The sequence below is a fragment of the Marmota marmota genome, unplaced genomic scaffold (assembly GCF_001458135.2).
Source record: "Marmota marmota marmota unplaced genomic scaffold, marMar, whole genome shotgun sequence".
Classification (NCBI taxonomy): Eukaryota; Metazoa; Chordata; class Mammalia; order Rodentia; family Sciuridae; genus Marmota; species Marmota marmota.
In genome coordinates, this window is record NW_025999853.1 from 19024366 (window position 1) to 19077814 (window position 53449).

A 53449-nucleotide genomic window follows, 5' to 3' on the forward strand; every position below is an offset into this window, starting at 1 on the left:
GAAGAGGAGGAGGAGGAGGAGGAGGAGGAGGAGATCTAAACAAGGATGTAACATTAATCTCATATCCCAGATGTTGCAATTTGTGTTAATATCATCTAATAAGATAGCCACCAGCCATATGCAGTTACTCAAGTTAAAATTTTTATTATTTAAAATAACATAAAACAGTAAATCCCACAGTTACCCTAGCCACATTTTAGATGCTTAATAGCCGTATATGATAGTGTCCACCATTCATAACAGTATGGATCTCAACCATGTATATCACTGCAGAAAGTTTAATTAGTGTTGGATTGCATAGAATAGAAATTACAAACTTGAGTGCAAAGACCTTTGAAAATAGCAATTCAGCATGATTCAGACATACTGTGGTGAAAGGGGAAAGAACTTAATAGTAAAGACTATTTTTCTTCTCAAGGAATCACAAGTGCTATGTTTAGATACCGTGTTCCCCAAAGGGCCATGTGATTAAGTCCTGCTTCCCAGGCTGTGGTATACTGAGAGGTGGTGAAACCTGTAGGAAATGGGGCCTAGTGGGAGGAGTTAGCTCTTGGGGAAGGGGTCCTTGAGGGGATATTGGAACCCAGCCCCTTTGGTGCTTTGTTTCCCTGTCACAATGGGGTGAGTTGTTTCCTCTGCCATGTGTTCCTGCCATGATACACTGAGCTGGCACAATCCCAAAGCAGCAGAGTTCAGTGACTATGGACAGAAACCATGAAACCATGAGCTAAAATAAACCTTTTCTCCTTTTAAGTTGATTATCTCAGTTATTTTGTCACCATATTGCAAACTGACCAATCCAAGGAAGAAAACATCAGCAAGGCAGTTTTGGGAATTCTGCCATTTTAGACAAATCACAAACAATTTTATTTAAATTAATTCAAATTTCTACTGAAATGTTAGTTTAAAATGGCTTTCTGACATTTCTCTCATAATAATTCAACATTTATACAAAGCCATAGAAATGGGAAGAGGTTTTAAAACCTAAATCTATGAAACTTTAAAAATATTTTCATTTGAAGCAGACCTTTAGAGAGGTAATTTAAGAGAAGACTCTTCTTGGTGGACCTACAATGAAGTAGATAACCATTCATGCAATCAGTGATTCACTCATCCATCTACTGACTTAGCAAATTTTTTGAGGTACTTACTATTTACCAAGCAAGCACTATTTTGGCCTTGAAGTTACAAAAATGAGCAAATTAATGAATTTAGGAACTAATTTAGATGTTAATATTATTGGGAAATTATGTTCCATGGGATCATAGGAGAATGTATTAGTAAAGTTTATATATTTGGGTAAGAAATTAAACAAATTCATTAACTGCTACTTTCTCACCAAATTCTATAAGAATGTTAACATAGAAAATTTTAAAAATGCATCCAAAAGAACATTAAGTACACATTAAGTAAAGCTGAAAGACAAAAAATCAACAAAAACAAAAATACAGTTGTGTTTCTATATACAAATAAAGGAAAAGCTGAAAAGGAAATCAAGAAAATAATTATTTATACAATAACAAAAAATAAAATAAAATACTTGGGACTAAATGAGGAAAGTAAAATATTTATGTTCTGAAAACTACAAAATATTGATGAAGGAATTTAAAGACACATGCAAAAAGTAGAAAGTTTCTACATTAATGCTTTGTAAAACGATATTATTAAAATGTCCACACTATCCATAGTGTTGTATAAATTCAATATACTCCCTATCAAAATTCCAATGGTATATTTTACAGAAATAGAAAAATATGCTAAAATCTATGTGGATCCAGAAGGGACCCCCCTAATAGCTAACTTACGAGAAAGAAGAGCAATATTGGTGGTATTACACTTCCAATTTCAAAATACATTAGGAAATTGTTTCCTGATTTCAAAATACTTTAAGAGGGTACTTTATTCCAGTACTGCAGTGTATAACAAATTCAAAAGAATAGTGAGAATGGAAATAAGCCTATAATATATGGTGACATTATCTTTGATAAAAATGCCAAGAAAACACAATCAGGAAAAATAATCTTTAACAAATGGCATTAGGAAAATTGGATATTTATATGGAAAAAAAATCAGATCCTTTCATAAACAGGAAAATCAACTTGTCAAAATTAGATAAGTTAACTGGTAGACCTGAAACTGTAAAGCTTCTAGAATAAAATATATGGGGAAAGCTGCTATGCTTGGTATTGACAATGATTTCTTGGAGTTGACATCAAAAGCACAGGAAATACATAAAACCAAAAAGCGTCCTTATAGCAAAGAAAATAAGAGTGAAAGGGCAATAGTGTGGGAGAAAATATTTGCAATATATATATATATATATATATATATATATATATATGAGTTAATACCAAAATTAAGTAAATACAAATTATATAAATAATTTTCAGCTCAATTTTCAAGAACAAATAACCCTGTAAAAACATAGGCAAAGTACTTGAGTAGATATTTCTCCAAAGAAGAGAGACAAATGGCAGCAGGTATCTGAAAGATACTCAGAACCACTTATCGAGGAAAAGTTTAAGAAACTGAATATCAGTGACTTTTCTTTGACTCATAAGAAAATTCAGGTTTCACCACAAAATTTGAAAAATTTGGTTAGAAAGGTAATTTCAGAATCTTAGCTGAAATCCCCTTAACTGGATCAGATGTTACTGTAGCCATAAAAGGGAAGAAACCCTTAGTAATATTTATTAATTGCTGGGAGCTGAATGAACGTGAGAAACTCCTGGGTTCTACCATACCAAATTATTCCATTGACAGTACTAGAAATTTGCCCTCATGGCTCTGGAATGGGGAGAGGAGAAGGAATAACTGTATAATACATCCAGTGTCTTCTCTGTAATAAAAATCACTCTCTGGGGAAAGATTTTACTAGTGTTCTGTTGAGGGAAGTGATTTCCTGCTACTTCTGGTCTTCTGAGCTTCCTGTTTTACAAAAGCAGAGGGGAAGTCATACCCAGGGAGACACAGCTGAAAAGTCACAGCTCAAATATATGGGCCCACTCCAGGAGTAAGATTTAATCATAAGTTTATAGATTGCTTTCCCCTCCCCATTCAGTATAATAACAGGGAATTATAACGGGTAAGAGCTTCTTTAGAGAGAAGGGTACTTAGGATGCCCTGAGCCAAACAGGGAGACAAAACAAGCACTACAGGGAAATTTGAAGAATTTTTTCACCTAAAGCCAAATCAAATATAGATTTAGTTCAATTCCTAAGCAAAATTAGCATAAACCCTCACACTGAATTCCTATTTGCTTCATTTCCATCTCTTAATAAATATGCCTAGTTTTTTTTTTAAAAAAAAAAAACAAGAGATGAGGTATGACAAAGAGCAAAATATAAATAGCTTAAAGTGAGAAGGTAAGCATCAGAAAGCAGAGTCATGTAAAACGTAGATGTTAGAGTTTTACAAAAATGCTATGATACTATACTATGTGCTATAATGGAAAATGAAGAAGACATGTAAGCACATTTAGGTAATGAAAGTAAAGATGGAAACTCTGAGATAAAGTCCAGCAGATATGCTAGAAATCATAAATGCCATAAAAAATGTAGAATGCCTATGGCAAGTTAATGAGAAGATGAGACACATTTTAGGAAAGAATCGTGAATTTGAGGATACATCCATAGAAATTCCACAAGCTGAAATTCAAAGAGAAAAAAGAATGGAAGGGGGAAATGCAACAGAAGATTCAAAAACTTTGGAACAATGTTAAAAGGTATCAAAATAGGCATGACTGGAATACCAGAAAGAGAAATATTTGAAGTAGCAGGGGTTGAAAACCTTCTGAAACTAATAGTAGACACAAAACCATAGATACAAGAAGCTCAGAGAACAAAAGGCAGGAGGAATACTAAAACAAAAACAATTTCTAGACATATCATATTCAACTTTCGAATTCTTCTCTCCCCCTATAAACAAAAGGCAGGAAAAAAATTAAAAGAAACCAGAGGGGAAATTGCAGTCTACTTAAAGAGTAAAAATGAACTTCTTGCCACAGATCATGCAAGAAAGAAGGAAGTGGAATTAATAATTAAAGTGTTTTTTCTAAAAAAGAAAAAAAGATTAAACAAAGTCAAGAATTCTATATCCACCAAAATTATCCTTCAAAGTCAATAAAAAATACTTTAACAAACAAACAAAAACATAAAGAATTCATTGCCACTACAACTCCATGCAAACAATATTGAAAAAAAAAACTTTTGGTCAAGAAGAAAACAACAAAAACATGGATTTACATCAAGAAAAAAGAGCATCAGAGAAAAAAGTATATGAGGTTATAATAAAAATGTATTATTTTACTTAATCTCATTTTGTCTAAAATAAAATTCTTTAATAACAAGTTATTGTGTGATTATAGCATATAGATAAGTTAAAGGAATGACAACAATGTCATGTAAAATATACATTAGATAATCTAGGGAAACTACTGCATTTAAAAGTAAGCATATTCTAAACACATAAGATGAAAGGAAATCACATAAGCTCACTTAAAACCAAAGAAAGTAGAAAAGATGAAAGTTTCCTCTAGTGAAATTCCGGCAAGATGGCTTTGTCTCAAGGTCTGCTTTCTGTTGAACTTGACATCTCTGATTGTAAATACACTGAAGAGTCCAAAGTGTCAAGAAAAAATTAAAGTGAGCAATCTATCAATGGGACCATAGAAAATAGAGACTAGGTTCAACACACAAGACATAAGATTAGTGTACCTAACACACATTTGAATGACCTCAAAATGTAGAGAACTGGAGATCTGTTTCTGTTCCCAACAAACTAAAGGGGCTTCAGATGGAAAAATCTCATTTATCTGAATGCCTGAAACCTATTTTTATTTAATTATCACCCACATTAAGTTAAATACCATTGCTAATAGGTGGTGTCGTTGTAGGTGTTATGTGGATGTTTAGTCTTATATATTTATCTAATGTATAATAGAAAATATAACCATTCTATGGTAATATGATTTAGCAGACTTTTTACTTAGAACAATAATCATGGTAATAAAAAATTATGAATTTGGTAATCAGCTGATTAAATTTTAATAATCACCGAGGTATGGGGAAAAAAGGCTGATTGGAAAAGCCATGAAGTGCGGGAAAAAAAGTGGGGGGCAATAAACAAGTGTAAATGGATGAAGTTTTGCAACTTAATGTGTGGCCATCTGGGGGTCAGCTGTGGAACTTTGAGGAGAACAATACTGGAAGAGGGCATGGTAAGCTGGAAGAACAGAGCTGTCCAAAATTAATATGAAGAGTTATTGAGCTGAGATGGGACTTGAACTTGATTCTGTGGCAATCTAAAGGGACTTTTGCCAGTGAATACAGAATCTTCTAATGTTTAAGGGACTGCAACATGGAAAAATCAAATGTGTGTGCCTTGGGGTTTGCAGAATTGTAGGTCCTCCAGAGCTAATATTTAAACATTGCTTAAGTTCATCATGGGCAATGCCTGTCCTAGACATGAGAGATGAAACAGTGAACAAAAGGTACAATATCCCTACTTTTATGGCCCATGCATTCCATCAGCCACTTCTAAGTAGACTCAGCCTACATTAAGTTTTGGGTGAACTGAATTATGATTTTTAACTGATGCAATTTTTGTCTACTTTTGATTTTTTTTCTAAAAATTTTGTACAGTGTTCAAATTATTCCTGTTGTTTAGCATTAAATATTTAAGAGTCTTGATTTTTAGAATTAAACATTCAAGATTTTTTAGTTTCAATGTATTCAAATTGTAAATGTTAGAAAAACTTTAGTAATACTATTTTTTGAAGAAGATATTAATAAATTTTTAGTATCTATAAAATAGCTAGTTTGTATAGGAAATATTTCTATTAAGACCAAAATTGTAATTTTTATTTGCCAAGTAAGTTTAGCAATATTTTAGAATCATAAAATATGTCCTTCTCCTGTGTCATAGATCTGCTGTGAAAAGACAGGTATGTTACCAATGCTCTATTTTCAGTACTGAATAGACAGCTTAAATTATGTACCTATTATTAAAGACAGTAATTCCAAACACATCAGCTGGTTTTCAGATTTATCTATAGTGGATAAGTTATAAACAAACATTTGGTGACATTCAAGTGTTCTTAATGAATTGTTTTCCACAGAAAATCTGTACATTGTGATTTTTGCATTTCTTTTTTGTACTTATTTTAATAAAGAATGTTAAGCATTTCAAAATTACTCCTTCAACATATTCGTGGCAAACTCTCAGCCCCACCCATCAAAATTTATTGATTGAACTCAGAAATGTGTTCACATAAGTCCTTCCTCTAGAAGTCTTGTAATGCTGCCTCCTTCTTTGGTGCTTTGATACTTTCTTCCCATTCTCCTCTCTTCCCATGTAATTTCAAAATGAAAATCTAGCAAACAAACAAAAAAATAAAGAAAGAAAGAAAAAAAAAAGCTTAGCTTTTCCCTAAATTAAAACTTAATTTGATTCCTGAAATGGGCAAATTTATGGAGACAGATAGAAGAGAGGTTACAAGGTCCTGAGGAGAGAAAGAAATATGGGATTGTTTAATTGGCACAGAGTTTCTGTTTGGAAAGATGAAAAAGTCCTGGAGGGGCTGGGGATGTGGCTCAAGCGGTAGCGCGCTCGCCTGGCATGCGTGCAGCCCGGGTTCAATCCTCAGCACCATGTACAAACAAAGATGTTGTGTCCGCCGAAAACTAAAAAATAAATATTAAACTCACTCTCTCTCTCTCTCTCTCTGTCTCTCTCTCTCTCTCTTTCTCTCTTTAAAAAAAAAAAAAAAGAAAAAGTCCTGGAAATGTATCCTGGTAATAGGGGTATAACACTGTACATGTCCTTAATCCCATTAATACAAGCACTTAAATTGTGAAATGGTAAAAATAATGTTATGTGTACTGGTACCACAATTAGAAGTATACAAAATTTAAAACAAAGAAAAACTTTGAAACTACCAGATTTGTAATGGATTTATTAAATACTTGTTAACGTATTGCTATGTGTTACTTGTCAATGTTGGTGCGATCCCATTTTAACTGCCAGCTGGCAACAGTTAAGATTTGCAAGTACATCAAATCTAAAACAACAAAAAAAAATCATCTCCGCTGTATTTCCTCTAATCCCTGAGCAGCTTTCACTATGTGGTTTTACTCTCTTGGATAAGCACATAATGTTCTTATCATTCAGAGGGTAAACAAATCACCATTTTAGAGAATGTTTTGATAGCAGGAACTTCTATGGTTCTTGGCCGATGGGAGGAATTAAACACGCTGCTTAAAGTTGGATTTTTGTATTGTCTTGGACCATGAGTAATGCTGGGGGAAGTTCCTGAAACTGGCCTCCAGGAATGAAGACGTTTCATGAGAAGCCAATCTTTTGATGAAGAAAGCTCTAAAGAGATTTAAAACTGAAACACCAAATGCGATCATGCCCCAATTTTCTTTTGTTTTCCCCATAGGCTCATAATTATAAAGTAAGCTTGTCTGCTGGTGATTTAATGCCTTTTTAAATGATAAGCTTAGACATCATTCTGTGCAAAATGGGCACATAAATTATTTTCAGGAGGAACTATTTCCTCGGGTATTTGAAGTGGATTCATTCAAGATACAGGATGGTTTCCAAAAAATAAAAACACTCATGATTTCAATGGGAAGCATGTTTCACTTTGTTGTCATGTTAATATATACCTGCATCAAAAAGCTCATCTCATGATTTGCTAAAGAAATAACCTCAACAAGGCAAACTACCAGGGAAGGGGCAGCTTGAATCAGAGCAGATCATTCTCAAGGGGCCACAAATATCTCAGAAAAGTTTCCTAAACTAAGTCATTATTTTACAGTACTGACATTAGAATAAAACTTTTCATTCGTTTGTTTTACTTGAATTCTTGAAGGTTGTACTCTGTGGTGAAGAATTTACTTTTCCTTGGATACAGGGCAAATTGAAAGAGAATATTTACAGACCAAATAGGTACCCTGCAGTAAACACACAGCACAGACATGACCTGCATCTGAATGCTCGAAACCAAACAGAACATAGCTTTCAGGCCAGAGTATGTATAAAAGGCAAGAAGAAGAAGAACAAAAATCTCTTAAAATCCTCAATCCTTTCTGAAATTTGAATTACTTAACACAAACTTACAGAATTCTTTTATGACAGGTTCTGTTCCAGACCCTTTACCCACACAGACTTATTTTATCCTCATGTGAGATAGCTGCTATCATTATGGAGAAACTCTTTTAAGATTACACAGATTATCAGTGGCAGAGCTGTGAGTCAACCCTAAGCAATCTGGCTCTAGGGTCTGTGTACTCAACTATCACACTGCTGCCTCCCTTAAAACTGATAATAAGAAAACATCTTCATTAAAGGAAATGAAAAACACTGTGTGTTCTTTGCTTTCCCTAATTTACTAATTCATGTATTACACCTTATTCTGCTCCTTCTTGTCTTGTACTAAGTCTTGAGTTTTGTACTCACACATTTTTTTCTTTGCTTGCAAAAGACATATAACATGGCCATAGAAGCCTACTTTGTCAGATTTATAGTAGAAGCCCTTCCTTCCAGCTGCATAAGTCAACTAAGATGTAAAGAGGCAGGAGCAGGACCCAAGAGGTGTCCTCCAGGTAGTGTCTGGGTTTTGTCTTTCTTTTCTGTAGTTTCCACTCACTTGCATTACACTGCTCCAAAGTTGGTCTCATCTGTGAACGTCACCTTTCTTCTCATTTAGTGATATAAACTTTTGTTGAAGACACGGTCATTTCCCATGTGAGAATTCTGTCAATCAGGGGAGGAGTCTACATTAATTGTTCCTTTCTTCTTTCATTCTTCAATTCAGACTGCATGATTCCCCAATTACTCATAGTAGGGTCGCTATCAGCACTACACATTATTTTTGTATCTTAAGAGTTGAACTCGTAGAATATATTGATATTCCAACAAATTCCAATCATTGCATGCATTAAGAAATTTAGTCAACTCAGTTATTTTGTGGTTCTTTTCCTCATAATGTTCTCCTTGGAGGAGATAAAGATGCAGACAAAGCAGTCAACTCTTTCCTGGCTAACACTTAAATGATAGAAGCCGTTGGTTGGAGTGGTATAGAGAACAGCTGGAGTGTATGTCTTCCTCACTCTTTAACTCTGTGCTTTTAAAATTGATTATGAAAATTGTTTATGATGCCATCAAACTAGAAGGTTTATCATGAGCCTTAGTTGAGATAATGCATTTAAAGAATATACCTCAGTGTCTGGCACGGAATAGGTACTCCAAACACATCTTTAATGTATCACATCAGCTGTCTGAGTAGTATCCCTATTTCTGCCTTGCTCATCTTGTTATTAAAATATTAAGCCAGGCACAGTGATGCTCGCCTACAATCCCAGAGATTCTGGAGGCTGAAGCAGGGGGATTGCAATTTCAAAGCCAGCCTCAGCAAAAGTGAAGCAGTAAGCAACTCAGTGAGACCCTATCTCTAAATAAAATACAAAATAGGGCTAGGGATGTGGCTCAGTGGTTGAGTGCCCCCGAGTTCAATCCCCAGTACCAAAACCAAAAAAAAGCTATTAATACACTAAAGCAATAACCTCTCAACTAGTTTCCTTGACTCACGTTTCACTACTATGAACATAGGTATAGAAATTGATTAGCTAAAATAAATAATTTTAACATGTTATTACCTCATTCAAGGACCTTTGATAATATCCAGCTTCCAGCACAGTAACTGGTATATTTTAATCACCAAATAAATATTTGCTGAGCAAACGAATGAATAGATGGATAAGTGCCCCACTGGAGACTTTCAAGTCCTTCCCCAATGAGACTCTCTACTCATTTATTTTCTCATTTCTATAAACACTGAACATTCATTTAGTGTGTGACTTGAATATGTCATACAGCCTGGGAGTGGAGTGTTTGAATATTCAAGAATGATAAAGGAGCTCATGGTTCCTTTCAAAAAAAAACATGTATTTCAACCACATTGATTTATTCATCTTTTGCTTTTTCATTTGCAAGATTATGTTAGTACAGTTTTGCCATTCTAAAAAGCCATTTCTCCCCTTTCATTCCATGCACATTCTTGTTATCCCTCAGGATCCAGCTGAAGTTAAACTCCACTCTACATAAATACCTACTTAACAGTCCTGTGTAAAGTGATCTCTCCCTCATTCCTCCTCTCACTTGCTAAGACAATTACTTTTAATTACATCATACTTTACTTTGGATGGGAATCATACGTTATAACTTCTCTGGTATGCTAATACTAACATGTTATTATATAAATACATAGTTTATGCTCTATCTTCTCTTGCAGTGTAAATCCTTTGAAGTCATGTCCTTCGTGCTTAACTTTGTGTTTCTTAGTATCTTGCATAGGCCTTAATATTAATGCTATTTTCCCATAGTGGTTCCTCAGTCAGTATTTTCTGATTGGTCGATGGATAGGTTACTGAAAAATCGCCTTGTCTTTAACAAAGGAATATGTGCATTCATCTAGAGAGTCAGTAAGTGTCGGCCTGTTGACCAAGTACAAATTGATTGTTCAATATTACAGGAAGAATAATTTGTCTCTTGATTGTAACTAAAAATATGCTCCTGAGCATTCCAGAAAAGAGTGAGAGAATAACAGAATTGATTATTTCCTTTTTTGCAGAGAAAGACAGGTTTATATCTCTGTACCTTTTCCCTACCTCAATTCATTATTTATCCTGACTGACTCCCTATTCCTATTTCTCTATTAATGTTTAGCATAGTTATGCTTAAACTGGAGTCTCTGGGCCCTTACAAAGTCTATCAATGAATTTCAGCAGCACCTACTTCTATAAAACATTGTCAGAAAGAAAGCCTCACCATTATTTAATGACAAAAAGTGGGGGCTGAAACCCAGACTCATCAAACTGCATAGTGTTCATTCTTCTCACTGTAATACAGTTTGGGTGTTTTCTTAGGTTGTTGATAGAACAACCACTAGGGAGGGTTACAGTATTGAGTTCTGTACTGGAATGTCCAAGGGAAGGTTTGTAACAATATCATCCATAAGAGCAAGAACAGCAGAAACAACAACAAATGTGTACATGTTGTTGGAGATGCATCAGGCACAGCTCTAAATGCTTTATATATTAGCCTTTAAACCTCATCCAAACCCATGAAGAAAACAACACTAGGGCTATCCACAATTTATGGGCCAAAAGCCTGTGCAGCCAGACACAGTGGCACATGCTTTTAATTCCAGAAGCTCAGGAGGCTGAGGCAGGAGAATTTCAAGTTCAAAGCCAGCCTCTGCAACTTAGTGAGGCCCTAAGCAACTCAGTGAGACCTTGTCTTTAAATAAAATATAAATCAGAGCTGGGGATGTGGCTTTGTGGTAAAGCGTCTCAGAATTCAAAACCTTGTACACACACACACACAAAAAAAAACCTGTGGAACAGAGAAATTTGTCTAAGGACACCATGGTGATGGGTTGGGGACACAGACGCAGGGGAAGGAAATCAAGGCAAAAGCGTCCTGCAATAGGTTTTGTTTCAAGCCATCCTGCATTCAAGACTTCCCTAAATTCCACCTTAGTCATCTTCCTTGGCAGAGTGAGAAATCCATCTGGGGTAGCAAAACATAGAGCCACATAATTCACTCCAACCCCTGACTTAACTTTGAAGTATCAGTCTAAGAATAGACCAGTCACATCAGGTTTGTGAAGATAATCACTTGCTTCCAGACCTCTTAAGAAATAAAAGGGTGTTAGAGGAGGCCTTTCTAGGCTCTGGCATTCTTCACTACCTTAATGTGTTGTAAAATTGAAGTCGCTTGCTTGAGATGTCAGTGAGAAAAAGTGAGTAGCCTTGAAATGAACTTTGACAGCATAAATAATACAGTTGCCCTGTTAGCTAGTGGGCTGTCAATAGAAATCACAGTTATAATAGTTTAGCAGAAGGTATGGTATCTGCTCCGAATTAAAATACTTCACATAAAGTATTTTAATTCAGAGCACTTTATTGTATATATATCAACCAAAGTTTCAGAGAACCCAGTGTTCAAACATTCCAAGCCAGGATGAAACTAAGAAATCTCTGCATAGACATTGATTCTAGCCTCAAAACAGTTCTAATTATGTTAGATTGCAAGAGACCTGGATTTTAATTCATTTAATTTTATTCATTTGATTATTTATTTATTTATTTGCTGCCAGGGATTGAACCCAGTGGTGCTTAAAACTGAGCTACATCCCCAGCCTTTTTTTTTTTTTTTTTGTAAGTTGCTTACAGCCTCACTAAGTTGCTGAGGCTGGCTTTGAACTTGAAAATCCTCTTACCTCAGCCTCTTGAGCCTCTGGAACTACAGGAATGAGCCTCCCTGCCCAGCCACATATTACTTTTAAAGCAGGCAAAGAAATTAAAAGTCATCTAGGTATATTTTTGCTTCACATACAAAACTCCATCAGTCATATGTGGCTTAATGAGGGCCACATAATTCACTCAATTCACTTAATGAGGGCCACATAAGTTCCCCGAGTTCACACCATCACAGGATAAAAACAAAATGTGAATCTTTACCATAATAGTCCTGCTTTTATAAAAGCAAAATGATCTGTTTATCAAGGTTTATGTCTTTTTCTTCTTCTACTCCTATTCTCCTTCTTCCACTTTTATTCACTACTTTTTTACCTCTACTTCTTTTTTTTCTCTCTTTTTTATTAGATACAAATATTGTTATAATTCATCATTATACATGTTAGTAGGGCTGGGTTTTGATAAGGAGCAAATCAGGGGTTGAAACAGACAATAATCATGGGATAGTCCACAGTCAGTATTTGACTGTCCTTGCTAATTCATCAAGTATTTCTTCATAATTCACTATGTTATATGATTGTTGAGTGCAAGTACTTTAGAAATATGGACATGGCCTGTTTCCTTCCTAAGAGTAGAACATGTCCATAAATAATGAGACTAGGAGGAAGAAGTAACTGTATATCATCAAAAAGTCATAAATTCTATGCAAGGAGAGCTCAGAAGAGGAAAATTAATTAAGTCCAGGTACGGGGAGTAGGGTGTTCACATGAATGTCAAAGAAAAACGTTTACATGCCTTTTTCTAAACTACCAGAATAACTGGGCATGGGAGTATGAGATATTAAGGATATAGGGAGTGGGGGTAAAAACGTGGGAGGCTAGGCTTGGGAAAAAGCCAAAATATAATGGAGTCACACCCACCCCCTTCCTTTGAATACCCATTAAAGAATTTAATTCCTTCAAGTTGCATCAGGGCAAAAGAATATTTACTGTAGAAGTATATACTTAGATGACTACATGAGGGAGGGAAGGAGGGGGAGATTGGGAGGGGGTTCTTCTCATGTTTCACAGATGTTGACTTTAAGTTTCCACCTGGTAACAGCCTAGGGGCCAGAGCATAAAGATACAAGTCAAAACAAAACATAGAGACTTACACAGAAACAACTCACAGCATCCAGCAAGGGAATTATTAAAAAAAAAAAATTCTTTCCAGTGGCTAAATAAATATCTTTCCTCGTATTTGTACTTTCTTTTTTTCCACTTACTGAAATTTGGAAAGAGCCAAAGAATCTATTTGCCTCTTCAAAGTTCTGGATTACATAAAAATATAGCCTAAGAAAAGCAATTTTTTTCAAAATGAGGATTAAACTATATTGTAACCACTTTCTAGTATCTAGGTGTTTTATTTTATAACAGCACAACAACAACAACAGGCAGAAAACAAAACAATTTTTAAATTGTGAGTAATGAAAATAATAAATGACATACTTTTTTATATAAATCCCTGGCTTTCTTCCAGGGTACTATAGAAACACATTCAAAATTCACAGAAAGGTCCATAGCATAGTACTTGAATTTGCACAAACCTTGTAAGGTAAGTAAAAACCTGAATGAGGAATTTTGAATAAGCCTACTCAGTCATCTTTGCAAACCACATTTAAAACAACTCCAGGATTAATTTCATTCCACTTTCTGGACTTGTGCATCTTAAAAGCAAGAAAACTTGTCATTTTGGAAGTATAAAGAATGTTCTTGATAAACAAAGCTAGAAAGTTTGCAGAGGGGGGATGGTGTTGGGGGTGGGGAGACAAACCCTTTAGTTACAATATTTTAGGGAAAGAATCGACAATAAGACAAATTTCAAGTCAAGTTGCTCCACTATACTACAAAAGCAGTTTAGAATCTTAAGCAGATGCAAAAAGAATAAAGCAAATGCGGAGGAAAAAAGACCGATAAAGTTTCTGGCTACAATACAAGAGACATATCATTACCATATGATCTAATGTGGGTGTCAGCCGGATTGTGTTCATTGAGGGAAACCTTATTTTTTAACTGTGCTATGGAGTAGAAGCAGGAGGTTTTCAACCTAGTGACAGTCACTGAGCAGCACCTACCCCCTCCTCCTTTCCACACCTGCAAACTCTTTTGCTTGGGCTGAATATTTAGTGTAATTGCATCTCAGCTTTGAGGGCTCCTGTGGCAAGTACCCGGATTAAAAGGTACGGTTTTCAATAATTGTCCTGAACTATGCTACAGACTAATAAAACTTCGGTCAAGTCGAGAGCAAAAGGAAATATTTGGTGAGAAAAAGAAAAAAAAAATCATGCTAAACTTTTAGTAATCTTATGCAACCTTTTAAACAAGTATTGCTTGAAAGCAGAAGTTAAATATTTGGTAAAATGGTTGAATGCATTGTTTTACTTTTTTCTCTTCTGTTCTTGCAAAGATGCTTATGAAAAAAACTGTAACAGAACACCATGACTATCTATATTAATGTTTTTGTATTTGTACTGATGAAATGTTTAGCTCTTTATGAAATGTTAACAGAAAAGTATTCTAAACTAGCATAGTATTTGTGGTTAGATTATACATTTAAGGATTTATTCCCATCCTGAATTCTTGTATATTTTACAAACTTTTAAAACCTCAGAGAAGTGAACTCTAGTGATTAGCGGTAGAGAGCTAATGTATATTTCTATAACCCCCAGAAATGAATAGAAATTATTACCAGAGGTAAAAAATAAACATTGCAAATACTTATTATGTTAAAGACCTAAGATATTTTTGCAATTGCAAAATTCCTTTACTGTAAAGGAGTGTCCTTTTCAGTATTTTAAAGCAAATGGAATTTTATTATAAGGTACATGCACTGTAAAATGAGGGTGTGGGTAATTTTCTTTCTAACTTTAAAACAGGGTAACCTGATGACCACTGGTTAAGTGGGCTCTCAGTGATGTAAATGTCTGTGGCTTTTTCTTCCTCCTGCTGTTTTTAACAGAAAAAAAAAGCCAAATACTTTTTATAGTAGTCCTATTTATGGATAAATGCTGCTATTATTTATTTTAAATTACTTGTATTATTAATGAAGTTTTGAAGTCACCCAGCACTGGGGATTTTAATTTTGATTTGCACTTAATATCCCCCCTTATCATTTAAGGGATATATTTTAACTTTAAAAGTCATACGAAAGGTATAAATGACATTTCATAAATGTTGGTCTGAACTATACAGTGAATTCAATGTGCTGAGGTCATTTTATTATTTTTGATAAGGCATTTATAAGCCATGACAACTAACATTAGTGGAATAATGACACTACATACATTTTGAGAATACTTAATATAGTTGCAAAGAAATGTAAAAAGTTATGTCATTTCAGTAACAGCCTCCTTGCTTTCTATGGGCAAGTTCTATTTGCTGTCCATTTTTTGCATGTGATTTATTAAGAAAGGAAGGAAATAATTGAAGAAATCAAGACTGTCAGGAGCCTACATTAATCATTTTAAGATGCTGTGTTTTCAGGTACCTATGACACTAATGTAGAAGAAGTTATTTCATGAAAGGATTTACATAAAGTTGCTGGACATGTTAGTCTTTCTTAGGATATTTGTAGTTAAAATGCATTCATATACACAAAGCCAATGAAAGTGATGTCAAAATAAGTCATCGAATCTATGAACTGTGTTACTCAGTTTCTATCAAAAAGAATATTGCACAGAGAATTTGCACCATTTTAAAAAGAGTAAACAATTCCAAATGATGATACTATTGCTCTGAGCTAATGCTCAACATTTCCTTTTTTGGGTAGTTAGTAAAACAGCCAGGCATTTTCTACTCTGAGGAAAGGATTACAAAATGACATCTGCATTGACTCTCTTTGCTATTTATTAAATCTGCAATTACTTTGCTTCATTTTTTTTCTAAAATTATGACATTAAATATGCAAGGCTAGCAAACTTGTGGTAAACCGTAAACATTGCATTTTAATGTGAAACAGATAGAGGACCTCTCCTTCAGATCAATGCAAGAAAATGTCCTGCCAAAACAACAGTCTCCCCTTAAAGAGAAACTCAACAACTGAATGGGAATGGGCTCAGGAGAACCCCTGACACTGAATTTCAATTGGCAGTGTGAATAATAATATTTATTTTTAAAACGAAAAACCATAAGCCAGTATTGTGTGTATTTCTTTAGACATATTCCAATACTGAATATAAACTAAGAGAAAAAGTGGAAGAAATTGAAAAACATTTTGTTTCTTCTCTAGTGAATCTGGAAAAACTTCCAGAAGACACATACAAAGATTTTTTTCCCTTTATTTTCATATGTTTCCATTGGCTAATGTGGCTCAAAACAAGTCTTTAATTCTAATTATGAATGTCCAGCCTTAATATTAGTTCTTATACATGTACAATTCAAAGTAATGATGTTGAGACTAAACATAATATCTGCAATATGTTCTGGGAATTTAGAAGAGTTTCAATGGCATTTTAAAACACATCTTCTCAAAAATGGATTATTTGTTCTCTAATGCAATCAACCACTTTTTCCTATTCTGACTTATTCAGATTTATCATTGAGTTATTTAGGTCACATCAGCCCATTTAACAATATGGATGTATATATTTATAAGAGTTTGTTTAATGAATAGGTAAATATTATATGCATTTGTCAAAACTGAGCTTTTTTCTTTATTTGACTTTACAAAAGGTTAGTAAAATGTAAAAACAGATAATATATAAATTATCTACTAGTAAAAGTTACCATAGTAAAAAGTAGATAATATATAAATTATTTAACAATCAATTAGGTTTTCCACATATATTTATTGACTTTTTAAAAATAATCAATTTGGGATTTTAACCAACAGATTTAATTTTTAAATGTGAATTTTTCTTATACCAACCATGTTGAAGCTCTTTCCATTTGATATATGTATATATTTTTTTATTCTAGAAATTTGGATTTGAAGAAAACACTAGATTGTGTCTTAAAACATCAAAATGATTGGTGACTTGGGAAAATATTGAATAAATTATGTTGTTAATAAACTGATGGTCAACTGAGTCATGTGTGTGCAAAACATTGTGCAAGGCTGGGTACAGAACAAGGGATAATAAGACACGCCCTGAAGGACTACATGGTCTAGAGTGGGGGACAGACCAAGCATGCAAAACAAATTACAATATAATGTGATAAGTTCTTTAAAAGAGGTAAGAGTGATGTGCTTTGGGAGCACAGAAGAGGCAGAGAGGAGCATCCTGCCTGTATAAGCCAGGGGACACAGAAGGAAAGCCATTATTTAACTTAACCTTTCCACCCTCTCCACAAGGTAAGTACTGTAAATGGCAAGTGACTTTGAGTGCAAGAGTAGAGATAGGATCTAGTAGGAGAGAGAAAACAGAGAGAAATGTGCCTAGAAATATCAGATGGCACCAAATTATGAGGGGTCTCACATATGGCACAGGGAATGAGAACATTATTGGCAAGCCATCGGAAGCCAACAAAGGAGTTGCAATAGAAATTAATGAGGTTAATTTTCAGAGGATGGCTTGGGTAGAAGAGTGGAAGATGGCCTGGGGTAGAGAAAATGTTCAGGGTAGAAATGAGCAAGCTCTTGCAATAGTTCAAGGGATGATGAGAAGGCCTAGACCAAAATAAATACAGTAGTATGGAGAGATGAGGATGGTTTCCAGAGTTTCATCTGAGATAGGAATTGGTGATCTTTCTTCTGTATTGAAAGAATTTTAACTATGTCATGATTTGTGTTGAGAGTATCAAAAACCAGAATGACTTATAATCATTAAAACTTTGCAAATTATATGAAAGTATAGTATATCATCTTAATTCAGACAGCAGGTTCAAATAGATTCACAACCTCTTCAAAGTCTTCATAAGTAATTCGCTGTGCAAGTGAAGTTATAATTACTTTATTACCTCTTGAATACATCTTTAATGTTCTCCTTCCTCATAATAAATATTATTTTTTATACTTTCTCCATCTTCACTTTAGTATGGGACATTATATTAAAACCAACTCATGGACTTTGGTCTTCCTATACCTTTCATTTGTTTCTTAGGTTCGTAGGTTGTGAAAATAATTGAGATAAATCATGAAGGCGACCCTCATCTTCCTCCTGCTTGCACAAGTTTCCTGGGCTGGACCTTTTCAACAGAGGGGCTTATTTGACTTTATGCTAGAAGATGAGGCTTCTGGGATAGGCCCAGAAGATCGTGTTCCTGAATTTGGAGAAATGGAGCCCCTGGGACCTGTGTGTCCTTTCCGTTGTCAGTGCCACCTTCGAGTTGTGCAGTGTTCTGATTTGGGTGAGTGGCCTACCTAATTTGTCTCTTTCATGGGTCTGGCTTCTCTCAAAGTTGAGGATTTTCGGTTGGTATCTGCAATTCCAAAGACGAGAGACACTGCCACCTAATGAGGAGTAAAGGAAGCAGCATAGGGTAGAAAAGTAGTTTTCAGGTTAGGGACACTTTGTCTTTCCTCCCTTCTTAAAAATCAGGATCCCATCACTTTGCAATCTTGACTAAATCACTTTCTTAAGAAGTCTTTCTGAGCTTCATGGCCCCCTTTTTTGTAAAATGAAATTTTGAACAAAACTTATATTTTATGATTCCAGAGGATGGTTCATTTTAATTCTATGATTTGGTGTCATAAAAATTTAGACAGTAAGAAAACCTGGACAATCTCTCTACACTGGATTCAGCCCACATAGCGGAGTTGGACCATGACTTGATCATAAAACTATGGAATTATCAGAAACAAGACAAAGTACATTTTACAACAAAAACTTATCTTCCAAGTACTAAAATGCTCCCTTAATCTCTGGGTCTTAGTGTTGCTTCTACCTATGGTTTTTCGTAATCTGGCTGTTTATATTCTTTAGAAAGTTTCAAAGGAAATATTTATGATTAAAGTATGGTGTAAATATCCAGTGTAATCGTGGAGCATATATCTTTAGCCTAACACCAGACAGTTTGATTTATCTTGTTTTCAGAAACACTTGGTCTGGAAATTCCAAGAGTAATATACTTAAGAGATAAACCTCCAGAAAGTTTGAAGGCCCAATGGATGGGTCAAAGAAGAATAAACTTAGTTTACATGGCAGCCGATTCACATTCTTCCTTTCTTTTGATGTATTTTCTTATTGGAAAAAAAAAAGAAAAAGAATCCTCATATTATGATTTTGCCGTGTGTATTTCCTTATGGAAGAAATCCCATAGTGTATAAGGCACTTCTTTCAGAAGCCCTTTATTTATTCAAGACATGCCTGCCAAGAATATTTTGCAGGAAAAAAATTGTCATTAATTTCTACAGTAAAAATAAACTACACAGAAGAACTCAGACAAACATAAAATAAGTTCAACAGAAAGAGCTGAAAAAAATACTTGCAGAAGTTTCATCAGTGTCAGTACATATCATATAGCTATCCACAACCTAAATGCTTGTGCACATAATGGTTTTCCAAAGGGTAAAAGGATAAATTCCCTGGATTCATTCATTCACTCCTGCAATGAAGATACTAAGAGCCCACCATGTTTCAATTCTATTCTAGATTATGGGGAAGATGAGGAAGCCATATATGGTCCTTGTTCTTTGGATCTTACCTTTTAGTGGTGGCAACTTCCTTTTTGAATTGCATAGTCACTACAGGGGATATTAGATTACTATGAAATTCTCCAGAAAGTTTTATAAGTGTCTAGAGATAACTTGCATTACTGTCTTGGGCAAGAAATTAATGAGGTTGAAAAAATATGAACAAAATAACACCATTTGATAGATATACTAGTGATAAACTCTTTTTTGAAGTTACTAAAATGGCCAAGTTCCCAAGAAGTGTGATGAAGTTAAAATTCACTTTACCTCTGAGAATAAGGTTAAAGGGACTCATTATTACTAAATCTATTATCAAAATGAATGGTTGGTATTTTTGAGAGTGAGCCAGTCACTTTCCATAAGCATTATTTTTGAATATAGGTTCACTTTGCTTCCATGAGAAATAATTTATAAAGCTGGAATCTGATAAAAGCATTGCACCAGTTTTCCAATTCTCTACTTTTAAAAGGCACAAACCTACTAATAGGTAAAAACTAAATAGAAAATCTTTGTCTTAGGAAACATCAAGTACACTGACTTGGAAGACACATAATGCAATTTGTTGTTTTGTTGTTGCTGTTACTGTTTTGTTTATCTTGTTTTGTATTTAGACACTAAAGTTTTCTATATGTTATCTTTTTTTGTTTTGTTTTTTTCCTCTAAATGCCCAAAGCATACAACATTCCTCCCTTACACATAGATTTTCTGAGTCTTATAGGTTAAGGAAGTAGCCAAGATTCTGACAATGATTTATTTTAAGAAACTACATTTAATTAATAAAACTGAGTTTCAGTGAGCAGTGGGTTCATCCAGGGTACTTTTATTAATTCAGAGATGAATATTGAAATATATCGTAAAAAATTTAATGATGTATTTCTACAGTAGAAAATGGACTTGAAGAGAAGAGAAATCCCCTTGCCTTTAAAGAGAACAGTTAGCGCTATTCAGATTTTCAATTATTATCTGTTACTTACTTTATGATCCTGGAAAGCTGTTGAGAACCTTTACATTTTCATGTGTAAAAGTCAGTCTAGGAGATCCCATTATGTAAGTGAAATACTCACCTCACAGAAGCAACTCAATACATGTCTTGATTATATAATGATCATGTCAAGTAAAAGATAATAGATGAGTTTTTTTTAAAAAAAGTAAGAAAACAATGCGACCTTATTCATAGTAAAGACAGTGTGGTGTATTTTGTTTCATGTTCCCTATTGATCTGAGCATGAAGCTTGAATTATTGCAATAAAGAAAAAAATCCAATGCAGTTTATGATGGAAAATGTTGGTTATTTTCTTCATCAATAGCTAATATTATCTGAAGGATTATTCTTGCTCTAGCATTGAATGAAAAGAGAAAAGCTATGATGTTGAAAGATAATAATCCTTGGTTATTATCTAAATAAAATACAAGCAAATGTTTCTGTTATAATATTCAACTATTTTTTCCACTAAGAAGTATTTCTGGTAAAGTTAAAGAGTGAACAATTTAGATAATTTTTTTCAAAGTTAAGAAGTGAAAACTGTGAAATTAAGTTGAGTAATTAGTCCATGGGCTATTTCAAGTCCCTAGTTGTAACTCATCATAATATTATCATAATATACTTTTGTAGAGCATGAGGGACTGAGAAAGTACACATGAATTTCCACAGATGGTTGCCAAGTTGTTTTGCATAGTTTGTTGTAATTTAGTGTGTAACTTGAATGGGAATTTTATGAGACCCTTATTTTCTCTCTTTATCTGTCCTCTTCAGGCATAAAATAATTCACTCTTAATCATAGCATTTATAAAAAAAACAATAAAGGTAGATATAGGACTAGTGACTTCAGAAACCTATGGACATACTCATTCATTTTCATAAAAATACATAAAAATTTTACTATGAATGGGGTACTATGTGATACTTTGATACATGTGTATATTGTATCATGTTTAAATTAGTTTACACATATCTGTCACCTTAGTGTTTATCATTTCTTTTTAGTGAAAACTATCCTAATCCTTTCTTCTGGGTTTTTGAAATGTGTGGAATATTATTGTTATCTCTAGGGCAGCAGCACACCAGAACTTTCTGCTGCTGACTGTAACTTAGTACCCATAGATAACATTTCTTCCTATTCCCACTCTTTCTAGTCCCTGGTAACCACCATTCTACTCTCAGATTCTAAGAAGTTTCCACACAGGAGTGAGATCATGCTGTGCTTGTCTTTCTGTGCCTGGCTTATTTCACTTAGCACAATGATCTCAAGTTTTATTAATGTTGTTGCAAAGGACAGGATTTCATTATTTATGGCTGAATAATATTCCATTGTTGGCATGCATACCATATTTTCCTTACCAACTCATCCATCGATGAGTACTATTCTAACAGGATTACATCAAATTAAAAAGCTTTTGAGCCAATACACAATCAACAGAGTAAAGAGACATCCTGCAGAATAGTAGAAAATATTTGCAAACTGTAACCATGATGAGGGAGGGTAGATATCCAGAATACAACAGGAACTTCAAACCTCAAAATAAAAAAAAAATATTAAAAATTGAGGTTTGAAGAAAAGTCTAAATAGATATTTCTTAAAAGAAGATAGACAGATGACCAAAAGATACATGAAAACATGTTGAATATCACTATCATCAGGGAAATGCAAATCAAAACTACAAAATATTACCTCACCTGGCTGGGTGGGGTGGCATATACCTGTTATCTCAGTGTCTCCAGAGGCTGAGACAGAAGGATAGTGAGTTCAAAGCCAACCTTAGCAAAAATGAGGCACTAAGCAACTCTGAGACCCTATCCTTAAATAAAATATAAAATAGGGCTGGGCATGTGGCAAAGTGGTTGAGTGCCCCTGAGTTCAATCCCCAGTACCAAACAAGCAAACAAACAAAAACAATAACAAAAGATGTTACCTCACCCCAGGATGAATTGCTATTATTGGAAAGAATAAAGACAACAAGTGCTGGCAAGAATGTAAAGAAATAAGGATGCTTGCACACTCTTGGTGATAATGTAAACTATTACAGTCATTATGGAAAACATTATGGAGGCTCCTCAACAAATTAAAAGAACTAACATATGATCCAACAATTCCAAGCTGGGTTTATATTCTAAGGAAATGAAATCAGCAAATCTAAGACATCTGTGCATCCATAATCATTGCAGCACTCTTCATACAGCCAAGAAATGGAGGCAACCCAAAAGTCCAACAATTGATAAATGTAACTCCTTGTCAAATCTTTTTAAAATGTCTTAATATCAGTCTTGTCCTTGTTATCATGAAGGAAGATAGTATTTCTTGTGTGTTCTTTGGTTCAGCCATTCATCTTTTGTGAAGTATTATCAGTTAGCAGAATTTGGTAATGACTTTCATCTCATTGATGAAAGACAGATTAGGCCTGAAAAGTCAAATATAAGTATATATCTCATCTTTTGTATATTTTTCAAACTTAAAATAACACTGATTAACTTTTTTATAGTTAAGTTTCAAAAGATTTGGAGGAGGTTTTAAAATCATTTGATATTGGAAAGGGCTTGGGTCATACAATTAAACACCTCTGAGCTCCTATCCTGCTTTGCCATGGTAAGACTAGAAAATGTGTGTGAAAATGCTTATCATAGCAACTTTTACATATAGTTCATCATTTCTAAATTAACCAACAACCTGAGGTTACTTATGGCACATCCTTTATTTTTTATTTGAAATTGACAGTCTCTCATATATGGTTTGTCAAACTAGACATAAAGAGCACTGTCTTTCTCCTGTCTCCTAAGGAAGGATGTGCCATCTCCAAATATAAATAGATGAGAATTTTAAAAAAATATGTACAGTTATCAAGACGTTTGGTGCTCTTTAATCCAATATTCCTATGAACAAAAACTGCTTGTCTGGAGTTGAGGATGAAGCATGTATTTATTTTATGATAGTAAGTGATTCAAACTTCACATTCTTAACCTTCTGGAAATGGCACCAGAAGATAGAACACATTAAATTTGGTCATGTGAAAACAACACAATTACCTGCTGGTACCTAAAATGTTCCTCTTAATGTAAAGGATATTTTCATTAAAAAAAAAAAAAACTCAGGGAAACCATAGAATTGTTAAAATTGCATAGTTTCTTTTTAAAACTGACTCTGCTTATGCTGGTGAAAACTTTGTCTGTGGTTACCACTTGGGATATATTATGTCACAGCCTGTTGCTGGTCTGGGGAGACTAGTTTGCCCAAAGCAGATCTTATAAAGGAAACAATAAACCATTAGACTTCTCCCCTGAAGTCAATCCATAAGAATAAATCAGGGCTATTTTGCAGGGTGCAGACAGGATGCTAGAAGCTCCCGCTGCCTTCCTAATTTCTAGCTTTATAGCCCAGGGATGCGTGTGGCAGGGGTTAGGGGGGAGTCCCTTATTCAGATTGTCAGATGCATCAAAAGGGCTTCTTCAAAACACACTATAGGAAGAAGGATGTGCAGAGTATGCCCACTGGGTTGCTAAATTAGCATTGGGCAGAGGGTGAGTCTGGACAATCCTCAGGAGAAGCGAGATTTACACTCAGGTCTTACCCAGAGAGCTGAGACTCCTGACTCAGGGGTTAAAGATGGTGAGGAGGAAGAGAGGAATCTAAAACAACTGGATAAATGTTTGCCTTCCTGACCTGCCTGAGAACTGATGCAGCCCTGGTTTCCCTCTTGGCCCCAGGAGGGAGAGCAAGGCAGCTGTGTGGGATCAAGGCATTTCATTAGACGGCAGCTGGGATGCATTCTCTTTTGGAAGAACATCCTGGCTCCAGGGGACAGGATGGAAATAGGTTAGCTGGAACAGCAATTCCCTGGATGAAAGAGGAAAATCATGAGACCCTGTCATCTTAACTTTTTCCCTTCAAAATAATTACAAGAGGATTATATATTTCCTCAAAAAATGAGGATAAAGAATTTAAACCAGTTTGCAATCCAGTCTCAGTAAAAGGAGAAAGCCCCATAACAACTGCATTATAATACTCCAGATTTATTTACCCTGGATTTATTCTGTAGACTGCTTTGAGAAAACTTCTCCTGCATGTCTACTTCTGTGCTTTCATTCTATCTATATTCTCCTTGATTATCCTGTAACAATTGATTATATATATATATATATATATATATATATATATATATATAGAATTATGCAATACTTTAAATTACCTCTGTATTGATCTGCTTTCTCCAGCAGAAGGGAAGTGTAGTGATAATTTATATTTGTAACATTCTATACACAATAAAATGTCTTATACTTGATGGGCTCTTAAAAATCAATAAGTAATTAATCAATTAATCGATAAACATATGCACGGCTTGGTGCTTGGGTGAATACTCTATAGTACTCTTGATGCTACCAAACTGGACACCAGAGGGAACATGGCTGATTGGGTATTAGAGAGCATATAAGTACAGTGCACCCTGGCTTCTTCCATTTGAGGATGACTGTAAATCCAGGAAGCTTAACCCTTCCTTAAGTTTGTTTGGAAAGGCAATAGAAATAAAAGAGAAAATTTTCTGTTTCAGAAGCCTGGACTAACTGCTATCACAGTCCGATTACCATTTGTTTTTTAATATGGGAAAAAGGGAAACATGTTTGCCTGAAGTAGAAAACATTTTTTGTTGGGACTGGAGAACCTGAATGTTATTTTGGTGATTTGACAAAAACTGAGGCAAGTGTATCACCACTATCCTAATTATTAAATTGAAGACAGAATTATAAAAAATAAACTGTTGGAAATCAACAAGTATAAATCCTAGAGTTTGGACTCCTGCCACGTGGCAGGAAATAAAGCATGATGTTTTAGGGTAACCTGGCCTTTGTCCAACGTGATGTTTACCAGATTGCTGACATTTACCAGCAGAGCAATGCTCTTCATCACTGGGACTACCAGAAGGGAAAAAAGAAAAGGTAGTACATTTCTTACTAGTCTTTATTCAGAAATGATTTTCTGGTAACAACTTAGTATACTTGTATTTACTTTAATAATCATATTTTAAAGAAGACAAAACTCCTTTTACACAATTTGTCAGAGCAAATAAAATAATTCAGGTTACTTTAGGAAAAAAAACTGTGTTATAATAGAAAAATGAAAATTATATTAAAGTTTGTTGAAAACTAAATTTAGGAAATCACTTTATTCCTGTTACTATTGCTGCAGAAGTATTTTATTCCCAAACATGGTAACTTCAAAAAATCATCTTATTTTGCTTACAATTTGAGGAACAAGATATTTGGGAAGGGCTAATAAGGGTGTTCTCACTTGAGGTTTCTCACTGTTTGCAGTCAAGCATTAGATAGGACCAGAATCATGGGAATGCTTGCCTTAGGCTGGCCACCCGGATGGTGTCCTTTAGACTTATGATGAGCAGTTGGTGCTAGTCACAAGGGACTATTCAATCTGTTGTCTTCAGAGTGACTCATCTGTCCAGATGGTGGTCTAGCAGTAAACATATTTCTTCAGGCTTCTGGCTGCCCCCAGAGCAAGCATCTCAGAGGAACTATATAGCTGCTGTGAACTAGGTAGCAGCTGTGAACTGGGTACCACCTTTTCTGATGTAGCCTCAAATATCATAATACCATTCTACAGCATCCCACAGGTTCACAGAGGCATTATAAGTCCATCCTAGTCTTAACGGAAAGGAAAGAGGATTGCACTTCACCTCTTAAGGGGTTTGGGATGAGTTTTTATATTAGAAGGACATGAAGGATAAGAAATATAATTAATGAAATCTTTGAAAAGTACTATTATTTTGCACATTTGCTTAGATCTTCATGTTTCTAAAGAGAAGCATGAGCATAAGTTACTCTACAGAGTACTAAATAGAGAAGATCCATAGATATTACTTGTCTCTATGAAGGTCATTACTTATAATTGCAAACTGCTTAAGAAGTTAAATAAATTATATTTAAATTAATTTTAAGCTAACTTCATAGTTACTTAAATCATCTACTTAAGATTGTATGAGCAGCAATCAGTCATGTTATCTGGACTTTGTTATTTTTATAGAGCATCTTATTTGAAGCTTATTCTACCTGGCTAACTGATATATCATTTTTAAAATGCTTAATATCTTATTTTCTCTATTGTTTTGTGAATTACTGTAAAATCCATCAATATCTGTAGGAATGATTTTATGAAAATCATATGAAGTTAATATAATTATATGTAATTAAAGACAGTATTTGTTAACTTTGCTTATTTAAGTGGTTAAAAAAAATAAGATAAAATAATGGGTTCCATAGAATATCACATAGTTTTTTGCATGGTGAAGATTAGTTTTGGTTGAAGTGAGCAACTTTTAATCATCAAAATAATATTTAGCTCAAATGTATTTCTATCCAATTGACCCTAGGCTCAGTTGGTTTCAGATGAAGATATACAGGTTTAGAGATGCAAACTTGAATTCTGGTCATCACTAGTTAGTGGCTGAGGTCATTTTAATCCAGATAATTTTGAATACAGATGGATAAATAAAGACTGCTACTTTTTAGATTTGAAAAATACAGCATTTACACCATCATATGGAATTAAATTAACCAGAAACAGCTAGTGAGGGCCTAATTACTTATCGGGATTTTTTGGTGCAGATAATGTGAATGACATATTTGATGGTATCATTTACTTGAGAATTAGAAACAAAATTATGATAATTATAACCAGTTATATCCCAATACTTCTGAAAAAAAGAACTACAATAAAAGTAGGATGTAGAGAGATTTAGTAACAAAATATGGTGGAAAGGATCTCAAAGACATGTTCACAAACTTCCTACCTACGACTGTATTTAAAAATTAATCAGAAAGACACCTGTGTACAAACAGCCAGAGGACATCAGGAAACTTTTGAGGTAATTCATCCTCTTTTTTTTCCCACAGGTAGAGACATCTGATGAAAAATGATCATTTGTCTTAGTTAACCCCAAACATGCAGAAACAAACAACAAGCAAAAGATCCTAAAATACAGGACAGTACATCATAAGCTTTAGAAGCAGGGAATCAGTGTTATTTGAAGTGGTAGAGATGAGCATTTATAGAGTGGGGAAGGAAATAAGAGGAAGATTTATTTAAAGCACTGTGAGATGGAAGTAGGAAGAAATGCCTGGATGGAGTTTTCCATGAGTGAGAACTCAAACCATCTTGGTTCTTGGGCTACTTTAGCCATGAGGCACCTAGACTAACCCACCTGGCATTTCTGGGTTTCTTTTTCTCTACCTGTGAAAAAAAAAAAGAGGATGTGTTAGCTCAAAACTTTTCTTATTTCTGGGACAACTAAATATTTGTGAATGTTGAAAAATTCATTGATTATTAGGGTCAAAACCAAACCTAACAAAATAACAACAACCTGATGTCTACTCTCATAATTTTTTTTAAAGAAGGTGTGTATAAAAAAAAAAAAAGGAAATAGTAGTAGAAAGAAATGCTCTCATAAATTGCGGGAGGTACTTTATATTAAAACTAACCAGATTCCCCTTGTTGTTTTTCTTATTTTGATATAGGCCAATAGAAACCTCCTTGTGCATGCTGGAACATTTGGGATCCATAGACTACCTGACATTTTCCCTTTGTGACATTCTAGAAACTCAGCTGTAGTATTTTGCCCGTGGTATTCTGCCCTTAGTTCTTGAACATGCCAGGCAACAGCCCAACACTTGTTAGACTCTTTAAAAATATAACATGATATTGGGTGTAATATCTTTTGGAGGATGTAGATTTGACAGGAGAAAGTATATGTCATGTTGGAATCCAAGAGAGCAATCTTCTAAACACACTTTGTCACTCTTAGCTAAATGAGTTTTCTCTTGTCATTAAACCTTGTCTGAAAATCATCTGGACAAAGGAATGTATCATATTGCCTTACCTGTCACATTGGGCTGTTTGGAAGAAAATGAAATAACATTGTATTTTTTTGAATAATTACTAAAGCCTCAGAAATATAAAGTATTAATAGTAAAACACTCATATATGAATTATCTCAAAAGGATATGAATTTATTAGTGATTCATACATTAAAATAGCTCTACAGGAACTAAGCAGTAAGAATCACAAGGCTGAAGAAGGCATTTTTTAGTACTAAATCTTCAGAAATAAAGAATTATAATTCATCTCAAGCAATTTCTTTTATTAAAACATTCTGAGATAACAACATAATAAAAATTGCCAGTCATTCGGATATATCAATCTCTCCCTCTACATCTAATACTATCTTTGCAGTTTGAATCTGAACAAATGTTAAGTGTAACCAGAATTCAAGTGCAACGATGTGGATAAAGTAAAAATAATGGAAATTAAGACTTATTTTTGACTCCACCAAAATGCCCAAGAAATAATATGTGGGCAGTAACTTTATATCTTTATTTGAAATTAAAGGAAGTTATATCTTTTCTTGGTTGGATAACAACTAATTATCAAAGATTTGGCAGAAGTGTCCCACCTCTAATTGCATGTAATTAGTAAATTGACATTCTGAAAATGGTAGGGATTATGACTGCATAATGCCATTAAATATCCTCCTACGAGGTAGCTGTTCTGGTAGTTCACTGTTTATGATGGAAAACACTTCACTCTGGCTATTTCTATGGGAACTGTTTCTGTAGTGAGTTCTGTATTTACATGGCATATTGATGTAAGTTCAGAATCACATGAATTTTGATATTGCAATTTATGAAGAGAGTGGTCACTGGATTAGGGACAAGATTATTTTTTCCACTAACAGAACAATGATATCGTGAACAAAAAATTATTTGGAAAAAAAACTCATAAATACGTGACTTTAGATATATTTTAAGTCATTTCCATGAAAAGCAATGAGGATAGTTGAAGTATGTCTACCATCATGGTTTATGAATGTATTCTAATTAAAACTCAAAATCGGAAAGGAATTTTCCAAACATAGGAGTTATTCTGCCTCATTATAATTTGATTTTTAATTGAAAAGTTTGGATTAAATTATGTTTTCCATGCAACATGGATAATTTCTGATTTATTCCTACTTTATATTCAGCTGCTAGCAAGTTGATGGTTCCTAGGAGGTACTCAACTACATGCTGTTGAATGAATGAAGACATGTTCTTCAGCACTTCAAGTTACAGATATGATGGAAGATTGCTTCTGTCAAAGACTAAAAAGTATTCCAGATTTATGTTATGCAATCTTAAAATATAGAAATAATCACATTGAGTTAATATAATGTCAAATTTATATTTATCATCCCACATCGATAAGAAAAAAGCCAAAGGAAGACCAAAGGCCTCATTTAATAATTTTCCATTAGCTTTCATTCCCTTTACTCAAAGTGGCATACATTTTGAATAAAATTGTTTTAGTGACTAGTGAAATTTTTTAATACCATGGACAAATTGCTTACTCAATATATTTATATTTGTAAACTAACAAAAATAACTCATTTAGACCTAAATGTAAAGTTCAAAAGTAAAATTTTATAGCATTACCTTTAGAGAAGTTATACTATTTATTTTGTTTTATTCTAATTAGCTAAAAGTTATACTAAAAGTTATACTATTTATTTTATTTTATTCTAATTAGCCTAACATTGATTGATCATAAAATTTCAACTAAAACTAATATTGTTCTGGTATTACAGTTAAAACTGAAAGAATTGATCTCCAAAAGTGTGGAAAAGTTTTCAAGTTGTTGGAGTAACATTTTTCATGTAGTCAACACACATTGATTACATATTTATATAATTTAAGTTAAAGCATAGCTCTATGACAGTGTTAAATTATCAATAAAAGCTTTATAGTTGATGATATGACTAAAGTATGTTCTTATTGACAGGGTGTTTATTTAGAAATATATAGATTTACACTTCACTCCTACCAAACAAATGTAGTAAAAAACAGTGTACACTGAAAGATTTGAGTCACACCCTGAGGAAATACAAAATTTCCCCTTTGCATAAAAGTAAATACGCAGGGAGAATATCATGTTCTTCTTATGACTAGGAAATAAAATTGTTTGTCTTGGTTAGAGGATAAAACAAACCTTTTAAACTACAAATGATGTAGTTCTTAGAAGAAAAATAGTTTGCTGGTAAAATTATCATGGCAACATTGGTTTCTGTATAAATCTATTTTTTTTTTTTTGTGATTCTGTAGTTATGTGTCCCCTTTTACTGACAACACACTCCTTTTATTCCTATGCTAGGTCTAGACAAAGTGCCCAGTGACCTTCCACCTGACACGACACTGCTAGATCTGCAAAACAACAAAATAACGGAAATCAAAAATGACGACTTTAAGAACCTGAAGGACCTTCATGTAAGAGCAATTTGATTTTTTAGTGATAAAGTGGTATGCTTCAAAGTATTTTTTCCAAACGTAAACTATGTAAGGGCAAAACCATTTATGATAATAAATCAGCACTCAACCACATGTTTATTAAATTCTCTTCCTGGCAGTGGTGGGGGAGCAGAGCAGCATGTTAATTAATCAACAAAAAATCATCAAATGTTCCTCTGTATATTTATACATTTTTAGTATTTAATTTATATCTATCACTTTATATCTTAATCCCCTCACAAGTTTTCATGAGTAAATATATGTATTTTCTCAATTAGACTGTACTTAAATAGTAGAACAAAATACAATATAAATTGATTTTTGTATTTTATTTCTTTGTTTCCTTTCATTCATTCATTTTTCTAAGAGAAGTGAGAATAACCTTGTAAATTCTCAAAGACTGGACCAACAGAAAAAGGAATGATCATTAGTATTTTATCTAGTAAATATAATCATATGTGTATATACACATACATTCACCTATAGACAGGATTGTATTCAGAATCATGCATGCTGCATCCTGAGCTGTGTTTTGATTAAGATTTTCACTTATCTATACTCCATTATGATGTCTAGTCTAATGTTCAGGACCCCCTCAGAAAACAAAAAACAAAAACAAAAACAGCATTCTCAAAAGGGCTTCCTGCAGGAGACTTTACAGAAAGAATAGTTTGCAAAGGGGTATGGGAAACAATAAGGCATTGCAAAGCACCCAGCTCCACAAGACTTCAAGGAACTTGTGTTAGTTCCCCATGAGAGAACTGAGTAGCTATAGTCCTGTTCTTTTATTTCCTGCCAATGTCTCCACTGGCTGAACTTATTTGGGGGCCATATGTGGAGAGCACTGGGTTGGTATCGTCCCTATAGTGAGATCAGTGTCCTAAGACACAGAGAAGGGCCGGAAAGAACAAATAATATAGTTGTAGATGGGAGACAATATGCTGTAAATGGACAATAGGGATACACCTCTAAGGCAGCCTTGTGTAAGAGTAAATCCATGGTCTCTTTATAGAGAGTACTAAGAAATTTGTTATCTAGTCCAGCTCCCTACCTATGCAATGAGTATGCTCAACATCTCAGTGTACATTTAGTATAAGTCAATAACATCAATGTTCAAAAGATATACTGTGGGAACCTCACTATGTGTGTTCCACTGTTTGGCCATTCCTGGAGCAGTGGTTTTTTTCTTGGCAAAGAATGGCAATTAAGAGCATCCAGGGAAGGCAGGTCTTATGGGAATGAGGAGACTGGACATCACATGGGCACGATTGATGGATATGGATCTCTAAACTGAATTTAAAAGGGCCATCAGTGAACTTTGAAAGGCTGTGTTAGAGAAGAGGAATTATATTTACTTGCTGCTATACTACAAAATGACAGAATTGTCCTAGTGACTGGAAATTCCAGGGAAGCAGATTTTTGTTCAACATTAGAAATGCAATGAAGCTGTGTGCGGCAGCACATGCCTGTAATGCTAGTGACTGTGGAGAAGGAGGCAGGAGGATCACAAGTTCAAAGCCAGGCTTAGCACCTTCGCAAGTTCATAAGTAACTTAGTATGATCCTGTCTCATATTAAAAAATAAAAAAAGGGCTGAAGATATGAGTCCGTGGTTAAGCACCCCTAGGTTCAATATCTGGTACCAAAAATTTTTTAAAAAATTATAAAAAAAGAAATGCAATGAAAATAGTTAGAAAATTTTGAAAATTGTTGTATGATACCTGTATATGGAGACAAAGAGTTCATATTTTTCTATAATTAATGCTATAGAAATACATTCTTAAGGTTGATGAACTCTAATTTCACATCTATTTCTTCTAGTCATTATAGAAAGGCTATGTAGTAAAAATAGTCAACTTATAATAAAATATAAATATACAATTCATCATTTGAGTGCTATGTATTAGAAATAAGAAATATAGATACAGGGGATAATGAAATATAAAATAGTAAAAATGGCAACTATATACTTAATGAAATTAACATAAGATTTAGCTATGGATGTACTAAAAGCCCTGGAGGGAAAAGAGTACCATTTAACCATCAGGAGAACATACACCCGATTTTTAAAGGAAGCACATTTTTTTTTCCATAAAACTTTTAAGATTGTACATGTAATATATTTTTTTAAAATAGCACATAATAAAATAGTCATGGTCAATTTATTGATGTTCAATACTATAAGCCATTATAAGTATTGAGTATTAATAGCACAAAGTAACAGAAAAATCAGTCATCATCATTATATCAGAATATCAGGTAGAGTATTAGGAGAATATGGGATAACGGGGATTTAGAAGATGAGCAGAAATTGGAAAGGTAGAGAAAAGAGGACATTTTTTTCTATAAGAGAAAAGCAAAGGCAGAAGACAAAAAGCAATAGATGATAAAATAGAGGCAGACTAGAGTAGGGATGTGGGCTCTGAGATAGTGCAGGACTAGGCCTGAGCAAGAGATTCCATAGCTGGGCTGCTGGGTTCTGTTTCCACAGGTAGTAGGTGGGTCCCGAGCTGCTCACCTGCTCTCTGCCTTCACCTTGAGATTTCACTGGGAGTGAGGGCATGCCGAAACCAGCAAGGTTGTCAGTGACTATTTGGAATATGTTTAAAGAGGTGATAATAAAGAATGAATATCATTAATTTCAGTGAACTAAAGTATGTAAAAAGCTTTATTTGCTAAGGTTAACCTAAAGCTACTTTTTTTTTAAGGAAGAAAAATTCTCTTACTCTAATCTTAACTTCATATTTAAATATATGCCAAATAGTTTTTTAAAGCTGTTCAATAAGAGACATCTAAATTTCTGTGACGTTTCTTTAAATCCAGTATTGGTAACAATGTGTTCTTTCTTTCCCTAAGTCTCCTTCTAAGTGTGCTTTCAGGCAACCATTACCTTGGCAATCCCCTTCTTTCTACTTCAAAGTGCACATTGGAAGAGACAGAGAGCTTATTAGAGCTTCTAACCTTTCAGAGGATGTCAAACAGCTATTTTTCTCTTACTCTTTCATTCCTGATCTTTACCATCCTTGTTATTATCCAAACAAACATCATAATTTCAGCTAGGAAAGGTACACTTGAATGGGAGGGAAGGAGAGCAATGAAAAATAAGCAAAGTTTAAAATAGAAAGGATTCAACTGGAAAAAAAATTCTTTATTCTCCAATAATTATATCCATTTGCAATGCTGTGGCTTAATATGAGTGATACTTGTTGCATATTAATAGTTTTATACTTAGAGTAGAAAACTATATCATCTTTCTGTAAAATAATGGAGATAACGTGTGGCAATACTAACAAAGTATTTCTTTTGAATTAAAATTTAATATATCTGGTAAAGAAGGTGTTTTTAAAATTAAAAATCAACAAAAATTGCCAACAAACAAAAACTTGTCAGCAGTTTCTATATACTAGCTGCTCTTTTTAGTAACGTAGATATATGGAAATATTTAATCCTTATAACTATTCTTAGCGATTAAGAAACAGAACTTGAGTTTAGAATACCAGGATTATTCTTCTCTTGAGAATGTTCATTAAAAATTGTCAATAAATATGATAGTAACCTTACAATATCTAGTACAGTGTAAGCCCTGCACAAGGATGATATTAAAAGTCAGACTTTAACATTTAACATAATAGAAACCAGATTTTAAGACTATATTGCATACATTTGATTGTATCAACCTTCAGAATTTTTCTCTATGGATGGTAGTCAAAGATGTGCCTTGTATTTCTCATGCTTTGTATTTCTCATTGAGCTTCTGCCATTCTGTGTGTCTGATAAATATAAGTTTTGCTCACTCGGCTCCTCTGCTTTGACTTGTACTGATTTCCATAGCATTTGCCTGTTAATTTCAATTTTATATTACTTAACCCCCCATAAATGCGTTTAACTTTCTGTAATATACATTGGAAACTTTTAGAATTTTTGTATTAATCAACCAATGTATCTTTGGATTAATTAAAAGACCAGGTTACTCATAATAAGTTTTAATTCATAAAATAATGTGAATAACATGAGGATATACTTCTGAAAGCCACTGCTTTCAGAATAGATTCTTGCATTTCTGGGACTGAAATTTTTTATGTATATACTTTTTAATTTTAGATGGACACAATAGCTTCATTTATTTATTTATTTATTTTTATGTTTTGCTGAGAATCGAACCCAGTGCTTCACATGTGGTTCAGATGTACCTCTCTGAGCTACAATCCAGCCCTGTGATTGAAATTTTACCATCCTATTACCTCAATTACTTTCCCTCACCCCTGAATTCTCATTAATGCAAAAACATGAATTCTGCATTTGAAAATTCATGTTTCCTAGACCTTCATAAAATTATCTCAAGTTCCTTAATAAGAGCAGATAATGTGACTTAAAGCAATAAACACAGTGTGGCTCTGTTAGAACAAATATTGGGGCAGAATAAAGTGTCCACAACCATGTTTAGAAATTACTATAAATATAGCACTAATTAATTAAAAATAAGTTTTTGCATTAGGAGAACTCAGATACAAAAATCACCAAATACACTGTTTTATAAGGCCTTTTAGTTGTAAAAAAAAAAAAAAAAAAGAGAGAGAGAGAGAGAGAGACAAAAAAGAAAAAAAAATGCTTCTTCATGTTATATTGGCTACTTATTTATGTTCTAAACCAATTATTAAAATATATTACAATTTGTAAAAATTAAGAAGCTTTTGTGATCTGAAAATGTCTTCCCTAAGGAAAAAAAAAACAATACCTGGCAAGTAAACAAAATAAAGTTTAATTTTTCAAGAAAAGACAAAACAAAGCAATGATCTACAACATAATTAATGTTAATTTGGCAAAAGTTTTTTTAAAAGAGATCAAATTTTGTGAGGCTACAATAAAATTTCAGTCTCTTCAATTGTTGATGATAGTGTAAAATGGCACCACCCTCTGTATCAGATTCTGTGATACAGTCAATGACAATGGACCTTTAGGATGAAGACCTGACTGGGACATGAATGTTTGTTACTAGGAAGTACAATCTTGGGGAGTATTTATTGTTTAAAGATTGCATATGTACATACATATCTATGTATATAGACATATAGAGACACAGATAAAGTGATCATATTTGCTGATTTTTCAGATTTCTTGCAATTTTCCAGATTTCCTCCTCAAGTACCATTAATGGAATGAAGAGACTACATACTTGTTAAATATGTGTGTGTTTGTGTGTGTGTGTGTGTATGTACTTATATATAAAGTAGTTTGGAACTTATGAAAATGTTTCTGTTTTCTATCTATAGGCATTGATCCTTGTCAACAATAAAATTAGCAAAATAAGCCCTGGAGCATTTACACCTTTGGTGAAGTTGGAAAGACTTTATCTGTCCAAGAATCAACTGAAGGAATTGCCAGAAAAAATGCCCAAATCCCTTCAGGAGCTTCGTGTCCATGAAAATGAGATCACCAAAGTGAGAAAAGCGGTGTTCAATGGATTGAACGAGATGATTGTCATAGGTACAGATATTCTTGAAACTTGAAGACCGAGGCACCAGGTGGACCTTAGAGATATCAAGTATTCTTTAGCTGCAGGAAGGTGAACCAGCTGGAGCCTGTGTGCCTGAAACCTACATGGTGTAGAGTAGCAGGGCCCGGGGAAATTGGACTGAATTTGTACTTTACAACATTTTTCTTTCTTGATTTTGAGGATCTGAGGATGTAGAGGAGATCTAAGACTGAAGTTACCTTGCTGTGTGCTTAATGTGCAGGATGGACTTAAGTAGTGCGTAATTAGAAACATTTTTGTGTAGGGATTTGCCATATCCTGAACATTCATAAATCATTTGCTTTAAATATTATGTTATAACATTTTGCTGGAAGGATGGTCAAAATATATATAATTATATAACCAGTTTGCAAAAAAAAATAGATTCAGATATTTTTGGCAACACTTTAAAGTATCTTAGAAAAGAAATAGCATAATGTATGATTTATAAACACTTTTTTTAATGTCAGCATTTTCTGAAAAAAAAGAAAAAAAAATTAGATACTTGGTTGCGATTCTTTTTTTGTTTCATATGTCTTTGGTTTTTATGGTTTGATTTTTGCTTGTTTTCGTAATGGAATGTATTATTCCACTTTGCTATTCTTCTGAAGAACATGTTCTTTTATTTCCCTTTTGCTTTCCCATTGTTATTAACCCAAATTTCTTTCTAGAAGCCTGATAGAAAGAGATACTATTCTGACTTATAATATCCTAAAATTCCCTCTAAAATCCTGCACTTTTCACACTTGTAGAACTGGGCACCAACCCGCTGAAGAGCTCAGGAATTGAAAATGGAGCCTTCCAGGGAATGAAGAAGCTCTCCTACATCCGCATCGCAGACACCAACATAACCTCCATCCCACAAGGTGACAGAAACCCTCCCAAACATTCTGAAACACCTAAGTCCAAGGGATTTGATATTTTAAAAAAGTGGATGTGGACACTTAAATTGTGACTCAAGTAACCAACCTTATTTATGGTAAATCTTCTATCCTACAACGGGTCCTGTGGAGCCTGGCTGACTCTGAGACTATCCAGGCTCATTGTAAGGATGGAGAGATTCCTTAAAATGTCCTTTCTACAATGAAAAAATAAACAATGAATTTATATTTGTAATTGTGATATAACAAGGAGATAGTGGAGTTATTTTAAAAATAAACTGAATGCTTTGGTACTTTGTTTTTAAAAAATGATACGTAGAAGTACCTCTGGAACTGAGACACTTTTTAATTTGTGTCTCCAATTCCTTAGGGAATTCTTTCCATTGTAGGATTTTCCAGTCCTTAATATCTGAAGGGAATCACCACTCTTATTTTGATACCATTGGTTGTAAAAAGTGTGGATTTCAGAATCTGTTTGCTTGAGTTCAAGTTGTCATTGACTCAAGGACCCTTAATTACTTCATCCAGAAAGTGAGAACAATATTAATATATACCAGAATGGGTTGTTTTAAAATTAAATAGATAATCAGAAAAAAATCTGGCATTTACATAAGTAGGGACTAATGTTATCTCCTATTATTCAAAAAATGTTTTCAACCTTCACTTGGCTTAGACAATGTACAGAATATTGGTGACAGAATGGTGAATAGGAGATGCTATCTACATTTAGCAACCAAAAAACAAACAGCAATCACCACAGTCAGAGTAAGCTCATCCTGCCTTTTTCTTGATCTAGGTACAAGATATAGGTACTTATCTGCAGAAAACACCAATTTTACTTTATTGCATCTTCAGAGAAACTTTAATTTCTGAGAGTACATACACCATAGAAGCTTTATTACTACCACTTGTTCTATCTACAGTCATCTCATACAGAGCATGTTTTGGGTGCCCTTAAAAGTAACTGCTGGGGTGGACAGATGGATGAACAGATAGCTATTTCAATTTAAAGTTTACAAGCCATGTTCTTGCTGAGTAACTTACTGCATCTAACAAATGACTTTTAAAAAGAAAATCACCAGTGGCTCCATATCCATAGGTTCAACCATCTATGGATCAAAACAATTTTTTTAAAAAATTTTCATCTAAAATATGTGCTTTTTTTACTCCCTAAACAATACAATATAGCCACTATTTATGCGTCATTTACATTGTTTTTTATAAGTAATCTAGAAATGATTTAAAAACAAGAGGATTCATGTAGTATATACAAAAATTCTATATCATTTTATATAAAGGCCTTGAATTCCAGCAAATTTTGGTTCATAGTAAGGTCCAAAAAAAAATCCCCTAAACCCCTACAGATACTCAAGGACACTGTGTACACACACCAGACAGAAACAAATATACACATACACACACACACACACACACACACACACGCACACACGCACGTAAAAATATATAGATGCAGATTAATATATCTGACCTAAAGGCATACTCATAGGAGGTGAAGCAGCTGGAATTTCCCCATCACTTCATGTTGCCATAAAAATTTTATTAAGCGTTTTCTTTGACTTTGTAATCCCTCCTGATACCTCCTATAAAATATCCCTAAGTGACACCTTTCATCAATGATATGTTTTCTTTTACTGTCCTAAATTTTCTTTCTCTCCTGCTTTACTCTTTTTCTTATCATTTCTGGCTTGCTTTTATTTACTATTTTATAATAATATAGAAGTTGTAGTAACTACATTGTATTAAGCACTTGCTGCTAGTATCATGCCAAACACTTTTCATGGAATCAAAAAACATCCCTATATGGTAGTATCATTCTTGTTCTGTAAATGAGGACAAAATGAGTCTTAAAGAAGTGAAATAAATTGTGAGCAATGTCATAGAGTTAGGAGGAAGTATCACAGTGAGATTCTCTGGGCTGTATTAGAGTTCGTGTGATTAACTACTTTACTCTCTTGCCATCCACCATATTTATGTTCTGCATATTTATGTCTATCTAAAATAAGAATCTACTGTTAGACTGGGCCTCTTATGCCTGCCTGCGTATTATCCATGTCCTGATTATAGTTTCTCCCACTACTTATTGAAATGTAAAGGTGGGATAGTGTAGTAATTATAAAATCTAAATTGAATAAAAACAACACAGTGAGAGAGATCTCAGCCACTTAGCAATTCTTCAATTTTGCATTAATTATTCATTTCTCTAAAAACATCAGTTTTTCTAACTATAAAATGAAGGTATTAATAAAACCTACTTTCTAGGATTATTACCTAAAGTAATATTTATATACATATAGTACCCACACCTGAGTAATCTTCATTTATTTTTATCTCATAAAACAAGGAAAAGAAAAAGAATTAATAAAAGTAATTGGAGAATATGTTTTCTCAGTCACATGCCATAGTGGCTAAGGGTAAGAAGAGTGTGTATAAATTTGTCTTTCTCTGTCCTGTTGCAAAGGTTTTTCCATAGACAAACTTCTTCCTGGTTCTAACTTTATTTTGGGGAAATCAACACTAAAAACGGAAGACACTAAGAAACCAAGAGGACGTAATAGCTGTGGGATAAATGGTGCACTACAGGCAGAAATCTTTTCCTGGTGATAAAAAAGAAAGAATGTGTATTTAGTTGCTTTGATGTATGTATATATATANATATATATATATATATATATATATATATATATATATATATATATATATATATATATATATATATATATATATATAATTGCTTTTCTCAGAGGATAATGTAAAAATATGAGTGCATTATTCTAAGGAGAATTAAGTGGTTTAAATCCTTTATTGTCAAAATGGCTACAATTCCCTAGATTCTATTCATAAGAAAAATGCAATTGTTTTTTCATTTCCTCTAGTTAACAACAGGCTATTTTAACTTCCTTTGGCTATCTGGGATCATATTCTACTCTTTACTGAAGATACAGATGGCCTACAAAATCTGTAATTTTGAATCTCTGTTTCCTCACTTATGACAAGGGATTAATTATCAATAATTTATACAGTGAGGGAATAATGAAATTGAGTTAGGACAAGTGCCATAGCAAACACACTTATTTCCTTAGCATCTTCCAAAAAAAAAATATTTCCTTAGAGAAGCACATTCATATATTCATTTTTTGGTCAAATACAGAAAAAAATTATTGCATTAAATAGAAAATATTGACATAATTCAGTGGGATGTAATGAAAGTTTCACATCAAATGTAACCTGTGATTTTCCAAACTGATATCTTTATAGGCAAATATGCAAGACATTTTGCAAGTCAGATTTTATTTGTTCATGTAACAGATTTGCTATTTTTTTAAGTTCTTGCTATTCTTTTAAGTGGAACAATGTGCTATTTAAAAAGCTGTATAAAAACACAATATATCCTCAGATGGCATGAGGAAATGAAAATAAAATATTTAAACTTTTATATATATACTACTCAGTCTTTGGACATTATAACCATTCCGGAAGTACTATTCCAAGACTTAGTGGGCATATTGGATCTTAAATTATTTCTCCAGGTGCTCTACATATGGCAGATGACTTGGTTATAGGCCTGTGCTTTCTTCTCATATAAAGAAACGGTCTTGATTTAATACATTCAAGTAAGCTTTAGCTCTTTCTACACAACCAGATTTCAGGGACATTTGGTGATTTTTATGGAAAGGTTGGTAAGTGTAAGACCACCATAGCTTATCATTGTGGGTTATTAATGATTCTCATTAATGAAATGCTTAGTTAAATTTACATATATACTTAACCAATACATCACCCCTTTGTTATATTCAAATACTCATCTTTTTTATTTTATGATGTATCTCTTTTATCGGTGGCAGTGTTAGCCCATTAACAAAGATAGAAAAGAATAGTGAGTTTCAATGTTTGAACTTTTGCCATTGCTGGTACAATTATCACGTGACTAGAACATTTTCTCATTTTGTTGAGTCCATCTAGGAGAAAAGTAGAAAGGTTTTCTACTTTTTTTTTCCATTTATCAAAATGCCTTTAGTTTAGTTTTTTTTTTTTTATAAAGGAGGAAACGTTTATTTGGGGGCTTACTCTTTCAGAGGTCTCAGTCCATAGATAGTTGGTTCCATTCCTTGGGGCTAGAGGTGAGGCAGAAGATCATGGTGGAAGAGTGTGGCAGAGTAAAACAGCTCACATGATGATTAGGAAGCAGAGAGAGAATCCACTTGCCAGATATAAAATATATACTCCAAAGGCATGCCCGCAATGACCCACCTCCTCCAGCCATACCCTACCCACCTTCAGTCACCACTCAGTTAATCCCATCAGGGGGATTAATTCACTGATTGGACTAAGGGTCTCATAACCCAATGATTTCTCCTCTGCACCTTCTAGCATTGTACTTTCAAAAGCATGCATCATTATAAATGGGATGAAGGAAAAATATGAAAAGCAGAACTAATTCTTCAAACCTCATTGTATGTTTAATGGCATAAACTCTCATTGAGTCTTTCTACATTCTGTACTTAGGTTTATTTGCTAAGTTAACATTTCATGTTTCTATATTCCAGGCCTTCCTCCTTCCCTCACCGAATTACATCTTGATAACAACAAAATCACCAAAGTGGATGCAGCTAGCCTGAAGGGACTGAATAACTTGGCTAAGTAATAATCTTTTCTCATTACTTGTTATCAGAACAATGACTAGGCATAATCAGTGCCTGCATTCTAGAAGATAGAAACAGGATGATTGGTTTTTATTTAATATTTGCTACACTTTATTGTTGTTTCCAACAAATTCAAACTTTGGTCTATATGATTATTTTTTGAGAAAAAAAATCAATGAAATAGAATGCCTACTATAAACACCAACCTTGACCTTGCATTTTGTGAATACTGTATAGTTTTAGGTATTACATACCGGGTATTTTATTAACAGATTTTATTTAAATGTGTTTATTCAATATATTCTAACTTGGTATCAAGCTGAAAGTTAACAAAATTGTAAGTGTCCCAAATACAAAAATGCTGTAAAATGAACACTACCAAAATCTAGAAATGTTGAACATCCCACATATCACTGCTAGAATGCTTATACTGAAATTCTCTAACCTCCTATTCTCCAAAGTTTATAATAAAATGCATCTGCACATTAAATGTAGGCCAACTAGAAATTATTTTTTATTATTTTGGGTGGTATTGTTTAGCCTTCCTTAACTTTGTTTCTTTCTTTGTGAATGATCACTAGTGTCTGCTTCCTAACTTCAGTCTCTCTACATTTGCACTCTGGCTAATTATAAAAAGAGGAGAGAGCTGGCAAACTCTGAGAATACTCTGTTCTTGATACGCATACATTGCTGAATGTCCTTCAAGAGTATATTCCCACCATGGCTTTATGCCAAATCAACTCACTCCTCTCTTTACATATAAATTTCATGGGAGATAAAAATACATAACATGCATCATTTTATCTTTGATAAATATCTAAGTTCAAATAGATGTTTAAGGTGGCTTTTCCCATTTCTGTGGATAACACCCAGTGGAGTGGGCTGAAGATAAGCACATGCATGTGAATAGAGCTGACATATATTAACCCCAATGTCTCAAATAACAAGAAAAGCTTCATTTAGATCTGTTTGAATGCTATTCACTAATGTAGAAAACATTCTTCACAGTAGTATTACACATCACCTACCTGTATTTGTAGATCAGGTCCCCCTAACTACAGAAATGTGTATTCAGATAAACTGCATTATTTATCAAGATCATTATTATTGGATTATTATAATTATTGTTGTTGGTGGTGGTAGTAGTAGCAGTAATAGTAATAGGGAAACAATATTTTAAAGTTCAATATATAGTAAATGAATCATTATAAGTGTGCTTTTTTTAGAAAAAAAAAGAATAAATTCATTTTTTACTAAAAGTGGTAAGGAGATTTTAAGATTCTCCACTTGAACACTGATTTCATATGCTAATAAATATTGAAAATGTCAACAGAAATTTATATTTCTCTTCAAATGAATTTTGAATTCCATTCATTGCCTTATTGGCCAAGCAAACATTATAATTTCTTGAATTCATTGAACATATTTTTTTTCAGAATCAAATCCAAAATCTTTTGATTAAGCCATGAAATAATTATGTTGTTTATTGCTTACTTATGTTAGAACAAGAAAAGTATTTTGATGTTGAAAATTAAAATGGTGAAATGAAAAAAAAAAAAAACACTGACCACAGAGCATTGTTTTAGGGTAAAGGTTACCATTTGTAATAAAGAATAAATTTGGAGAAATCAATGCATGCCCTTCATCAGAAGCATGAAATTATTTATTTATTTATTTATTTATTTATTTAGATAGATAGGTAGGTAGTTATATACATGCATGCATACACCATCATCACCTTTACTAAATGAACTATTATTCCTTGATGATAAAAATAATTTTTGAACTATTTCACCTCATCATTTCTACAGTAAAATCATGCATATACTGTGTTCTCAAAACTACTTTTTTGAAGATTGGGGATGTGGCTTGATGGTAGAGCACTCATACAGCATGTGTGAGATTTCCCAGTACTATAAAAAAAATGTTGATTGAATAGATAAATAAATGGTTAAGTAATGATTTGTGTTATGAAAATCTTCCTTGAATAACTTCATGAGGAATGCTCTATTCTCAAATTTAATATTGGGACTTGGAGTTCTGCAAGATACAATAGACACAATTCTGGAATAGAAAAGGAAAGGTCAAAAAGAAGACAGGAATGTTTCAAGACTGAGTGTAAAACAAACTTTTCTGAGCCAAGATGCCAGCTTAATAATCAATAGCTAAGACAATGCAGTACTGCTATTAATAATAGCCTAAAAGCAGTTAACCTTAACCCTTATTTCAAATATCAATCCGTGATTAAAACTGGAAAATTTTGATACCTAAACCAGCATCTGAATTCTGAAAGAGCTCAAATCAGAACTAGCTGGAGCATAGGAGAAACCATCCGTGGACAATGACTAGATCTCTTCCTTTGCACTTAGGAAATCTGACATACTGTCCCTCACCCTCCTTGGAGTGTCTGTCTGTCTGTCATTCTCTCTTTCTCTCTCTCTGTGTGTGTCTCTCATGTGTGCGCGTGTGTGTGTGTATGTTTCTTTATTTTGCCGTCTCATACCTGGTATCTTCTGTCTGCCCTTTGATTGACATCACTTTGCTTTTCATTCCCAGAGTATTATACAAAATATTCATGTCTCTAAGTCAACCTCTCCTGGCCTTGAAATCCGTGAAGGGACATTGCAGAACCCCCACATATTATGCATTTAATTTTTTTAAAACTAGGAACCAAGACTTTGAGTGAATTAAATTTGAAGGAACTTGTATTAGGAATGTCAAAAGGGGCAAGAGAGGGAGATCTGAGTCAGAGACCTGGGTCAGAAGCAAGAATGCTGGCAGCAAAGCAGAGTTTGAAACTATTAGATGGTCAATGAGGAATATTTTTGATCTAGAAAACTGAAATTTTCTAGAAGGTGGGTTGTCAACTTTTTAGAATTTGGCACCTTTTATCATCTGTGAATAAATTTATATGATAAATGCACTGTAGCTCCATTTTCAAAAAAAACAAATTGGTTGCGCCATTTCTGTTGGTTCTCTCTCAAATGAATTTAATGTGTTCATTACCCATGGAAATCCATTTTGTAGCTATTTTTGAGCATGGCAAGCACTACGTTAATTACCATAAGGTAGTTACTGTTCCAAAGGAGAGGTATGCACGTCCACAGGCCTTTAGGATACAGAACACAGTCTGTTATGTAATACAAGCAGTTGACCACAGGATGCTACAGAGCATTTAAGAGAGGTGCCTGTCTAATCTTGTTCTGTTAGAGGAGTCTCAAAGAAGGTAACACTGAGCCATTAAGAATAATGGGCTTTGTGTAAGTTCAGAGAGATCAGATAAAGCATTGTAAACAGTGGGAATAATACAACAACAAAACCAAAAATTTCCCTTTTCTATTTACTTGCCTAATCATACAATGCCTGCACAAAAGACACCTGTGTTGGGGTATGTGTTCATTTCTGCTTTGCTTTGCAGGTTGGGACTGAGTTTCAACAGCATCTCTTCTGTGGAAAATGGCTCTCTGGCCAACACTCCTCACCTCAGGGAGCTTCACCTGAACAACAACAAGCTTCTCAGGGTGCCTGGTGGGCTTGCAGAGCACAAGTACATCCAGGTGATGCATAAGCAAATACTCACTGTGAGGGATTCAGAGAGCAGACCCTCCCTCCTGGAGGCTGGGAGGCAGGAGGATCTGGTTAGACATGGTTTCTACAATGTTACAGTCAGCTAAGCTGCTGTACCAAGTCACCATAAACTGGGTGGCTTAAACAGCAAACACTCATTTCTCACTGTTCTAGAGGCTGGAAGTCTGAGATCAGGGTGCTTTGCATATTACGTTCTAGTGAGGGCCCTGTTCCAGGTTGGAGAATGCCAACATAACATTCTGTCCTCAAGTGACAGAAAGACAACTAGCCAGCTCTATGGCCTCTTCTTATAAGGGCACTAATACTATTCATCAAGGCTCCTCCCCCATGTCCCAATGACCTTCCTAAGGCCTTACCTCCTAATACCACCATGTAGGATTAGATTTCCAACACATGAATTTGGGAGGAGATACAAAATTCAACCTGTTTCTCAGAAAGACATATTTAATATTTCCACATAAATATTCATTTTCATTTTGTCAAAGAAAAAAAAAACTTCGAAATTACTATTTTTAAATTAGTGCTATTCTTTTGAACACACTACAATGCTCGCTGTGAAGATACAGCTTATTATGAAGCAGCGTCATTTCCAGGCACTGATCAGTGTAACAAATGCACATTGTTGCACAGGATGATATAATCACTGATACACTGACATGAACTAAAAATAGTAGTTTTAGCTTTTATCTTCAGCAGATATGATATCGCTTAACAAAGAATGTTTAGCTAGTAGTATAGCTGAATTAACTATATAGAAATTACCAAATTATAGTGCTTAATAAGAATAAGAAGATAAGGGTCATCGGTCCACTTTAATGATAGTGTTTTCCATTCTGCAAATCTACAAATTAAAGTAAAGCTTATCAGTTTAAGTAGTGATAATAATTTTATACATATATAAATTTCATCATTACTTTGAAAAAATAAGTTATTCAAACATTCAATTAAAAATTCAATATTGCTTGTAAAATTTATATATATCCTTGTTTTATCTAATTTTTCAGCTTTTTAAATTGAGTTTCTTTCAGAAGTTTACATAGGTACTTAGGTCTGTCATGGTGAATCAGAAACACTATCTTGACACTTTTTTTATTGTCAAGTCATTTTATACAGTTGCCCTTTTCAAAATGTAATATCTAAATTTTGCTTGGGGTTCAAGATACATTAATCTTTTATTCTAATATAAACAATGTAAATAAATTACAAGTCATTTATTATTGATTTGTGACAAAACTCCAACTTAAATTGACATAGGCCAATTTATACTAACTCAATTTCTATAACATGTTTTATAAGTAGGAAGATGAGACTTAAAATAAACATTTCTCTCTTTTTTTTTTTTTTTTTTTTTTGGTGCTGGGATCAAACCCAGGGCCTTGTGCATGCTAGGCAAGCACTCTACCAACTAAGCTATAGCACCAGCACCTAAAATATTTCTTGATGGTTGATTTTTTTTTTCAACAGGGTCTTTGGTGATGCTGGAACAAGTAATAGGCAGTATTAAGTAAAAAAAAATGCTTCAAAGACTTAATAAGACTAGATATTGTTTCTACTAGTTCTTTGTTGCTGTTGAGTTTTTGCTTGCTTATGTCTTTATATCCTTGCATGATCATTTTCACATTCTTGATTCCTATTTTTCAAGTGTCAGGCAGGACACATTATGAACTTCATAAGTTTTAAGTTCATTAGGAACATTTAAAGAATGCAGTAGACTAGAAAACAGCTGATCACTGTATCATATTTTTTTCATATGCACAGATGCATACATGCTAAACTTCCAAACATAATGCATTCATTATTTATTGTGAATCATAGAGAAAAATCATGAATGGAATAGAGTGAAGCTCTCTCTGATAAGAAAAGATTGATCACATGAGCTAAGTGCCTACAGATGTCTTGTAGCTTATTCTAAGTGGAGGAAGCCTGTGTGTGATAACCTGCAGAGGAACCATAGTTCCTAGTAGTAGAACAGCAAGTTGACAATTATGATTGGTTGATCAGTGAAGGGAAATGAAGTCAGATCATGTAGTATTTGTAGACTATTGTGAGAACTTTGGATTTTTTAACATGGGAAGGGAAACCACTGGAGTGTGGAGGCAAAGAAGATAATAATGTGTAATAAAGTTTTTAAAATAATTTATCTGGGAGGTAAATTAAACCATAAAAGTTAGAAGGCAAAAGATAAAGCAGAAAGAATGACTAGGACAACTTTAATAGTCCAGAAATAGACAATGGCAGTTCAGAGAATGTTGTGCGAGTAGACATGGGAGATCTGGCTGGTGTGTACATTTTGGAGGCTGAGCTAGCAGGATTGTCATGAGGGTATAAAGGATAAGAGAAAGGGAGGCTCATGCATAATGATAAGGATTACAAACTGAGCATCTGGAAGATTGGCATGTTATTTACTGAGAAACAGAAGATGAAGAAGGCAAAGGCAGTTTGAAAATGAAGGGAGAAAGGAGAAGTTTGATTTGTGCACTGCTAAGTTATTCAAACTGAAGGATGAGAATATTAAAAATGAATATTCTTCTTTAAGGCTGAGTAATATTCCATATATATGTATACCACATTTTCTTTATCCATTCACTTGTTGAAGGGCACCTAGTCTGGTTTCATAGTTTAGTATTGTGAGTTGAGCTGCTATAAACATTGATGTGGCTGCATTACTGTAATACACTGATTTTAAGTCCTTTGGGTATAAACCAAGGAGTGGGATAACTGGGTCAAATGGTTGTTCTATTCCACGTTTTTTGAGGAATCTCCATAATGTTTTCCATAATGATTGCACTGATATGCAGTCCCACCAGCAATGCATGAGTGTAACTTTTTCCCCACATTCTTGCCAGCATGTGTTGTTGTTTGTATTCTTGATAATTGCCATTTTGACTGGGATGAAATCTTAAAGAGAAGTTTTCATTACATTTCTTTTAATTGCTAAAGATGTTGAACATTTTTTCATATACTTCTTCTGGGAAGTGTCTGTTCAGTTCATTAAACCATTCATTTATTGGGTTATTTGCTTTTTGGTTTTAAGGTATTTGAGTTCTTTACATATCCTGGAGTTTAATGCTCTAAGTAAGGTGCATGTGATAAAGATTTTCTTCCTTCCTCTAGACTTTCTCTTGAAGTTATGGTATCTGCCAGTAAATGGATGGAGCTGCAGAATATCATGCTAAGTGAAATAAGCCAATCCCAAAAAACCAAAGGCCAAATGTTTTCTCTGATATGTGAATACTAATTCACAATAAATCAGGGTAGGGCCTAGGGAAAAATAAGAGTTACTTTTGGTAGAGGGAAGTGAAGGGAGGGGAGGAGGTTTGGGGGTAGGAATGATAGTAGAATGAATCAGACATTATTACCCTATGTACGTATATAATTATACAACAGGTGGGACTCCAGATCATGTACAATCAGAAGAATGAGAAATTATACTCCATCTATGTATGATGTATCAAAGTGCTTTGTATTGTCATGTATAACTAATCAGAACAAATTAAAAAATGAATATTTACATGAAGGGCCTCGAAATATTTAGAAGAAAAGAATCATTCTCTCCTGTTTCATGTTGCAGGTTGTCTACCTTCATAATAACAACATCTCTGCAGTTGGAGCAAATGACTTCTGTCCACCAGGATACAATACCAAGAAGGCTTCTTATTCGGGAGTGAGTCTTTTTAGCAACCCAGTCCAGTACTGGGAGATACAGCCATCCACCTTCCGGTGTGTCTATGTGCGCTCTGCCATTCAGCTCGGAAATTTCAAGTAACTCCCAAGAAAACCCTAATTTTCATAACCTGGCAAGATTCTGTTCATGCCATTGCTAAAAAGAAAAAAGAAAGAAAGCTAGGTATTGGAAACTTAACTGTATTGTGGATGTTTACCCACATGACTTATTATGCATAAAGCCAAATATGCAGTTTAAATAATTGCCTACAATAAAAATAATTTGCCTGACATTTTCAGAATCATTTTTTGAAGTTTTCTGTTGATGTTAACTAAGCTACTATAGGTATTTTTATTTCACCAAGTATAAAATTTGGAGTAACTATATATGTCAAGAATTTAATAAAATGTGTTCTTTTAATTTTTAGAAGGAATCAGAGTACCAGTCTTCTGTAATTCATAGGGCAATTGGCTCTTTTGACCTAAAGTCAAAAGCGAAATGCTAATTCTGTATTAATCTGAGTTATTAATGGTAAAGCCTAATTTGAATATGGAAATTCAATACAGGCTGTGTCAAAGTTTTGCTAATGTCATTATTTTAAAGAAAATAAATTAAAAATGCATTCAAAAATTGATATTGTATAAAAGCTTAATTGTAAACATCTCCTAGACTCAATTTTCTGAATAGAGTTATCAACAACAGCACAGATTTTTAAGTTCTTGGTCACTTCTTCTATCCATTTTTGATATTTGGGTATGGCACCTGTTTACAAGTCAGCTTTTTCACTGTTGTGACTAACGGACCCAACCAGAATTATATAGAGGAGGAAGAGTTTATTTGAGGGAATCATAATTTCAGACATCTTAGTCCATAGAAGGCTGACTTCATTTCTTGGGGCTCAAGTTAAGGCTGAAAATCATGGCGGAGTGTGTGGGAGTGGGAAGCAGTTCACATCATGGTGATCAAGATGCAGATGCAGAGAGAGAGAGACCCTATTTACCAGATAGAAATATATACACCAAAGCCATGCCTCAGTTTCCACCTCCTCCTGCCACACCCTACCACCTTATTTAATCTCATCAGGGATTAACTCACCAATTAGACTAACCTGCCTGAACATTTCTACAGTTACTAGATATGGTAGAAATATTCATTGCCTTCAGTTAACCACTGAATTTAGAAACTCTTTTCAGTAGGATCTGGAAACATCTATCAAAGCAGCCCATTAAACAAGCCCAGAGGATGGGTTGATTTACTAGGAGTAATTATCAAATAATACATCTATATTACCAACATCTAACAAGCAAATTTGTGAATACAGATTCTTATACAAAACTGGATTGTTTTTTTGTCATTGCAGATCCCATAAAGAAACCCAAACTGATTTAAAATATAAATGGGAATGCAAAATAGTTGTGCCTTCAGATGAGCCTTCAAGTATAGTATGATCAGAACTCTAGCCAAATTTTTCTGCCATTCCTTCAAACTTTCTCCTTCTTTTCATTGTCTGACTGGTTTTCCTCATGGTTCTATAACATGAATCCACATCTCTTATTTCCCCACTCTGAACAGAAAATCATACTATCTTAAGATTTATAGGAGTATCCCTGAGTTTTTCCCTAATTATTATATACCATCACCAAAACTTCATAGAGCAAATATTACAAATGCTATTTTGCAAAGAGGTAAACTGAGGTGAGAAACTGAATAACTTTTCCACAGTCAAATACCTGGAGCTGGCACTAGTGCTATAATCTTGCACAAGTTGGAATGTGTTGGAAAACGTAATTAAATTTGGAGGGTTACAATTAAGAAAATTTAATGAAGGAATTATTCTAGAGTGTAGACAGAGTTTACTATACAAACAAGGGATGGTGAGGTATCCAGAGATTGGCTATGATGGGAAGCTGTTCCTATCCATATGGCAGAATGGACATCAAAGGAGACCACCTGGAACCAAGTGAAGATGGAAGATCTCTAAGCCCAGACAGCCTTGATTCTGCACAGCATGCAACATCTGCCACTTGTGTAATACTAAGGCAGGGTACCTTAGTACTTTGTTTCACTTCAGATCACCTGCTGGTGCTTCCACTAATCAAATCCAATAAAGAGATGAACATCAAGAAATCAGGGGGTTAGGGCTGGGGATGTGGCTCAAGCCGGTGTACCGCGCTTTCCTGGCATGCGCGGGGCGCTAGGTTCTATCCTCAGCACCACATAAAATAAAATAAAGATGTGTGTCCACCGAAAACTGACAAACAAATATTTTTTTAAAAATTCTCTCTCTCTCTCTCTCTCTCTCTCTCTCTCTCTCTCTCTCTTTCTTAAAAAAAAAAAGAAATCAGGGGGGTAAGGTGAGGGAGAGAAAGGAGAAAAATGGATCTGTTCAGACATATGGAGAAGAACAAGTAACTAAGATGGCCCAATGAGTTCTTCAAGCCACAGATAAGACTACACTTACATCATTACTTGGAGGGTTGGAGAGGAAGGGAGGGGCCATGGGGTTATTAATGCACTCCCATTATAGGCTCTTACAGACTTTTCTGCAGTGATCTGAGGTACAAATCAGTTTTTTTTTTAATTTGATAAAAAGTTGTCAAATGTTTAGCTGAATCTTGTTTTTCTTTATGAAACATCGGGCTGTTTTTAAAATGACTATGACTAAAGAAGAGTTTTGAAATGCAGGTGCCATATAAATAATAACATTTATACTGTTGATACTATGTATCAACTGTTGACATACAAAATTTTATTAGTATTTACAGTAAACCTATGGACTATATGTGGATGTTTAATATCCTTTTTTTCAGATGAGAAAAGTGGGTCTCAGAGAGCTCAAATAATTTGCCTATGGCCCATAATACAAGCAAGAAAGGCAGACTTTTCATCAGTTCATTGTGTTGGTACTTGATAAAAGAATGCACTCCTGTCTAACAGTTATATATTACAGAATATCTATAGTATTTTCCATCTTCTTTGTAATAATGAGTAGCCCACCAGCCTGAATGAGCACCCTTACATTTGAAAAATGATGAATTTGCTCACAAAAAATTTAAAATATTTTACAATATTATTCAATGTTGCAAAAGTTCCTTATCAACAGTATCCAGTATGGTATAAACTAAAGCACTCATGACTGTTGAGCACTAGAAATGAATTAATGAAGTTGAGAAACTTATTTTAAATTAGTTTAATTTTAATGAATTTGAATTTAAATAACCACTTGAAACTAACTGATATCATATTGAAAGGGCAATTCTATTCACTATCAATTGAATTTAAATATTACTTTCACGGTATTAGAATGGACTTTTATCCAAGCAAAAATATTTATTACGACTATGATAGACCCTGGGGATATAAAATGAATAAGATTCCATCTTGGTTTAAGATAATAATTATTTAACAGAAAAAAATGATAATTAAAATAGAGCAGGGTAATTATATCTTAGAAATATGTTCAAGTTACCGCAATGGCTCAGAAAAGGGGTGATGGGTTTTGTGAAGGGTGGTAGAATGAGTGAAAGAAACAGGGAATACTTCAGAGAGGAGCCAACAGTTTAGGGGTGTTTATGTAGGTACCATGAGAATTCAACAGGGAGATATGGTGGAAAGGGGGAGACTTGAAAGACCCAGGGGAATGCCTGGACATCTTCACAGGATTTTCTCAGTTTCTTTACCTTCTTCTCAAGTACAGACTGTAGTTTACATTTCCATTTGATAAATACACAGCTAAAGAGAACATCAGAGGAAGTCACCATTTTCTTTCTTTCTCTGAATTTGAAGAGGAAGAAGGAAATATCTCTTATGTTCTCTCTTCTCTCTCCTGAAATATTCTATATTCATGTCTGCAGTTTAAAAAGTGTCCTCCATAAGAAGCCATTCGAGAGCCATGATCATTACTGGAATGAATATGTGTGTGTGTGTGTGTATTTTTATATATATATATATAT

The 53449-nt window shown here is 34.0% G+C and overlaps 1 protein-coding gene across 3 annotated transcripts; it reads left to right on the forward strand.

Moving 5' to 3' along the window:
* The first annotated feature begins 14201 nt into the window (after window positions 1–14201).
* Window positions 14202–50130, forward strand: Dcn (decorin). Of its 3 annotated transcripts, none has more exons than XM_015482944.2 (8): window positions 14202–14484; window positions 18346–18592; window positions 31058–31170; window positions 36461–36674; window positions 37455–37568; window positions 42149–42242; window positions 45663–45801; window positions 49404–50130. In XM_015482944.2, the coding sequence occupies exons 2-8, from the start codon at window positions 18379–18381 to the stop codon at window positions 49596–49598; spliced, it is 1083 nt and encodes a 360-aa protein (XP_015338430.1). In that variant the 5' UTR covers window positions 14202–14484; window positions 18346–18378; the 3' UTR covers window positions 49599–50130. The 3 variants fall into 3 exon arrangements, with proteins under 3 accessions (XP_015338430.1, XP_048660052.1, XP_015338432.1); XM_048804095.1 differs by lacking the exon at window positions 14202–14484 and adding an exon at window positions 14545–14565; XM_015482946.2 differs by lacking the exon at window positions 14202–14484 and adding an exon at window positions 17420–17597.
* The last annotated feature ends 3319 nt before the right edge of the window (window positions 50131–53449 follow it).

Bases quoted from the DNA above. Each gene is read 5' to 3' on its own strand.
- Dcn (XM_015482944.2), top strand. From the start codon at position 18,379: ATGAAGGCGACCCTCATCTTCCTCCTGCTTGCACAAGTTTCCTGGGCT. The intron at 36,675-37,454 runs GTACAGATATTC...TCACACTTGTAG, and splicing joins GAACGAGATGATTGTCATAG to AACTGGGCACCAACCCGCTG. The intron at 45,802-49,403 runs GTGATGCATAAG...TTCATGTTGCAG, and splicing joins CAGAGCACAAGTACATCCAG to GTTGTCTACCTTCATAATAA.